Source organism: Cupressus sempervirens, chromosome 3 (assembly GCF_028749045.1).
Source record: "Cupressus sempervirens isolate cs-2001-9-10 chromosome 3, ASM2874904v1, whole genome shotgun sequence".
In the NCBI taxonomy this organism is placed as follows: Eukaryota; Viridiplantae; Streptophyta; class Pinopsida; order Cupressales; family Cupressaceae; genus Cupressus; species Cupressus sempervirens.
Genome location: NC_143120.1, coordinates 807,952,832 through 808,024,920, shown reverse-complemented (window position 1 = coordinate 808,024,920; position 72,089 = coordinate 807,952,832).

The following is a 72,089-nucleotide window of genomic DNA, read 5'->3' as shown; positions in this document are numbered from 1 at the left end:
GATAAACTATCCAAGATTGATGAGGATCTAAAGGCAAGAGCACAACAGTTGCAACTTGACCCAAGTTATAGCTCTACCCATTACAACAAGATCATATTTCTAACTAATGTGGAGGTAGAATTTCTAAGAGAAGAAGCAAGAATCTGATGTACATTGACAGAAATATAACGCATGATTCTCCCAAACATGGATGCATTACAGGAACACATTGCACATGCAAAAATACTCATCCATGAAAAAAACTTCTCAATTACAAACCACATAATAGAACTGTCAGTAGAAGTGAAAATTGTATTGCACACATGTAAGGTGTTGCAAGAGAACTAGAACAAGACAATGGTGTTAATTTTGAAGGTTTATTCAAATTTCTTGTCACATGTTGACATTACCTTATAGTGTATATATAGCATACATCTTTGGCATTAATGTCAAAAAGGGGGAGAAGATTGTAGAAAAATATTGTATAATGTATATTTTTTAAACATGAGAAGATGTACATGAAAGAATAGAAAATGTATGTGAAAAGATGTACAATAAAATGAATATTATGTATGGGGGAACATTATAATATTATTCATGTACAGATACTTTGAGGTACATCTCTTACAAAACTAATTTTGAAAAATCTCAAAAACAATATACTATAATGATTTAGAGACATAAGGTGATGGATAAAAATTATTCTTATGGATTTTGAATTTAGTTTTGACTAATAAGTTTTTTTTGTCACTAATTCCAAAGGGGGAGATTGTTGTCATTAATGTCATGTTTATTATTAGTGATATATACTTATTCAGATTGTAAGCATCTATTGAGCATATTGTACAGTTAACATTGTTAACCAAGAATTTCAACATCTCTCAAGCTCTACAATTGCTACCAAGTCCAAAAGACAATATTTAGTTTGCACCAAGAAATTATTGCTATGATAATGATCAACAATAAAAACTAAACATCTCAATGTATGTCGAGTTCTAAGTATAAACCAAGTCATGTAGTGCTTACCAAGTTCCCAATTACAATAGTGAGAGTCTAGTGTTGTTCGAGCCAATCAGTGTTGCCCAAGTGATTTAGTTTATATGTTGAGGTTCACAGTATTCACCGAGACACTAGTGTAGACTGAGTTCAAGACTACTTGGAAGTGATCAATATGAATTGAGCCTCTATGTCTACCAAGTGCATGGCAATGTCAAGCATTGACAATGGATATCGAGTATCAGAACCTCACTAAGCTAGTCTTTAGAACTTGAGTTCCTACAATATGGGTTGACTTTTTGCATCGATAGTGGATGGAAAGCATTGAAAATGGATGTCAAGTATCAAAACCTTACTGATCCAATCTTTAGAACTTGAATTCCTATAGTATGGGTCAACTTTTTATATTTTGTGTAAACTTTTATTGTGGCTAACTTTGTAATTTTTTAATTGGATTGGTATATACGTAATGTATTGTATCACATCCAAAAAAAATTAGAACAAATGAATAGAAGTGTGATAATAAGTAAAGAAGAGAAGAAAAGTAAAGTACAAGGCCACAAGCAGTGTAAGGAGTAGTAAAGATTTATTAATCACATCAAGGTGATTTTTACACTCAAAGGTATCTCATTTAGCAAACTAAGTAGTAGATCATAGATCAGCTACTATTTCATCCTAATAGGTGGATAACTCAAATCTTCTAACAAGGTAGACTTAACAGTCTTAAGTAAATCTCTTTACCAAATGCATACTTCATTGTATGTTTGTAAATCATTTAGCAAGGTGGACCTAGTAGTCCTTATTGCTTCTAATAGGGTAGTCATCATAAGTGATTATTGTAAGCCTTAACAGGCCAACTTTATACTGTAGTACTAATTCTTGTGGGTATCATCCCCACCCCATTTTTACTTTCTATTTGGAAGGTTTCTAAGTCACCAAATTGTGTGCCAAAAGTGTTATGTGTGCTTTAATATTTTTAGTTTCTCATACATGTAATTAGATCAGAATACATATTGCTAATTAAGGGTTAAATTTTATAAGTTACTAATTTACCCCTCCCCTCTTAGCAACTTAGCCTATCATAATATTTCCAAACCAACTTCCATAGATGAGGTATCATTCTTCATGACCTTGATGTTGTCTTTTATTTCCCATTAAAAAGAATTTTTTTAGTAATTTGATACTTATGATTATTGCGGAGAAATTTCCTAAAATTCATCAAACACCTACTTTCAAAAACATTTTGAATGACGAGATTTCATCTTCGGACCAAAAAATAGACATACAAAATTTCCCTTTGTCTAAAGATCTAAAATATCATGTACCATTGGATCATATACAATTATCATGCATAACTTAAGCATATAAAAATAATGTGTAAGCATGATAGCAGACCAAAAATATGTTACCTTAATAATATAACATACCACAAAAATGAGTTAGCCTAGGGGCATCATGTATTGTCCATATAAGCAGCATGGAATTGAAATTTTCTTTGTCCTATTGATTTAGAGACATCATACATAGTGACCCCATTCCATAACTTCAACAATTCATCAATAAGGGGCTCAATATACATGTTCATATCTTTAACTTAGTACTTACCTAATAATTGAATCAAGAAAAACATTACATAATTATTATGACCATTTTCATGCACTGTTTATAAATTAATTTAGATAACTATTAAATGAAAAAATACCTGGTACAATCATTAAAAACATTATGTTCTCCCTCTTTATGGACATCCAAGGAGGAATGTTATTGTTAATGACAAAAATAGGCCACACTAAGTAAACAAATCTCATATCTTCAAATGAATTGACACCATTTGTTGCCAATGAAATCTTTAGATTATGAGGTTCTTCTTTAAAGTGTACCCATGTTTTTTCTACCTTTTTAAATAAAAAACCATCCATAGGAATTCAAATAATGTCATCTTGACTTCTATTGCATGCATGGTAATCCATAAATTGTGCCAAGCTAGTGCACCTAAATAATTGTTCAAGAAGTTTAATAATAGGAATGTACCAAACAAAATTGTGAGGCACCTTTTTGGTTATTTGATCGGACTAATATCTACTACTATGACAATCAGGGCATTCGATTAAAAATTCATGTTTTTTATGATATAAAATGTGATCATTAGGACATGCATGTATTGTCTGATACTTTATTCTAATTTGATTCATAATGGTAGATAATTCTTAGTTTGAATGAGGTAGAATGTTTGATGGTCGTAACAAAAACTCACCTAAACAAAAGTTATGAATTGTTAATATAATAAAAAGTAATGGTATGCTAACATTGAAGATGACAAAAATGACATACCTTAGCATATGTGGCATTGCTACATTGGATAAACCATTCATAACTTTCAAGTTAACCAACAACACTATAGCAGAGAGAAGAGTTGTTTGGGAGCCTCACTATAGGGGCTCATGTGCCTTCTCAAGTATAGGTATATCAAGACCATCTTCATCATCATTATTAGATGTGTTAGTACCATCATCGTGAGCATCTTCATCAACACTAATACCATCTTCTTCAATTATTTTCCTCTGGTGCATTATCATCTTCTTTCATGGGAGTGTTATCCTCAGCTTGGATATCCACACCTTCATATTCCTTTAGCTGGAAATCAACATTCACCAATAAATGAAAATCATGACCCCTTTAAACATGACCCTATTTCTTACAATGACTTTAGGCTATTGTGATTAGAATTATTCAATTCTTTAAGCCCTTACACTTTTTGCAAGGACAATTACATTATCAACTTTTCTTTGAAACTGAGACCATAATCTAGAGCTTGTCTAGTTATTTTGTTCTAGGTTCATATTTCTAGGGATGGTCTTTCTTCACAAGAAAATATATCTAAAAAATTATTGGACATGTTGTACTTGATGTTTATATCTTCACATATGGTTTTGAAAAAAAAATTTGGTGCAATTAATGTGTACATCTGCAAAAATATTGGAAATATTTTACTTAATGTTTATATCTACATATATGGTTTTGAAAGAAAAATATGGTCTAATTAATGTGTATATATACAAAATATTGAACATGTTGTACTTAATGTTTATATCTACACATAAGGTTTTGAAAGAAAAAATTTGTCACCTCGGTCAAATTCAACCATATTATAATCAATAAAAAGTTGTCTTCTTATATGAAATTCTGCTATTTGTGGTTAAAGATTTATTCTTAAGGAAATTGACAAGGAAGCAAGTACTAAAGTTAAAGGAAACCAAAGATTTCATTACAAGCATCACCTCCCAAAATCCAATCACAAAAACAAAAACAAAAAATTTGTATACATGCAAGATGGAGAAGCAAAATAGTTGGACAAGTTTCCAATAACTCAAAATTGTTAAATCTTCCAAAAAAATAGAATTATTATATATTTGATGTACAAAAGCCAAAGTTAGACAGTGGTGTAGGGGCCCAAGGTCCTAAAAAAGGTGGTCAAACATAAAAATTTGGATAGATTAGGTGATTAATAATTGTCCAAATTGACACATGGCAATATGTAAATCTCAAGCATTGTAGAATGCATTTTAGACAAATTTCTTGCATGTTGTAATAGGGCCTATGGGAAAGTTGTAGGTTAGTCAAAATTGGTCAATTCTATGAGTTGACCAAAAAAATCATTTTTTTTTAAAAGAGTTTTTGCATGCTTTATCAATTTTTGGTAGGAATTTGAAGTCATTTGTTTGAAAATATTGAAAAGTTGCAAAATTTGTCAAAAAGTTATCATGCAATGTTTCTTACAAATTTGGAAGGTCAACAGTCATAATTGTGTTTTGATCGAACAAGTAGAGGTGAATATGTAAGGTTAAGAAGCTTGGCCTATAAATTTAATTTTCTTCAACCTACGAAGGTTGTTGGTAATGTGATGTACGTAGTTTGAATCGATAAAGCAATTTTTTGTGGGAAAATAAGTACAGACAACAAGTACTATATTAACAAGCAATCATACGAATGAAATTGCAAAAGAGGTTCATGATAACAATAAGATGGTGATGGGTTAATGCAAGACCTCATACAATACATAATTGGAGTCTCTCAATGTAGAGGCAATAAGTTATCCATGGACAATAAACACAATTGAAGTGCAAAAGAACAAAGTGAAAACAATAAGGCTAAAGTTGTTGAATTGGATGAAGCCATCATTTTTGGCAATTGGTATGTTGAATAGTCAAAGTATGGTATTTACTTCACCAATAAAAGATAAATCTTGTGTAAATATGAAAATTTTTGGTTCGTGTGGAGCAACTTTAAGTAGAGGTGGTCAATTTCCTCCAATCATGTTGACCCGATGAGTTTTAATTTCTTCATCAATTTTTTTGTGGAGAGTGATGATATAGCATGACCTATTCCTCAATAATTTTTGTACTTGCATCTCCAAATTTTATGTGTTGTTGATCATAGTTGATCAACTAATTATAATTTATCCTATGGCTATAACTTCCATATCCAATTTTGAATCCATCATAAAGCACATTTTCCCTAATATAGTTGTGTCATGCCCTATTTGATTTGTTAACATGGACGTAAATTGTGGGAGACATAAATTTTAGGAAAAAATAACTCATTTACTATTATTTTACTCTTTTTCATATACACATCAAATATCTACTCACTACTACATACTACCCAACCAAAAATGATATAAGGACTTGAAGACTAGTTTTCAAAGGTAAGTGAAATGGGGGGAAGTTGAATTATAGAATATCTTTCTCTATCTTGAACTTCTAAGGAATCTTAAATAAAATATTTTATTAGAACAAGGAAAAGAATCGAGAACTTGAAATACAATGACTATAGGCTAATGAAGAAGTGATCAACAAATAAGTCTAGAGTTAGTACACCCCCACGTTGTCCAACTTCTTCTAAACTTTATACATAAAATGGGAAGCCATACATGCAAGTAACAAGAACATAGATTGAATAATCATGGCACTATTTAAAATATCTATAAAAACAAAGTTAAGCATATCATTGAGGAAATTGAAATAATTATGAAGTGATCATCCCTCTTGGTAAGTTGGACAAAAGAACTAATGGTATACGACATTTTATGTAGACTATACACAAGAAAATAGAATTGTAGACTATAGTGGTTTCGAAATTATTATAAACAAGATTCATTAGGAATTTAAATAAGAAAAATAACTTATGTTTTCTTTCTTCTAATTCTTTAATGAGAATAGATTCATTAATTAAACAACACCATGAGAATCTATATCCATGACTAGCTTATATATATCCATGAAAAACTTAATTTGCATTACGTAAATCCTAAATCTAAACCATGAAAAACCTAAACTAGACACTCGTATCAAACAATGACACTCAAAAAGTGAGCCATGAGCACTCTCCAATTATTGCACAATATTATTATGTACTATAAATGTTAACTAATAATCCATTTTGTCTTGTATAGGCATAATAGAACCATGTCTCAGTTAAACTATTGCTTCTTAAATTCAATGGAAATAGGAAGAATATCTATAACATAGTTTCCCAATGCATTATACAACACCCAAACATTTCTTAATATCTCCTTGCAAACATAAGGTAACATATATTATCCATTATTCTTATAAGATGTGTCATCAAACAAATAAAGGTGTAATTTTCATAGAAAAATTTGAAAAAAAATAAAATATGATTTTCAAGTACTTCAATCTTCAACAGAGATGTTGTGGCAACACATCTATCAACTACATTTCCATCGTTGTCAACCATAAACTTAGTGAAGTTCCATTTTATGCTATCACCAAAAAATCAACCTTTGATTTATTTCAAGATCTTGTAAATAGGGGCTACATTACTACCATTGACCTCAACCTACATCATCAAAGTGCAATATAAAAACAAAAGAAAAAATGTAATAACTTTGTTTACTAGTTAAATAAAACTTGAAAAAAATCAATTATTTTACAATAAAATTGCCCCTAGAATATCTAATAAAGATATGTATTAAGAGATCAAAATATAGCTAATATGCTATCATTGCCAAAAATGGAAAACTCTGCTATAAAGTGAGTACATGCCACCTCTACAATCTCCTCATTATCACCTAGTTCCTGTCTACCAAACTGGTTGCAAGGGAAGGCTAGGATCACTTATCCTTTTTAAGATTAATTTTTTGTCATCATAATCCTTAGCAATATTGAATTTATATGAATTTCTTGAACACATCTTGATGCAGGAGCATCCAGAGGTATAAGGGCAATCCTGTGTCACCCAAAAAAAATGTACTTATACCTAGTTTCTGTTTCATGTGTTTTCATTTTTGGATACCCATTTGGGTCAAATAAAGGTTTCAGCTCTCACAGTTCCACTATCAGTGTTTTGGGTTAGAGTTTTTAATCACCTTGGGATACGTGTAAATGAAAAAAAATAGGAGTATGTAATTGAGCCATCATTTTGATGAACTAGAAGGTGTAAATTGGTCAGATGTATGTAATTTTAATTTAGAGCATTCTAGAAAAAGAATCAGGTCAGAAAGCCCCACGGTTTGAAAGTTATCGCAGTTTTTTGGTTTTTGGAGACCTCCTAAGAATGCTTCAAAGTCGGGTTAGGGGCATTAAATGACCTTGAACAGGGCTGAAAACTGGGGGACAAGCAAAGCTGGTCCATAGAGCTATAGAGCACTTTGAGAGATTTCCATAAATGTAAATGATTTGTCAATCGGAGCTATGTTTCAAAAGTTATGCCTCCCAAAAGTTTGGTTACCGTTTGTAGATTCTTCTAGTTTTGTGTCGAATTCTAACATGGCTTCTGGAGCCTTCTATTTGGTCAGTGGGTGCCTACTAGCACTTTCTAGAATGTATTCCTAATCCTTAACCCTTTGGGGTCTATTTAAGGATATTTCTAGCATTGTACAAGGCAGTTCAGAGTGGAGTTTGAGAGAAGGTACTGGGAGAAGAATTTATCTCCAAATTTATGCCATTGTAAGCCCATAGGGCATGTTTTGGAGTCTCTTTCTCTGCACTAAGTGTACTAGCATATTTTTAAAGTTAATAAAATTTTCCCTTTCCTGGTGTGTCCATTATGTGCTTGGGTTGTGTCCCCATCAAGTGGTATCAGAGCCTAGTTTTCCTGAGTGTGTAGACAGAGCACCGACTTTGAGGCACTTTGCACTAGGACTGTGTAGTTGTGGGTTTGACTTAAGAAGATGCCTCCATGAAGACAGCGTGGTGGAATGGCTAGAGCTATTAATCCTTAGGAGATTAGAGCTCTCCAAAGTCAGGTTCATGCATTGTAGGAGGAGCTCCATAGAGGAACAAATGTTGCTACAGGTGATGAAAGTGAGGACAACAATGAAGAAGAAGAAATTGGACCAGAAGAGGAATTTGAAGGGGAATTTTTGAATTAGGTAGAGGAAAGGCTTTTTAGGGCCATTACTAAGTTTGGGAAAAGACCTACAATTGATGTGGGTGTATTTTTAGGGAATTTGAAACCAGATGAGTTGATCGATTGGATCAATGAACTAGAAGAGTACTTTGAGTATGAGGATATGAGTGATCTAGATAGGGTTAATTTTGCAAAGGCCAAACTGAAAGGCCATGCCAAAATTTGGTGGCAATAGGTTCAATTGGAAAGAAATAGAAGAGGAAAGGAGAAGATCAAAAGGTGGGATCGTATGGTGGACAATTTGAAGAAGCAATTCATTCTTGTTGATTATGAGATTGATTTGTTTAAGAAGATGTATGGGTTAAAGCAAGCAGGAAAATTAGTCCAAGAATATATAGAGGAGTTTTATCGACTTCTGATTAGAGTAGGGCATGCAGAAGCAAATAAGGAAAAGGTTTCTCTTTATATCAGTGGGTTGCGACCTAACATCCAAGAGGAATTAAGTTTGCTAAGAATGACCAATGTTGAAGAGGCATACCAGTTTGCCCTATGAGTTGAAGAGAAGCTAAATAAGAGGTTTGAAGGGAGACAAAAATGGCATAGTCAAGGAGGAAGGGGTAGTGGTAGGTCATCTAGAGGCCAAAATGAAACCCAAAAGAAAAATGAAGATGTGGGTACTAGTAAGAATTAGAGGAACAAGGGTTTCAACCGCTCCCGAGATCAAGACTTTGAAAATTAGAGAGGAAGAGGTAGAGGATGTGGACAAGGAAGAGGAGGCTTCCATGGTACATATTTCCATTGCAATGAAGAAGTTCATCATGCCTTTGAATGCCCTCAATGACAAGGAAGGATAGATAGGAGAACTGAGGTTCAAGCTAGGGTTGCTCATGTGGATGAGGATGCACAATCATCACATTCAAAGGATGCAGAAAGAGGAGAGACTTTAGTAAATGAAAGAGTCCTAGTAAGTTGTGAGATTGAACTAGGACAAAGGAGGAGTTTATTCCGTACCGAGTGCAAGTGTGAAGATAAATGTTGTGATGTGATTATTGATGGTGGTAGCACTGATAAGTTGGTATCAGAGGAGATGGTCTCTAAGCTGAAGCTCAAGAGGGAGAAACACCCCCAGTCCTATCAGATTTCTTGGGCGAAGGATGATCATAAGGTCCTGGTAAGTGAACAATGTTTAGTGAAGTTCAAAATTGGGAGTTACCATGCTGAAGTTCTATGTGATGTTATTCCAATGGATATTTGCCATCTATTGTTGGGTAGACCATGGTAGTTTGATAGGCATGCAGTACATCATGGTCATGCAAACACATACTCTCCAAAATAGGATGGAGTTCATCACAAATTGAAGCCCATGAAAAGAAAAGGTGAAAAGGTATGTAGCAGTGCTAGGATTTGTCTTGTTGATGGAAGGAAGTTTTTAGATGGAATGAAACATCAGTGAATGTGTTATGCTTTGATTCCTAGGAAAGATAAAGAAGGTAGTAGTGAAATACCACTTGAAGTTTCAGATTTACTAGGTGCGTTTTGAGATATCATCTTTGATAATGTTTCAGAAGGATTGCCACCAGTAAGGAAAATTAGTCATCAGATAGATTTAATCCCAGGAGCTAGTTTACCTAACAAGGCTGCTCACAGGATGACTCCTACTAAAACTGAGGAGCTAAATAGATAGGTGCAGGAGCTATTGAGAAAGGGTTTGATTTGGGAGAGCTTGAGTCCATGTGTAGTACTTGTAGTACTGGCACCAAAGAAGGATGGATAGTGGAGGATGTGTACAGACTCTCGAGCTATAAATAGGATAACCATCAAGTATCGGTTTCCTTTGCCAAGAATGGATGATCTTATGGACTGTTTGAGTGGGTCTCAGTACTTCAAAAAGATAGACCTCAAAAGTGGCTATCATTAGATATTAATAAGAGAAGGAGATGAGTGGAAAATAGCCTTCAAGACCAAGGAGGGTCTTTATGAGTGGTTAGTCATGCCCTTTGGACTGACAAACACCCCAAGTAGCTTCATATGGCTTATGAATGAGGTACTTAAGAAGTTCTTGGGAAAATTTGTTATTGTCTATTTGGATGATATTTTAATCTTCAGCCAGACTTTGGAAGAATATTTATTGCATACTCGTAGTGTCTTTGAAAGGTTAAGGGAAGAGAAACTATTAATTAATCTGAAGAAGTGTATCTTTGCAAAAAGAGAGTTAGTCTATTTAGAGTTTGTTATATCACTTGAAGGTCTTAAAATGGATCCAAAGAAGGTAAAAGCCATCTTGGAATGGTCTATTCCAAGGTCTTCTGCTGAGTTAAGATCATTTCATGGTTTGGTTAGTTTTTAGAGGAAGTTCATTAAGAATTTTAGTGGCATATGTGCACCCCTGACTGACGCAATAAGGGGGGATAGAAAAGAGTTCAAATGGATAGCAGTAGCTACGAGAAGTTTTGAATTGCTGAAGAAGAAGGTGACAGAACAACCTATGTTGGCACTTCTGGATTTTAGAAAGGTGTTCCAAGTGGATTGTGATGTAGTGGGAATGCTATTGGAGCTGTATTAATCCTAGAAGGTAAGCCTATTGCATATTTTAGTGAAAAATTGAATGATGCAAAAAAGAAGTATTCTATTTATGATCAAGAGTTCTATGCAATAGTTCAAGCCTTAAAGAAATGAAGGCATTATTTATTGCCAAAGGAATTTGTTTTGTATACTGATCATCAAGCATTATAGTACCTAAATAGCCAAGGTAAATTTAATCAGAGGCATACGAATTGGGTAGAGTACTTGTAGAGCTATACATTTGTGTTGAAGCATAGAAGTGGAAAATATAATAGGGTTGTAGATGCACTAAGTAGGAGATATTTGTTGCTTACAGTAATGAAGGTTGAAGTAGTTGGGTTTGATGAACTCAAGAATCTATATCTTGAGGATCCTAATTTTGTTGAAGCATGGAAAGCTTGTAAAGAGCCTATTGCTGTAGATAGAACTAAGTGGTTAGACTATCTAATCCAAGATGGTATGGTATTCAAGGGCAGTCAATTGTGCATTCCAAGGAGTTTCATGATGGAAAATTTGATTAATGAGAAACACAGTGGAGGGATGGTAGGAAATTTTGGTTGAGATAAGACCATTGCCATTCTTAGAGAACATTATTTTTGGCCTCAGATTTTACAGGATGTGAAGAAGTTTGTATAGAGTTGCCAAGTTTGTCAAGTGGCCAAGGGATTTAGTCACAATACTGGACTATATCAGCCATTGCTTGTTCCATCAAATCCATGGGAGGACATAAGTATGGATTTTGTTCTTGGATTGCCAAGGACACAAAGGGGTAATGACTCAGTATTCGTGGTGGTAGATAGATTCTCCAAAATGGCACATTTTATTCCATGCCACAAAACTCATGATGCTCTCCATATTATAGACTTGATTTTTCAGAGAGGTGGTAAGACTACATGTTCTCCCAAGGAGTATAGTTTTTGACAGAGATACTAATTTTGTGAGGTATTTCTAGAGGAAATTGTGGAAGAAGTTGAGAACAAACATAAAATTTAGTTCCACACATCACCTGTAGACTGACGGCCAAACAGAAGTGGTAAACAGAAGTCTGGGCAATTTGCTAAGATGTTTAGTTGGGGATAAGCCCAAGGGTGGGATTTGATTCTACCACAGGCAGAGTTTTCTTACAATAACTCTATAAACAAGAGTACTAGTAGATCACCATTCCAAATTGTATATGGAAGTAGTTCAAGGACTGCACTAGAATTGAGGAAGATAGAGCAAGGGGAGAGCACAAGTGTTGAAGTTGAAGAACTTGCTGAACATACCAAGCATCTACATGAGGAGGTTCAAGCACACATTAGCAAGATGAATCAAGAGTATAAAGCTAGGGCTGATCAAAGGAGAGGACATAAGGAGATCCAAGTATGGGATCTAGTCATGGTACACTTACAAAAGGAAAGATTTCCAGCTCGTACTTACAACATGCTGAAAATGAAGAAATTTGGCCTTTGCAAAATTTTGAAGAAACATGACTCAAGAAATGCATATGAGGTGAAGTTGCCAGATGGTATTCATATTTATCCTATCTTCAACATTGGAGACTTGATAGAGTATCATGATGATGGTGCAGATGAGGAGCCAATGTTAGAGCCATGTCCAATTCCTGCTTCTAAGAAGGAGGAGATAGAAGACATTCTAGATCATCGTGTGGGAAACTGTACCAGAAATAGGCAATATGAAGAGTATTTGGTCAAGTGGAAAGGATGACCAATAGAGGACTCAACTTGGATATCAATAGGTGAGGTTTCCCATTTGGGATTTCCTCTACCATTCATAAAGTGACAGGGTCACTTTTCAATCTACCCTGGGTGTCTGATGCAGGAGCATCCAGAGGTATAAGGGCAATCCTATGTCACCCAAAGAAAATGTACTTAGGCTTAGTTTCTATTTCATTTTTTTTCATTTCTGGATACCCATTTGGGTCAAATAAAGGTTCCAACTTCACAGTTCCACTATCAATGTTCTAGGTTAGAGTTTTTAATCACCTTAGAATACGTGTAAATGCCAAAAAAAAAGAGGAGTATGTAATTGAGCCATCATTTTCATGAACTAGAAGGTGTAAATTGGTTGGATGAATGTAATCATAATTTAGAGCATTCTAGAAAAAGAATCAGGTCAAAAGTCCCCACAGTTTGAAAGTTATCGTAGTTTTTCAGTTTCTAGAGACATCTTAAGAATGCTTCAAATTCAGGTTAGGGGCATTAAATGACCTTAAAAAAGGCAAAAAAATGGGGGATGAGCTAAGATCTACCATAGGGCTATAGAGCACTTTGAGAGCTTTCCAGAAATGTAAACAGTTTGTCAATCGGAGCTACGGTTCAAAAGTTATGCCTCCCAAAAGTTTGGTTACCGTTTCTAGATTCTTCTAGTTTTGTGCCGACTTCTAACGTGACTTCTGGAGCCTTCTATTTGGTCAGTGGATACCTACTAGCACTTTCTAGAAGTTATTCCTAATCCTTAACCCTCCAAGGTCTATTTAAGGACATTTTTGGCATTGTAAAAAGCAGTTTAGAGTGGAGTTTGAGAGAAGGTACTGGGAGAAGAATTTATCTCCAAATTTATGCTATTGTAAGCCCATAGGGCATGTTTTGGAGTTTGTTTCTCTACACCAAGTGTACTAGCATATTTTTAAAGTTAATAAAATTTTCCCTTTCCTATTGTGTCCATTCTATGCTTGGGTTGTGTCCCTATCAAGCGGTATCAGAGCTTAATTTTCCCGAGTGTGTAGACAGAGTGTCGACTATGAGGTAGTTTGCAACAGGGCTGTGTGGTTATGGGTTTGAGTTAAAAAGATGCCTCCATGAAGAGAGCATGGTGGAAGGGCTAGAGCTATTAATCCTTAGGAGGGTAGAGCCCTCCAAAGGCAGGTTCAAGCATTGCAGGAGGAGCTTCATAGAGGAACAAATGTTGCTGCAGGCGACGAAAGTGAGGAGGACAATGAAGAAGGAAAAATTGGACCAGAAGAGGAATTTGAATGGAAACTTCAGAATTAGGTAGAGGAAAGGCTTTTTAGGGCCATTACTAAGTTTGGGAAAAGACCTACAATTGATGGGGGTGTACTTTCAAGAAATTTGGAACTAGATGAGTTGATTGATTGGATCAATGAACTAGAAGAGTACTTTGAGTATGAGGGTATGAGGGATCCAGATAGGGTTAAGTTTGCAAAGGCCAAACTGAAAGGCCATGCCAAAATCTAGTGGCAAGAGGTTCAATTGGAAAGAAACAAAAGAGGAAAGGAGAAGATCACAAGGTGGGATCGTATGGTGGACAAATTGAAGAAGCAATTCATTCATGTTGATTATGAGCTTGATTTGTTTAAGAAGATGCATGGGTTAAAGCAAGCAAAAAAATTAGTCCAAGAATATATAGAGGAATTTTATCAACTTTTGACTAGAGCAGGGCATGTAGAAGCAAATAAGGAAAATATTGCTCATTATATCAGTGGGTTGCGGCCTAGCATCCAGGAGGAATTAAGTCTAGTAAGAATGACCAGCGTTGAAGAGGCATACTAGTTTTCCCTACGAGTTGAAGAGAAGCTAAATAAGAGGTTTTAAGGGAGACAAAGAGGGCATGGTCAAGGAGGAAGGGGTAGTGGTAGGTCATCTAGAGGCCAAAATGAAACTCAAAGAAAAATGAAGATGTTGGTACTAGCAGGAACCAAAGGAATGAGGGTTTCAACTGCTCCCGATATCAAGACTTTTAAAATTAGAGAGGAAGAGGTAGAGGACATGGACAAGGAAGAGGAGGCTTTTTTGGTACCTATTTCCATTGCAATGAAGAAGGTCATTGTGCCTTTGAATGCCCTCAATGACAAGGAAGGACATATAGGAGAGTTGAGGTTAAAGCTAAGGTTACTCATGTGGATGAGGATGCACAATCATCACATTCAGAGGATGCAAAAAGAGGAGAGATTTAGTAAATGAAAGGATCCTACTAAGTGGTGAGATTGAACCAGGACAAAGGAGGAGTTTATTCCGTACTAGGTGCAAGTGTGAGGATAAATGTTGTGATGTGATCATTGATGGTGGTAGCACTGATAACTTGGTATCAGAGGACATGGTCTCTAAGCTGAAGCTCAAGAGGGAGAAAAACCCCTAGCCCTATCGGATTGCTTGGGTGACGGATGATCATAAGGTCCTGGTAAGTGAACAATGTTTAGTGAAGTTCAAAATTGGGAGTTACCATGATGAAGTTCCGTGTGATGTTATTCCAATGGATGTTTGCCATCTATTGTTGGGTAGACCATGGAAGTTTGATAGGCATGTAGTACATGATGGTCATGCAAACACATACTCTTTAACAAAGGATGGAGTTCATCACAAACTGAAGCCAATGAAAAGGGAAGGTGGAAAGGTATGTAGTAGTGCTAGGATTTGTCTTGTTGATGGAAGGAATTTTTTAGATGGAATGAAACATCAGCATATGTGTTATCCTTTGATCCCTAGGAAAGATAAAGAAGGTAGCAGTGAAATACCACTTGAAGTTTTAGATTTACTAGGTGAGTTTGGAGATATTATCTCTGGTAATATTCTAGAAGGATTGTGACCAGTAAGGAAAATCAGTCATTAGATAGATTTAATCCCACGAGCTAGTTTTCCTAACAAGGCTGCTCATAGGATGACTCCTACTGAAACTGAGAAGCTAAATAGATAGGTGCATGAGCTATTGAGAAAGGGTTTGATTCAGGAGAGCCTAAGTCCATGTGTAGTACTTGTAGAGCTAGCACCAAAGAAGGATGGAGAGTGGAGGATGTGTATAGACTCTCGAGCTATAAATAGGATACCTATCAAGTATTGATTTCCTTTGCCAAGAATGGATGATCTTATGGACTGCTTGAGTGGAGCTCAGTATTTCACAAAGATAGACCTCAAAAGTGGCTATCATCAGATATGGATATGAGAAGGAGATGAGAGGAAAATAGCCTTCAAGACCAAGGAGGGTCTTTATGAGTGGTTATTCATGCCTTTTAGATTGATGAATGCCCCAAGCACCTTCATGCAGCTTATGAATGAGGTACTTAAGAAGTTCTTGGGAAAATTTGTTATTGTCTATTTGGATGATATTTTATTCTTCAGCAAGACTTTGGAAGAACATTTATTGCATATTCCTAGTGTCCTTAAAAGGTTAAGGGAAGAGAAACTATTAATTAATCTGAAGAATTGTATCTTTGCAAAAAGGGGTTTAGCCTACTTAGGGTTTGTCATATCACTTGAAGGTCTTGAAATGGATCCAGAGAAGGTAAAAGCCATCTTGGAATGGCCTATTCCAAGGTTTGCTACTGAGGTAAGATCATTTCATGGTCTAGTAATTTTTATAGGAAGTTCATTAAGAATTTTAGATGCATATGTGCACCTCTGACTGACACAATAAGGGGGGATAGAAAAGAGTTCAAATGGACAGCAGCAGCTGTGAGAAGTTTTGAATTGGTGAAGAAGAAGGTGATAGAACAACCAATGTTGGAACTTATAGATTTTATAAAGGTGTTCCAAGTGGATTGTGATAGTAGTGGCAGTGCTATTGGAGCTGTATTAAGCCAAGAAGGTAAGCCTATTGCATATTTTAGTGAAAAATTGAATGATGCAAAAAAGAAGTATTATGTTTATGATCAAGAGTTCTATGCAATAGTTCAAGCCTTAAAGAAATGGAGGCATTATTTATTGCCAAAGGAATTTGTTTTGTATACTGATCATTAGGCATTATAGTACCTAAATAGCCAAGGTAAATTGAATTAGAGGCATACGAAGTGGGTAGAGTTCTTGCAGAGCTATACATTTGTGTTGAAGCATAGAAGTGGAAAATCTATTAGGGTTGCAGATACACTAAGTAGGAGATAGTTGTTGCTTACAGTAATGCAAGTTGAAGTAGTTGGGTTTGATGAACTCAAGAATCTATATCTTGAGGATCCTAATTTTGCTAAAGTGTGGAAAGCTTGTAAAGAGCCTATTGTTGTAGATAGAACTAAGTGGTTAGACTATCTGATTCAGGATGGTATGTTATTCAAGGGTAGTCAATTGTGCATTCCAAGGAGTTCCATGAGGGAAAATATAATTAAGGAGAAACATAGTGGAGGGATGGTAGGACATTTTGGTCAAGATAAGACCATTGCCATTCTTAGAGAACATTATTTTTGGCCTCAGATTTCATAGGATGTGAAGAAGTTTGTATAGAGTTGCTAGGTTTGTCAAGTGGCTAAGGGATTTAGTCAAAATACTGGACTATATCAGCCATTTCTTGTTCCATCAAAGCCATGGGAGGACATAAGTAGGAATTTTTTTCTTGGATAGATAATGACACAGTATTCGTGGTGCTAGATAGATTCTCCAAAATGGCACATTACATTCCATGCCACAAAACTCATGATGATGTCCATATTGTAGACTTATTTTTTAGAGAGGTGGTAAGACTACATGGTCTCCAAAGGAGTATAGTTTCTGACAGAGATAATAAATTTGTGGGGTATTTCTAGAGGATATTGTGGAAGAAGTTGAGAACAAACTTGAAATTTAGTTCCACACATCACCTGCAGACTGACGGCCACATAGAAGTGGTAAACAGAAGTCTGGGCAATTTGCTGAGATGTTTAGATGGGGATAAGCCCAAGGGGTGGGATTTGATTCTACCACAGGTAGAGTTTTCTTACAATAACTCTATAAATAGGAGTACTTGTAGATCACCATTCCAAATTGTATATGGAAGTAGTCCAAGGACTGCACCAGAATTGAGAAAGATAGAGCAAGGGGAGAGGAAAAATGTTAAAGCTTAAGAATTTTTTGAACATATCAAATGTCTACATGAGGAGGTTCAAGCACACATTAACAAGATGAATCAAGAGTATAAATGTAGGGCTGATCAAAGGAGAAGACATAAGGAGTTCCAAGTACAGGATCTAGTCATGGTACACTTATGAAATAGAAGATTTCCAGCGGGTACTTACAACATGCTGAAAATGAAGAAATTTGGCCCTTACAAAATTCTGAAGAAACATGACTCATGAAATGAATATGAGGTGGAGTTGCCAGATGGTATTCATATTTCTCCTATCTTCAACATTGGAGACTTGACAGAGTATCATGATGATGGTGCAGATGAGGAGCCGATGTTAGAGCCATGTCCAATTCTTGCTTCTAAGAAGGAGGACATAGAAGATATTCTAGATCATCATGTGGGCAAGATTTCCAAAAATAGGCAGTATGAAGAGTATCTGGTCAAGTGGAAAGGATGGCCAATAGAGGACTCAACTTGGATATCAACAGCTGAGTTTTCCCATTTGGTATTTCCTCTACCATTCATAAAGTGACACGGTCACTTTTCAATCTACCCTCGGTGTCTGATGCAAGAGCATCTAGAGGTATAAGGGCAATCCTGTGTCACCCAAAAAAATTTTTCTTAGACTTAGTTTTTGTTTCATGTGTTTTCATTTTTGGATACCCATTTGGGTCAAATAAAGGTTTCAAGTCTCACAGTTCCACTATCAGTGTTCTGGGTTAGAGTTTTTAATCACCTTGGGATATGTGTAAATGCCAAAAAAATAGGAGTATGTAATTGAGCCATCATTTTGGTTAACTAGAAGGTCTAAATTGGTTGGATTAATTTAATTGAAATTTAGAGCATTCCAGAAAAAGAATCAGGTCAAGAGGCCCCACGGTTTGAAAGTTATCATAGTTTTTTCAATTTTTGGAGATCTCCTAAGAATGCTTCAAAGTCAAGTTAGGGGCATTAAATGAACTTGAATAGGGACAAAAAATTGGGGATGATAAAAGCTCTACCATAGGGCTATAGAGTGCTTTGAGAGCTTTCCAAAAATGTAAATAGTTTTTCAATCGGAGCTATAGTTCAAAAGTTATGCCTCCCAGAAGTTCAGTTACCGTTTCTAGATTCTTCTAGTTTTGTACCGACTTCTAACACAGCTTCTAGAGCGTTCTATTTTTTCGGTGGATTCCTACTAGCACTTTCTAGAATGTATTCCTAATCCTTAACCCTCTGAGGTCTATTTAAGGATATTTCTAGCATTGTAAAAGGCAGTTCCGAGTAGAGTTTGAGAGAAGGTACTAGGAGAAGAATTTATCTCTAGATTTATGCTATTGTAAGACCATACGACATGTTTTCAATTCTATTTCTTTGTACAAAGTGTACTAGCATATTTTTAAAGTTAATAAAATTTTCCCTTTCCTATTGTGTCCATTCTGTACTTGGGTTGTGTCCCCATCACATCTCTTAGTTATACAAGAGTAAGCAGATCTTAGTGTATTTAAACTATTACATGGAGTCAAATGAAGATTAGATTGTATTTTCTTAATGTATGAGATGAGTGAGATTTATGATATTTGTGAGTTGAATGAAGAAAGAGGAATGATACTAGAGGTATTAATAAGGAAGTAGGTAGAGGAATAAGCTAAACAAAAATTGGATAGTGAAGAAGATAAAGACGTTGAGGAACCTATTAAGGTAGATGATCAAGTAGATGGTAAAGGAATGGTCATTGAGATAGACCAAATAAAAAGAGCCAAGAGGAGAAAAAATATCTAAAATAAGGAACACTAATGGTGAAGAGGTCACACAAGGAGAGTTAGAACATGATGAGTCAGTAAATTTCCTATAGCATGTAAGAAAGATGGAGCAGAGAGTCAACACTATGATTTTAAGTTTTGATGGCAGTAATAAAGGGAAAGGTCATTTGAAGATTGGATTAGTGAAAGAGGTAGAGAAGACCTCAATCTATGTGGATAATAGGGATATGGCCCTTGGAGAGGCTGAATTTATTTTTTCTATTATTGGAAAGTAATATTGGAATCAGATAGAATGCAATCAAAGGAATGAAGTTGCAGAAGTGGTTCATGATGACAAGAAGATGGTAATGGGTCAATGCAAGACCATGGACAATATAGAATTGGAGTCTCTTAATGTAGAGGTAATGGTTTATATATTTTCTAACTATACTTCTAGGCTCCCCTATGAAATAAGATTGTGAAATCTAGAACCTAGTATAGTTAGCTCATTACATTGAAGCTCCGAAAGAGGGGATCTATTCAAATTTAATCCCCAAATCACTACCTAATACCTAACCTACATAATTAAATATACGTGTAGATTACATTATGATTTACTAAAGATCCCAATGATCATATGAAGACAAGTGTTAATATAGTTATTTTCTAATGAAAAAATGAACACTAGAGAGCCAAGCCAAAAATGGGCATAAAAGCCACCCTCATTGATTTCGATCTAGAATTCAAATTGTAACCATGACACTAACAAAATTCATTTGACATAAGCACAAACTAGATCCCTATGATGAATACAATATCTCCAAAAATTAAGTGAGATCCATAAAATTTAAACATGTGAGATCACAAAAAAACCATGATTTACTATGATGTCCTTTGAAGTTACCAATTACCAAGGTAGGCACATTTAGATAAAGGCATAGCTAAAACACACAAGATTGCAAAAAAAAAATTCTTTATTGCAAGTATATTTTCCTCTGCAATATGATATTTATAATAAAAAGAGTTTCCTTATTAAGTGTTAGTTTGTTTTTGCTAATATAATGAGACATCATTACTAGAAGATACCATGGATAGTGATTAAGTATATTTGTAGTTAGTATGATAAGAGTATATTTGATTATGGATCTTAATAGCAAGTGCTAATAAAATCTTATTGAGTGTCAATATATTTTCACTAATATAATGAGATTTCATTACTAAAAGATGCCATGGATAGTGATTAAGTATATTTTTAGTTAGTAAAAAGTATATTTTCTTATGGCTCTTAATAACAAGTGCTAACAAAATCTTATTCTTGAAAAGTCATTCTATTTTTTTAAGGCATCAAAAAGGCAGAACTTGGACTCTTTCAGTATAAGACACATATTATTTTCTTATCTTCTTAAAACTATGGTTCCAATTAAAATGTTTTTTTTCCTATTTTCTCAAAGGATCTATCATATATCATTAAATATATTTTTAATCTATGCTTTGACTCATATCTTATATTCATTATCAAAATGAGAAAATAACGAGTATAGAATTGTGGATATGAACCTTGCTATTTAGTAATAATTATTTTCTCATTTTAATGATAATTCGCTGGGCATTAGTTTAAAAATATTGATTATATATATATAGTTTAATCCATAAAACTTGCATTGAAATTCCACATCTTTTCTAAAAAATTGTTTGAATAAAATTTTACTTTTTCCAATATTATGTTAGCATTTCCACCACAAACATTTCTATAATCAAAATGAAGAAAGGATTGTGCAAGAAAAGGTCATGATATTAGAAACTAATGGAAATAAAATTTGAAAATTTGAAAAATAAAAGAAAGTGAAAGAAATACCTCTACCTGCACTCTCGATGATGAATTCCAATTCTTCACTAGCTGACTTTTCCTTAATCCTCACTACAGGGTAGATAAATAAAATACTTTTACTTGTTATGTTCACAAATATTTCATTAGGCATGTGTGCAAAATAGAATGATATTAAAATTTTCTATAAATAATTTTTTTTAATGTGCTTATGAAATTGAATGATTTCAAATGAACCCACATAAATCAAAATATTTTTTCTTGTTACCTTCATAGATATTTCATTAGACATGTGTGCAAAATAGAATAGGATTAAAATTTTCTATAAATATTAATATAACTTTTATGTGCTCATGAAATTGAATGATTTCAAATGAACCCACTAAAAATCAAATGTTGTTGAATGTGAAGACTCTAAACTACATAAACCTTTTGCATGTTCCCTTTACATTCAAAGTGGGAGCTTTGAGAAGAATGAGTAGGTGTGATGATTTTTTGAAATAGTAATTTGATAAAAGGTGGAGAAATTCGAAGAAGCCTAAATTTAGTTGGATTGAAAGCCATAAAATGGTGCATGCTTTTCTTTTAGGAGATGGATCACCTCAACACCCATGGACACAAGATATCTATTGAAAGATGTAGAATTGGCTTGGGAGATGAAGGTAATTAGGTATTTCTAGATTCAATTGATAGATTGCATCTAAGTTCATCTACAATTATGTGCCAAAAGAAATTGTTCTTACAGATGTGACCAAGGTATTAGAGGTTACTAATGATGCTAAATGGATCAAACTAAAAGATAATCTTGCACTCTCATAATTACATAATTGGTGGGAAAATTAGTATTGCATATTCCTCAACATTGGGTGATTATGTTTTTGTGATGGGAAATCAATGGTCACTTCTTGAAAGAAATTTCTGTGGCATCATATGAGAGTTCTATTTCAAAATAAGCTTATATAGAGACTTGGTCAAGAAGAGGTTAATGAAGGATCTCAATTTTTGGCTTATTTTAGTATAGGTAGTATCATATAAATGACCCAAAAATTTATAGCATTTAGAAATGTATGCACCCTAAAATAGTCGCCTAGATTATGGACCCCCATTATTCAATTTATCAAATTTCCTAAATCAATGGTTTGCAATATTTTATTAAATCAATTCAAATCAATTTCTTTGATCAAATTGTAATTAAATTTTATTTTTCAATATTTCCTAAAGGTTTGATCATTTTATCCTAAGTCTTATTTAATTAAAAGACAACCTCTCTTTTAATTAAATAATTAATCCACATTTAAATAATTAAGAGAAAAACCCCTCTTTTAATTGAATTAAATATTTCCTATTTAATTAAAAGAACTTTTTCCCTTTTAATTAAATAAAATCCCCTTTGAATTAAAAGAAAATCCATCTTTTAATTAATTAAATAAAATCTTACTTGAAAAAAGTAAATAAATTAAATAAAAAATAAATAAATCTTTTTTATTTTCTCTACACTTAAACGCACATATTTCTAAGTAAGATTCCATTTAATTTCCTTGTCTCTTCTCATTACTGAAATTTTGCCTCACAAGGATCATTCTTTCTCTAGCCTTGATTAAATCTTATTTCCTCTTAATCTTAATTGTCTATTCTTCTTTATAAGGGAGATCACTCTCCTCATTTTTATGATTATGCTATTGTTATGTTGTAGGTTTGAACAATGATTTTTCAGGAGTTTAAGTATTAAAAAATTTTTGTGGAGAACTTCTATCTTCTTGTCTTCTTCTCTCATACATCCATGTCTTCCACCATCATGATCCATCCTTGCATTTTCATATTAGCTTAGATCCACATTTGTTTTCATAGGTTAATAATGCATTGTTATTTCCTTTCATAGATTAGATTTCCTTTTTTTCATTGCGTTGCATTGTCATCATTTAAGTTAGTTTACATCTTCATTTGCATTCATATTTTGATCTTTGAATCTCTGATTTTATGGTGTACTTGCATGGGCACAAACTAGGTCAAACTGAGGGCCTCCATCACAAACCCTTGCACTCCATGAATAGAGAGCTACAAGCCACCATTCAAGACTTCATTCTTGAGTAATATTGGATATAATGACTCATAGAATTGTGCTCATATTTTAGGCATACATTTTTTGGCACCCACCATGTGGTAACCCACTTTTAGTTGCTAGTTTTATATATTTTTGGAGCTAACCCCTTTATGTGAATTTGTTTGGAGAAAAAAAACATTAGATTTTAAATATTTGATCATATCTCCCAAATGGATTGGTGTTTTGGTCTGAATTTTTTTTTTTGTAGGGTGCAGACATATCAAAGAATCTTCAATGAAATTTATAGATTTTTCTAGGGCATTTTTAATTTTTAATAGTTTTTTCTTGATTTTTCATGAATTTTTTTTTAGGGTGCAAATTAGCAATTTTTTTGGAAACATCTTCATTTTTTAAAGTTCTCAGAATCCTAAAGAGGGGTTCTTTTTATTTTTATTTTAGAGATCATATTAAGGCTCAATAATTTAATTTGCAAAAACTAGTCTATTTTGACAAAATGGCTCTCTAGGGCACAAATGAAAATATCTTTCCAAAATTTTGACATTTTGTAAATCTTTCTAAATTTTGATAGCTTTCTCTTTTTAGCATTTAGGGTTTTGGGCTTGAATTCATGGAATATAGGTCCAATCTTGTTGACTGGGTTAAAAATATGATTAAATTGCACTTTATATGTACAAAGTTCAATGCATGATATGAGTTGTCATTTTTCATGAAATCAAATAGTTCAATATATTTTTATATGATTTTTCCTATTTCTTTATGATTTCATGCACTTGATTGAAGTTTGTGAAGGTAACTTGAAGGTCTAAAGAGCAAAAAATGGAAAAAATTGGAAAGCATGAAATCAAGGTGCACACATTCCAAACCTTCTCATTTGAATTATAAAAAGTGATCATTGTATTTTCTTTCATTGTATAATTAATTTTCTTTCTTTTGTCATATTGTTTGGTGTGTCTTCCTAACATTGAAAAAAGGGCTTTAAATGAATCATTCACATTTGTATTTGGCATTAAAGTAAACATCTTTTTTCTTTTAATCCCCAAGATTTTGTTACTTATGTTCTCTTCTATCATCCTTGGCAAGGAGTTTGAGGGGAAACTAAATAAGGGATCTTGAGTTTTATTTTTTTAGGAGGCCTACCTAGAGAAATGATCACTCAAGGGGATGAACTCAACTCTCATTTTCTCGCAGAGTACAAATCTTGCAACTTGAATCTAAAGACAGGTCTCTTGGAAGTAGAAATATTGTCAATCTTTGCTAATCCCCAAATAAATTTATACGTTTTGGAAGTGAAGGTGGATATTTGGTTGCAATTTCCTCGCAACTATATTCTCTTTCATTTATAGATTTGGGCCTCATGTACCTTGCATATATCAAGGAAAACCCCTAGTTGAGCTTGTGCATCCTTATAGAAACCTGAATAAGTTGTTGGTTTTTTTGATGTGGTTGAATGTTTAGAACCTTCCAAACTTTCAACAAAAGGGGATACATCCATCAAATTGAGCCAAGGATTCTTTCCTTCTATATGTTTTCAAAACCATTATAGGCTTTAAATCCTATCCTACTGAACCTCAATCAAGTCTAGTTGAATATGAGTTCTCCTGTGCCATTAAAAAAGACCTAGACTTACCTACCGAACTTCAATAAATTCTAGATGATTATGAGTTCTCCTCTACCATTAAAAATTATATAGACTTACCTCTAATTTCTCTTTTTCAAGGTCTACATCTTCTACTCCAAGACATAAATTGTCTTCATCTTATAGATCCAAAGACCTTTTGAGAGAGAAAGTGAGTAATAAATCCTTTAAGAATATGCCAATATTTCATGACGGGACTATCTTTGATTGAGATGAGAATGAAAAAAATGGTCCTAGATATACTTTTGAGAGAACTTTTACTCCTTTGGAATTTTCATATGACATTATGCTTGAGACCTTAGTTGCAAAAAAGATCATTACTTTACCATAAAAATTTTCTAAACATTATGAACGTGAGGTAAAACCTTATTGGTGGAGAGATGATCACTATTGCAGCTACCATACATGGAAAGGTCATAAAACTGAAGATTGTATTGCATTTAAATGTATATTTCCAGATCCTATTGATGGTGGAATCATTGATGTTGAAATTTGTAAAGACCTATGTAATGAAGATGCTTCTCTTAAGCAAGATCATGTTGATGAACCTATGTCTAGTGATGGTTTCCTTGATACCTCCATCTCTTATGATACTTATGCATCTCCCAAAACTTCAAATCTATCCAACATTCCCATAAAGAAAAGTTCCTAATGTTTTTCATGTAGTTCCCTATAGTTATCCTCAAGAGGTACATGTTAAAGAAACTCAAGTTAAACTACATTGGGCTGAAAACCCTTTTCATGATTCTAAGACTAAAGATCCTCAACCTTCATGTAGGCTATGTCTATTATGCCCACTTTAGCTAGTCCTCCATTACCCCTTCAATATCCTATCATGAAAACCTCATATACTCACTTCTCCTTAGAAGTGGTTCCATGTCAAGAGGACTCAGAAAAAGATAAAAGTAAAAATGTCAAGAAAGATCAAGATCAAGCACCCCTTCATCTCCTTCAAGATTTCACCCCTCCATATCCTATGTCTTATTCAACTCCTAAGTATGATGAATACACTACTTCTACTATTTCCCTTGACCTCACTAAAAATTGTGGACAAAGTTGTATGCCTATTATATCCAAAGAAACTTGTCAAGATCCAAGAATCCCTTCTTGTTCCAATTCTCCGTATTCACTTCAAAACTATGCTCAAGCTTCAAATACTCCTATCAAAGGTGTTTCTCCTATTAAAGATACTTATGATTCTATTGATGGCCTTGGTCAGATTTCTCACTCTAAAGATACTAATATCCCTATTCACTATCCCGTCGCATCTCCTAAATCAATCCTTGGTCCTTATTTGTCAAAGCTAAAGCCTTAAAACCTTCCATGCTCCTCCATATCCTAATTTCAGTCCTATCTCATGTCCTAGCTCTCCTATCATACCTTGAGATCAACAAAGATACTCATCCTTGATGAATTCTCATTCATCTATACATATGAACCAGACATATAATCATTATTCATCCACAAATCCCAAGTCTTTTGGAAGCATTTTAGATGACCAATTTAAGAAAAAACACAAGAATCCATTTAAAAATCAATATCACTATGTCCTATCTAATCAACCTATGAATAAAAAGAAAGATCAATTATTCAAGAGACCATAAAGGTCTACTACCCAAAGACCTAAATTAAACAAAATATGGGTTCCTAAATCCATCATTAAATAAATGAATTCTAAAGTATCCAAAGGCAAAGAAAATCCTAAAGCTATATGGATTCTCGAATCTCTTTTGATAGACTTGAATATTGAAAATACTTCAAAGTTGGCATTCAATATTCCAAAGGCTTCCACTCCATATTCTTCCAAAAATCTTGCTAAGAAGCTTCCAAAGACTTCCACTCCATCTCCTTCCAAAATTATCTTACTTCCTCATACATCTAAACCTCAAACTATTTCCTCCATAATTACTCTTTCATTTCGTAACCCTTCAAGTTGTGTGTCAATGTTGATCTTTCCTATTTTCTCACCTACTCTTATGATATATTTTTAAGCTTGCACTTACCTACTATCCATATTCCTTCTATCTTTCCAAAACATAAAACCTTGTCCTCCATATACATTGTGTACCATCTCCTTTCCATTAGCCTATTAGCATATTTGAGTATACTTATGTATGGTGTTGGCTTATCATGACTTATACTTCCTATGGGAGCACTATTTAAATTGAAATAACTCAATCTCTTTCTAAAAATTCAAAAAGAAAAAAATTTTTAAAAAAAAAGAAAAAAATGTACCTTGGTGAAAATATGGTAAATAGGTGCCTTGGTAGAAAAAGTAAAGATAAATAAGTTCATGCTATGGTGAAAACCACCTCTTGTGGTACCTTGGATATGTACCATGATGAAAACCTAGAAAATAGGAATCATGTATAATCATTCCCTAATCCATCTATCTCATATTTCCTCTTTGATCTTGACAATGTTGATCTATCCTAGTGTATTAGCTATCTTATTTGTCAATTTTCCTTTTATGCTTTTTCATTCACTCATAACCTACATATTTACCTTTATTCTTATTAATTTTTCCTACCACTATTCTATCCATTTGACCCCTTGGTCTTTATCACACAATGAAAAACATGGTTCTTAGGCCTCTTGACATGCCTACTTTTGTTGGACTACATGCTTTCATGCTATCTTAGTTATTAGTTTCCACTGCTTATCTCACATGCTATCTCCTTTCCTAGCTTTCTTTTCTTGTCCAACACATGCTTTATATGGTTATCTTTACCTAGCTTGGGTACTCTTGATGAGTTAGTCCTTGAAGATCACTTTCACTTGCTTCATACACTCCTTCCTTATCCATCATATCCACTAGCTTATTGCTACATCATACCTTACACCTTCCTTAAAAATGGAACAAAATGACATGATCTTGGTTGAGAGTGAGAAATCTCTGAATCATTCTAAAAATCCAAAAAAATTATATATGATGCTTAAAAAATTCCTAAAAAGAATAAAATGTCCTAAAAAATGATCATCTTAGTAATAAGAACTTTGATGTATCTCAAAAAATTATATATTCCAAAAAAAATAAAAAATCTAAGTGGTGAAAACATGGTAACGGGCACTAGATGATTTTGCACCCCTATTTCTTCATGTGTGTCCCTAACACTTGGCCTTTCTCCATCATGCCTTGTCCTTATTGCCTTGTTTTGGAATTGGTCTTTATCTGGGGGTCATAAATGTGTTCTCTTTGGTCTCTTAGCTATGTTTGTCTTTAGGACACCTAATAAATGGTGTTTTTTATCACCACCCCTACTGTATTTTTCATACAACCCCTGACATCGAGTGTTTTTCAACACTTATTAGTTTGGTCTTACCCAGTTTTGTCATGTGATCTTACCTACTTGCAAGCATTTGATCCTTATCGTTGAAACTCAGTACCAGTTAACACACTTCAATTTTAAACACAAAAACTTAATGCTTGACCTATGTCATGATCTCTTTTTTTTGTGCTAATTATTATTGATTTTCATTGAGTATCTTTTTTTGATAAGTCTTTTTGGGATGCATTGCTAGAGGACTTGGTGCATGGGGCATGTTTTTATTTGTTTTCTTCTTGTGGGTATCATCTTTAAACTCTAGAGTGTCTCTTGTTGTCCCATTGAAACACTTAGGAAATTTGAGGCATCATCCTTGCTTGTTTTTGCAAAAAAAAAAATTTACGGTCATCTTGGTATCTATGCCTTGATCTGAGAATGAATTTGCTACATTTAATTGGGTAAGCTAACATCTAAGTCATCTTGACCTTTATTGACATAGGCAAGGGATGAATAACTAAGGCCAAAGGCTCACCCAACTATCAAAACACCCTGCAAGAGTTAACATAATAGAAGAAAACACAAGGTACAACAACCAAAGGAGGAAGAAGGGTGAAATACTTTTATGGATTCATAAAAATATCTTCATAAATGCCCAACTATAAGGCCTTCTGGGTTACAAACAATTATAAATACATTCACATTCAAAGATCAAACTACAAATTTACAATTTCAGTTCTGCTCTCCATAGTTCTTCTTCCCAAAAACTTGCCTAACTCTAAGCTTAAACTCTATGTATATACTTTCCAAAATGGCTTAAAAATTATTCTAGAACTTTAAATAAGAGGAAGGCTGACCCAACAATGGTCTGGACACATCCCAAGAAAAGATCTTCACATAAATGTCACAATCAAAATAAATCCCACAAGTTGGCTCACAAAAATCATGTCCAAATGTTGACACTCGGGATACACTAGGTAACTCGGCACATGAAGAGTCACTCGACATACACTAGCTAACTTGGCACATGAAAAAATTACAATAGTAACTTGACACATGAAGGAATTGCTAGGCATATGAAGGAATTGCTATAGTAACTTGGCACATGAAGGAATTGCTAGGTGCATGAAGGAATTTCTATAGTAACTAGGCACATGAAGGAATTGCTAGGCACTAGCTTGTAGAATGAACAAAATGGTGTAGGATAACAAGAAAACCTAGGATGCTCTTACAAGAACTTTAACATTCATTTCTATCAGCAAGGAGCATCTCCTACTCAATGCATCAACAACTCTATTAATAAGTCTACTCTTATGCTTAATAACAAATGTACAACTCTACCAATAGTCAACCCACTTCATATGTCTCTAATTAAATTTATGTTGACTTCCCAAGTATTGTAAAGCTTTATGATTAGTATACAACACAAAATCCTTAGAAATCAAATAATGTCTCCACTTCTTCAATGCTTGAACAATATCATAGAACTCTTGATCATACACAAAATACTTCCTTTTAGCATCATTCAATTTTTCACTAAAGAAAGCAACAGGTTTTCCTACTTGACTTAATGTAGATCCTATTGCATTACCACTTGCATTGCATTCAACTTGAAATACTTTGTTAAAATCATGTAAAGATAATATAGGTAATTCAAAAACCTTTTATTTTGAAGTCTCAAAACTCTTACCAACTCTATGTAACCACTTGAATTCCTTTTTATCTCCCCTCATTGTCTCAGTCATAGTATTACAAACAACACTGAAATTCTTTATAAACTTTCTAAAAAAACTAGCCAAACAATGAAATGATCTTACCTCACCCACATTCTTAGGTATAGGCCATTCCAAAATTTCTTTAACCTTCTTAGGATCCATCTTTAAACCATTAGTTGAAATCACAAATCCTAAGTACACAATTTCCTCTTACATGAAAGATCACTTTTTTAGATTAACTAGCAACTTTTCCTCTTTCAATCTCTGCAATACTTGTCTAATATGTTCAAGATGTTCTTCCATAGTCTTGCTGAATATCAGAATATCATCCAAATAAAAAATCACAAACTTACCCAAAAATATTTTTAGAACTTCATTCATCAACCTCATGAAAGTACTAGGTGCATTAGTCAAACCAAAAGGCATAACCAACCTTTCATCCAAACTATCTTTCATCTTGAAAGTAGTCTTTCATTCATCACCTTTGTTGATTCTGATATGATGATAGAAACTCTTCAAATCAATCTTAGTAAAATAATTTGCTCCACTCAAACAATCCATTACGTGATCAATCCATGGCATAAGAAACCTATATTTCACTCTTATCTTGTTAATGGCTCTAGAATTAGTACACATTCTGCATTCTCCATTCTTTTTAGGTGCTAATCCAATAGGTACAAGACATGGACTCAAGATTTCTCCATCAAATCTTTCTACAATGACTCATGCACCTGTCTATTAAGTTCTTCATTTTCTGTAGGTGTCAATCTATATGGTTCTTTGTTTGAAAAACTAGCTCCACAAATCAGATCGATACAATGACTTTTACTTCTTACTGGAGGCAAACCATCAAGAATATCATCAACAATAATATCTTTATACTCATTGAACAATTTTATAATTTCTCTTGGTACTCGGCTATCACTATCTACTATCACTCGGTCATTACTAGCTTCTGCTACTCAGTCATTACTACCAATGCCCAGTCCTCTAAGAACTATGGCAAAACAAACTTGATTCTTTTTCATTTCCTTTTAAAATTGTTTCCCATTAACCATGCAATTTTTTGTAGTAGTAGAATTAACCTCATCTGGACTTTCAATTAAAGGTCCATAAGATCTACCTCTACCTTTCTAGAATCTACCACCTCTACCTCTTTGTATTTGTTTATGTTTCTTTGTCAAGATCTCCTGATCTTTCAAGGCATATTGATATGCTTCTTCTACATTTTTTGACTTCAAAAAAATTATTTCATCTTGTATTCTAGATCTCAATCCATTAATGTACATTGTAATTTTATCAACATCATCATCCACATGTCTAGATTTGATGTCCAATCTATAGAATTCCTTAGTATATTCTTTCATAGTCATGTCCTTTTGTTTCACATTTTGCATCTTTCTCAACAAGATAACTTGGTAATCAACAAGGAGAAATTTGTTCTTCACCTTGTTTGTAATCATTGGCCAAGTTTTGATCTTCTCCTTTCCTCTCCTTTGTCCATTAGTTTGGAAGTTCTCCCACCATAGTGATGCATGATCTTTCAACCTAGTGACTACAATCTTCACCATTCTACTAGCAAGAGTGTTTTCATACTCAAAGAACTTCTCCATATTAGAGATCCAATCCAACACAACATTGGTATCCAATTTTCCATCATAAGGAACAACTTCTATAGTAGGCTTTGAATTCACCCTAAACAACACTTACAACAATATTTTCTCATCTTGATCTTCTTTAGGTTTTGGATTATGGTTTGGTGCTACTGCTTCATCATCACTTAAATTATCAAGATGTGCTCCTCTCCTCTAGGCTATCTCCATAGTATCTATTCTAGCTACAATTTGTCTTAACTTATCCAATATAGAATTATCAATATTATTTCCTCTACCATGAACCATCTTTACACATCAGGTTCTTGCAAGATCATAACTCTCTACAAGTTATACGTCAAATCCACAGATTTACCACCCTACAACCAAATTTGAATTAGGGTTCTACACAGTCCAATATCCACAGGGATGAACCTCAAGCTATGATACCAACTAACACATGAAAGGGATGAATAATTAGGGCCAAAAGCTCACTCAGCTATCCAAACCACCCTACAAGAGTTAACACAATAGAAGCAAATAAAAGGGACAAAAACCAAATGAGGAAGAAGGGTGAAATAATTTTATTGATTCATCAAAACATCTTCATACATGCCTAGCTATAAGGCCTTCTAGGTTACAACCAATTACAAATACATTCACATTCAAAGATCCAACTACAAATTTTCACTTTTAGTTCTAGTCTCCAAAATTCCTCTTCCCAAAAACTTTTCTAACTCTAAGCCTAAAATCTCTATATATACTTGCCAAAATGGCTTGTAGATTATCCTAGAACATTACATAAGAGGACGGCCAACCCAAGAATAGTTTGGACACATCCCAAGAAAAGATCCTTTTTTGCAAAAAGAGGGGTAAAAATTTATTAAGACAGAAAGGAATACAACAAGGAGAGCTCAACAAGGAGCTCGATCCTGAGCAACAAGATCATCAAATTCTTGCACCATCTCAAAGGATAGTTGCCTCCTATCCCTAATACTCCAACCCGGATCATGACTAGAAGCCCATTTGGCTAAATAATCAGCAGTTCTATTCCATTCACGAGGAATATACGTGAACTTAATGAACTAAAAAGAGGAAGAGAAAAAAAGAATCTGCTTAACAATAGTGGCCAGCTGCCAACTAACATCCTCAAGCTCTTGCGAAGAAAGCATGTTCACCACCACTTGGGAATCAGACTCACAGATAATCTTACTCCATCCCCGCAAGGAACACTGTTCCATAGCATATAAAATAGCCTGAGCTTCCATGAGATTGTTAGTATAATCACCCTTATGAACTGAGAAGAAAAATTTAACATCCCCAGAACTACAATGAGCCACTCCACCAATACCAGCTAGACCAATATTCCCATGGGAAGAACCATCAGTGTTAATTTTCAGAACTCCACAGGGAGGAGGATTCCAGTGCCCATCCCGGTTAACCTGACCCTTCCTCTGATGGTGAAGCTGCCTGGACATAGAAGGAAACCTATGAGCTGCAGCCCCATCCTGCAAATGAAAATTGAGGTGACTACAGATAGCAAGATCAACCAGATCCATACCGCCATCAAGCTCACACTTCACAAGAATAGTTTCTTGAAGAGAATGTGATATTTTCCACCAAAGATGCAAAACACCAAGCTGAAGATCTTGGAATATGCGATGATTCCTCTCCAACTAGATATGCCAAAGCATGAAAGATGGTCCAATAATCCAAGCAGCATGGAGAGAAGAAGACTTGGAGGGAGTACTACCCAAGTGGGCCCAGAACTCAAGCAAAGAGGAAGCATGCTGACAAGAGCAACCCCAAGTGCTCCACCAAAGGTGCCATATCTGAGTAGAATAGGAGCAATGGAAGAAAAAATGGGAGACAGACTCCTCTCCATTACCACACAAAACACAATAAGAGGGTCCCTAAAATCCACGTTTACAAAGATTATCCTAGGTAAGACAATGGTTGTGAGCCACTAGCCACATGAAAAAATTGCACTTGGACCAAGAAACTTTATTCCAAACTTGCTTCCACCAAGGGACCTCAGCATCCCCAAATAATTGTCTAGTTATCTCCTGATACCCAGCAGAGACATGATATTTACTAGAAAAGGTACCACCCTAAGCCAAAACATCTAGACCGAGCAAAACATCCAGGAGGCCAATCAGAAGAATGCTTCCATATGTAACCAACAACAGGTCCCAATTGAGGAGTCTTATAATGAGCCACTTTATCCCATCCAGTGGCAAGAAAAGAGTCACAAAGAGGCTAAAGATGAGGGTATATGGATAAAATGGAAGGGAATCCATCCCAAGCATCAGACCAAAACAAAGCCTGAGAACCTCCTTTACATATCAAGAATAGACCCCTCTTCACCAACATCGCACCTGTCTTCAAAGTATGCCACACCATTGAGCCATGACCTTCAAGAGGAAGTGCAGAAACAGAGCAAGGATCAACACCATGAAAATATTTATGAGTGATAATATGAGCCCAAAGTTGATTTTGTCCAGCGCTCCATCGCCAATAAAGTTTAGCAGCCAAAGCTTGACTACTCAATAGAGCTGATTGAAGACAAAGACCACCCTCCTTTTTAGGCCTACAAACAGTTGCCCAATTAACCAAGCTCCATTTAGTACTATGAAAATTACCACTCCAAAGGAATTGTCAAGAAAGAGTATCAAACTCCTTGAGAAAGTAAATAGGTGCAGCATGAACCATGCTTCTATAAGTAGGAAGAGCTTGGATAACAACTTGAAGAAGAGTAACCCAAGCAGCAGTAGAAAGCCATCTGTGAGTCCAATGATTTACCTTACCCTAAAGCTTCATAATCAAATTTTTCCAGAAGAGACGTGGCTACCTGGAAACAGCAATAGGAATGCCAAGATAAGTCAAAGGAAGTGATCCTATCTGAAACCGTAGGATACCAACAATCCTGTGCTGAATAGAATTAGGAGTGTTAAAAAAGTAAATGGAAGATTTGTGCTCATTAAATTTTTGGCCTGAAGCTGCCAAATAAATGACCAAAGCATGTCGAAAGGCTTCATCTTCCTTGATCGTAGCAAGACCGACAAGAGAAGAATCATCAAAAAATTGAAGATGGGAAAGAGAAGGTAAGCCATTACCCCACTGCCAGCCTTGAATAGAATTTAGGGACACCTGATGCTTAATGAATCTTCCCAAGCCTTTATCCATGATGATGAATAGATATGGGGAGAGAGGGTCACCCTGGAAGAGGCCTCTAGAAGCACCAAATAGTTGAGAAGGTTGACCATTAATAAGAACAGAAAAAGAGGCAGAAGTAACACAACTCATAATCCAACTCACCCAGTCAGAGCTAAATCCAAAAGAAAGAAGAATACTCCTTAGGAAGCTCCATTTAACTCTATCGTAGGCCTTAGCCATATCCATCTTAACAAACATGGCTCTTTCCCTTGAAGTAGCCATAGAGTGAATAGCCTCAGTAGTAATAACCACCCCATCCAAAATTTGTCTACCAGCAACAAAACCACCTTGTTCTTTTGAGATAATAATGGGAAGCCACCTTTTCAGTCTCTCAGCAATCAACTTAGTAATAAATTTGTAAACCACATTACATAAGGCAATTGGTCTAAAAAACTCCAATTGATTAGCACCCTCTCTCTTAGGAATAAGAGTCAAGAATGTAGAGTTCAAAGCTCGAAGCATTTGCTTGCTAGCATAGGATTCTTTAACCACCTCCAAAAAATCATGATTAATGATGTCCCAAAATTCCTGAAAGAATTCAACTGGAAAGCCATCAGGACCAGGAGCCTTCCCCTTAGGCATGCCAAAGACCACCTCCTCTAGCTCTTCCAAAGAGATAGGACGCATGAGATAATCATTCATTTCCTAAGTGATAAGGGAAGGAATACAGGACAAAATAATATTTTCTTCATTATCAGTAGGAGGAGAGTCCTCAGAGAAGAGGGTAGAGAAGTACCAAATAGCCTCCTAGAACAAAGCTGGCAAGGAATTCAGTTGGATACCTTGAGAATTAACCAAAGAAGAGATAGTGCTTTGATTCCGGCGAGATTGCATTGTTTTATGGAAAAAGGCAGTGTTTCGATCACATTCCTAGAGCCAATCAACTCTAGCTTTTTGCTTCCAAAAAATTTCCTCTTGAAGTTCCCATTCTTCTAGAGCTCTAGAAGCAAGGGATTCAGCTTTGCAAGGATCCTCTGTGAAAACTCGATCTCTAATATCCCTTGTGATGACATCAAGATCTTCTTGAGCAAGCCTATTCATAAAGTGAAGGTTCCCAAAGCATTCCCTATTCCATATCTTGAGCTACCTTTTAACATATTGAAGCCTTTTAGAAAATGAGAACATTGCAGTACCATATGTAGGAGCACCATCTTTCCACCAACAAGAAACAAAATCATGAAGAGAGGAGTCACAAAGCCACATCAACTAGAACTTAAAAGGAGGATTCTTTGGAACATAAGCCCCTATAGTGGAAAATTTGATTGGCCAATGATCTGAACCCCTCCAATCAAGGATTTTTGAAGAGATAGTAAGGGTGCCACTAACCCAGAAGCAAGAAACAAGAAATCTATCCAGACGTTCTGAGATAGTAGCAACACCAGTCCTGCGATTATTCTAGGTGTAGAGACCATTAGAAGGCTTAACATCAGAGAGGTGCAAAAGAGATATGTGTTTTCAAAGAAGAGCAGACGAAGGCCCCAAACTAGCCAAACCACCATGCTTCTCCTCTAGACTTAAAACTGAATTGAAGTCCCCTGCTAACACCCAAGGATGATAAGGATGACAATTTTGAACATATTGAATATGTTCCCAAAGTTCCTCCTTTCCCACAAGATTAACAGGTGCATACACATTAGTAACCATGATTACCTCTCCTGAATCTAGAACATAAGCTACCATAGAGAGAGCTGAGCGAGAAGACATCCAACCAAGAGGAGAAATTTTTTGAGGATCCCAAAATATAGCTAAACCACTAGCACTGCTTGTTGCCCCAACACACTGGCATTGGCCACAAGACCAAATACTAGAGGCGTGTTGGACCATAGACTCCACAGAGAGTTTAGTCTCTTGGATATAAAAAACATCAGGACTATGATCAACCACCAATTTATGAATAACCTTTTGTCTAGGGATGCTATTCAACCCCCTTACATTCCATGAGAGAATAATCATCATTGGGTAGAATTGGGAAAATGAGAATCCAAAGGTTTCACTGAGCCAAACTCAATCAATATATCTCCTATGAGTTTAATCTTCTCTTGGTCTGTTTTGCACCCACTCCTTAGAGGGGGAGTAGAAGAAGCCCGCTTAAAGGGTCGAGGCAGTAACCCCAAGGGCAGAGGAGATCCCTTGCCCTTACTTGATGGTAGGACATCCTTAACCAAGTCAGCCAAAACAACATCATTATCCTCCAACACTGCAGGAGTCACCTGAGCCTCTGTCACAGGAGCTAGAGGGACCTCATAGTTCTGATCTACTACAACTTGGGATGCCCCACAAGCATCATTAGGAATAGATCTGTCATCTGGGCAAACTAGATCAGAAGAGATAGGAGGAGGAATACCCTCCTCTAGAACCATACTATCCAGCACCTCAAAGCGGTTAAAACCTGAATCAGATAATTTTTCTTTCAAAGGCCTCTTTTGACCACATTCCTTAGCTCAAGGGTGAACAGGGGTAAATCCATCCCTATCCTGCATTTGAGCCTTACCCTTACCAGTATCATCTGGCGGATTCAGCCCCTTGGTAGTATTAGCCATTTGAGATTGTCCTTTCCCTGTAGTATCTGCCAAACCACTAGCATTGCTAGCTGTAGAACCATCTACTCCTTTGAAACTCAAGTTATGGGGGCACTGATGCTGTAAATGACCATACTCATGAAAAATTCGGCAATGGAAAGGGAGGGATTCATAATCTAACTGCTGCACCCAAGAAGAATCCCCCAGAAAAGTTTCCAAAGAATCTGGTAATGGGTTATTCAAATTAATTTCAACACAAATTCTAGCATAAGAAATAACCTTTTTATCGAGGGATTGGTGTGTGATCGCAATTGGCTTCCCCAAAAAAGCAGTAATTTGTTGAAGGATGTCTTCACGCCAAAATTCCAAGGGAAGACGAGGCAAGTGAACCCAAACTGGCACTGTTGAAGGCAGATCCTTAGCAGAATTAAAACCTGAATGCCAAGGTTTAACAAATAACCCCACATGGTTGTAGAAATAAGGGCCTCCTTCAAAAACACGATCATGATCAGACATGCAAGAGAATACAACAAAAAAATAACTATTCCCTGCCAACATAATATCCATATCGCCTTCCACCTGCCATGAGCGACGGATCCATGCCTCAAGAGCAAATAGGGAAATCCAGATTCCAAGAAATTTGCATATCAAAGCATGCTTGGTCCAATAATCAATGTCCTCCATTACAGTCGTTGGAGGAATAACCAAAACAGGGCGATCATGGCTACGCGGAAAACAACCATTAACTTTTTTCAGCTTGGAGCTCTCCCCTGAATAAAATGATTCAGATCACATTGCATGCATAGTTAGAGAAGAACCATCTGTTCTCACCAACAGAGAAGAAATCCAAGGCCCTACCATGCAAACAATAAAACCCCAATCCAAAATTGACTACAGAAGATTACCAAAAACACCAATGCAAATTATGTCCAGTAGCTAGCAATCCAATCAGAACAGAAAAATAGTAAAGATCAAACACCAAGAATAGGCTAGGGGAAAAACCCTAGCCCAACCGACAGCCAATGCGTCTCCACCCAAGAAAAGATCTTAACATAAATGTCATGATGAAAATAAATCTCACAAGTTTTCTCATAGAAATCATGTCCAAATGCTGACACTTGGTATACACTAGGTAACTCGACACATGAAGAGTCACTTGACATACACTGGGTAACTCGGCACATGAACAAATTGCTATAATAATTTGACACATGAAGGAATTGTGAGGCACATGAAGGAATTTCTAGGCACATGAAGGAGTTGCTACTATAAATAGGCACATGAAGGAATTTCTAGGCACCTGAAGGAATTGTTGTGTACCAACTTGTAGAATGAACAAAAATGAGTAGGATAACAAGGAAACCCATGATGCTCTTGCATCATTTATGACTTTGATGCTTATGTTGGAATCTTTCTACATTCCAATCTGATACAAATCAAATTCATATCTTCTTAGTTGCACTTGTAACTAGTGCTCATTGTGTGATTTTTTGATGTTCATTAATAATGGCCCAATGATGAAAATAATTTCTTTAACATTCTCTAATGAATGATGAGCAAAAAATCCTATGTTAAAGTTGCTCTATTGCAAGTACACCTTTTTATTTTCATGTAGCTTGCATTATTAGATTTCATGTTAGTTTGCATTTTTAGGCTACATTATGATTTTGAGAGGGTTTTCTCTTAATCTTTCTTTTGGACTTTTAATCAACTGTGCTCATGTTTTGATCTTCATTTCCTTATCTTCTTTCATGTTCTTAATTGACATTTCTATCTTAAATAGTTGATTGATTTTGGGGCATTATATTTTCTTCTTTCTATTTCTTTCCATATCTTCCAAAATTCTATCTTCCATTTGATTTTACCCCACTTATTTTCTTCTAATTCACCTTTGGGGCATAATATTTCATGCTTGATGATCTAACCTGGTTTTGTGATTCTTATATCTTTCATCTTACATCACAAACATTATCTTTTGTTTGATTTGATCAAATTTATCAATTTGTTGTTTCTCCTCTATCTCATTTAAATTTCGATCACGAAGGGGTAGTATATATCAACTTTAGTCCTTGATTCAATTTTATCAATTTTATCCTCAATTCTTTAAGTCAAAATTTTTTTGTAATTTTTTTCTTGATGTGTTCTTGTATCAACCACACATCTGGGTTATTTTGTGATCCCAAATTGATCTCACACTTCAATTTCTTTCTTTGATTACATGTGTTCCTAAATTGATCACACATTAGTTAAAGAGAGGCAAATGTATGCACTCTAAAATGGTCATCTAGATTATGGGCCCCCATTATTAAATTTATTAAATTTTTGGAATCAATAGTTTGCAATATTTTATTAAATTAATTCAAATCAATTTCTTTGACCAAATTGTATTTAATTTAATTATTTCAGTATTTCCTAAAGGTTTGAACATTTTATCCTAAGTCTTATTTGATTAAAAGACAACCTCTCTTTTAATTAAATAATTAATCCACATTTAATTAATTAAGAGGAAAACCCTCTTTTAATTTAATTAAATATTTCCTATTTAATTAAAAGAACTTGCTCCCTTTTAATTAAATAAAACCCCCTTTGAATTAAAAGAAGATCCATATTTTACTTAAATAAATAAAATCCCACTTGAAAAAAAGGAAATAAATTAAATAGAAATTAATTTAATTTTAAAAAAAAAATTCTCTACACTTAACGCACATATTTCTATGTGGGATTCCATTTAATTTTCCTCCTCTTTTGTCATTAGTAGAATTTTGTCTCACACGAATAATTCTTTCTCCACCCTTGATTAAATCTTATTGCCTCTTAGTCGTACTAGTCTATTCTTCTTTATAAGGGAGAGCCCTCTCTTCATTTTTAACATCCACGATTATGCTATTATTATGCTACAGTTTTTGAGGAGTTTGAGCATTAAAACTTTTTGTGGAGAACTTCTATCTTCTTGTCTTCTTCTCTCATGCATCCATGGCTTTCATCATCATGATGCATTCTTTCATTTTCATATTAGCTTAGATCTATATTTGTTTTCATAGATTAATATTGCATTGTTATTTCCTTTCTTGCATTCCTTTACATTGTCATCATTTAGGTTAGTTTGCATCTTCATTTGCATTCATTTTTTGATCTTTGAATCTCTCATTTTATGGTGTACTTGCATGGGCAAAAACTAGGTCAAACTAAGGGCCTCCATCACAAACCCTTGTACTCCATGAATAGAGAGCTATGAGCCACCATTCAAGACCTCATTCTTGAGAAATCTTGGATATAAGGACTCATAGAAGTGTGCTCATATTTTAGGCATACAATACAAAGCCCAACACAGACATGTATGGCCAGTATAATGATATGTAGATTTTTATACAATGATTTAATTGGGGTAATAGGAGATTATAATTGTTAGAACAATTTGAAATCTGAGAATGATGATGCTGAAAACTAATGAAACATAGAAATATAATCGATGGACTATGATTTATTTGCGGATGGATAGAGACCACATTTAACATAGATGAAAAATATCAAATTGATAATAGTAAACACACATTTATAAGTTTAATCAATAATACCAATTCTTATAGAAGTTTTCTTCTACTAAACAAATATTTTGTTGGGAAATTAACTAGGTGCTTCTAGACTAATGATAGCATTTCCAACCATCTGTGAAAAAATGAGAAAATTTCACTCCTTTCCTTTTCATAACCATTTAGAATTTGAATTATAGTATCACACCCTATTGTGTTTGGGGTGCAACTGACTATGTTTTATGTTCACTCTATTTGATAACATCTGTGAGTAATTATAGTTTGGAAATACTCTATTATATTTGTAGATGTTAGCATTTCGTACTCAAACCTATGAAGATACTTGATCTACAAGATTGGTTCCAATAGATATAGTATTTAGATTAGAACCTTTAAGGATTAGTCTATTTTAAGTAGTTGTAAGAAAAAATTTATTCTAGATATTATCTTTAAAGATGAGTATAAGATAATTTTTGAATGAAGCTAAACTAAAAATGCACATGACTTCCATTTATAAATATATCTGAGAAAATCAACCTAATTTTAATTGATAAATAGATAATCTATCTAGAAGTCACTAATCCCACTTCAAACCATAAAAAAAAAGTTTTACTTAAATGACGAAAGAAATAAAAAAATAAATAAATGGAACCATTTATCTTTATAGATTTTTTATTAGCAATGAAATTTATATGTGGAAATAAACTTCTAACTTAGCATCTTCACTCAAACCTTAAGTTACAATTAGTCTATATGATCAATTTCCAGAGGCATAATATTTAATTCCTCATCTCTCAACATTGTATAAAGAAATTTTGAACTAGTATTTCACTCATATCTTCTATGATAGTTTTTCTATAAGATCAATTCATATAAATATAATAATCAATCCAACACCCTCAATGAAATCAAGACTTTGACATCATATCACATATAGACTTGTTTTTGTTAAACTGAAGTTATAGCTATGATAAAACTCCTACAGATAAAAGATGGTCATTGGTCACTCCGAAACAATCCAATCTTCCCATTTAAGACTAATATAACTATATGTTACATCATCAATTATGCTCAGTAAGAATCCCATCTCCAACTTCAACATCTTTCACATTCACTACCACAAATAACATTGTACCATACCTTATTAAAACTTTGTAAATACATACTCTAGATGTCACCATAGTAAATTGTACAACTAAATCCTTTATAATAAGTCTCCTAATGATTATATGTAAAATTAAGAAGAAACAAATGACCAAAATGCTTGCCTCTATCATAAGTAATGGTCCATTTCATTTCATCACATTCTATCTAGATAAAGAACAATGGCTTTATGTCCATCCTCTAAATAGGACATACAAAGAAAAAATATTTTCTATTATTGTAGGTACATATTTTGTGGAAGCATATGCACTTATGCTAACAACTACTCCTAGGAGTTTTGTTGACATGATCTATGACAATAAATTGTTTAACTAACCTATCATGAGATACTACAAGGCTCAATAATTTCAACATAATTCTGATCAAGGAAAGAATTTAAATAAAAAATGAACACTCGATACCAATACCTAAAATTTGCTTACATTTTCATGCTTAGCTCAATTTATTACTAACATCAACGTTTCTAATTTGTAGACTATAATGCTAAATTATAGGATAAAGATTGATTTTTCTCTAAAATATTTGACATACAATTGATCTTTACAACTAATCATACTATAACAAGACTCAATGGAAGTAAAAATATTAGAAAAGAGGAAGCCCTTGAATCAATGCTTCCAAATTAGTTAATGAAACAAACATACAATTGCTTCTATAATTGCCAACTAGAAGAACTCCCTATCTAGACCTATCGTTCAATAAATATCCTTTTAAAACCTCACCTCCAATAGCTCCCAAAGTGTATGATGAAATAACAAATAAACACCTTTTCGCTAGAACTTGAGTTGGGGCTTTGTGTGGGCAGCAAGAAATTAAAATCTTTACTGGATCACTCAGTCAATACTATCACTCAAGAATCTCTTTCACTCAACCAACATTTTTATGCTTGATAATTATTAAGTTCCTTAATCTTGTTCTTCAACTCCTTGAGTGACCATGCATCACTAATACTTGATCAAGCTTACCATTATGACTTGTTTCAACTCTAAGCTTTTTCCAACTATCACCTTCACTTCATGTATTGATTAAATAATAAATTATCTTATCAAGTGCCTGTAACACCCTAACCATAACCAAAAGAAAAGACATAGAAGAAATAATAATACCATACAAAGATACAAAGAGAAAACCTGTACAATTTTTTTTTTAACTGCATGTCATATAATCATTACATAATAGCTTTGACAATCTGGTACTGAAATGAACTACAACAATGTTAAATCATTACTGATCATTACATCTCAGTATATAAAATATACCATCATTTTAAATACAATCAATAATACAAAACTTTTAGGTTGATATTGATCATAATTCAATTTTTTGAGTTGTTTGTAACCATTAATCAAACTACTTTCAGCCTTCAATGATTAGGCAGAATTTCCTACTTCCAAGTCCATATACAAATCCTATATCAGACCTGATATCAAAACAAACAACACAACCAAAAGAACACAAATAGGGCTTGGTAACACTAAATAAGCTGATGAGTTCTTCAATAAACCTACATGTTAGATAATATAATAGCATTAAATACATGTATCCAAATAAAGGATTATGAAAAAGTTCTATTTTTCTTTTCACAACTAGTTTTGATAGCAAGTACATAATTTCTTACAAACATATATACAGAAATAAACTCGCACAGAATATGTCAAGGTAATGATCCAATAGTTTCATGGGTGTCAACATAAGAATCTATGTTCATCCTTTTGTAAGATTTTATATGTCAGGTGAATCCATAAAGTTCTTATCTTGTTATATGTAACCCAACCCATGAGTTTTAGATATTACCACTTGATTAAATAACTATCATAAACTTTCTCATAAGGATTAGGACTGGTGTTGGAGGGCATCCAGCAAAATAATTCTATCACCACAAGTTACTCACTTTATGACAACCACCCAATCTAAAGGATCACACTTGCATAATCTAATACACACGTAATTCTGGTTTTACAAAATAGAAGAAAACTTGAAGTTTTATTTATTAAATTTCAACTAATAAATTATTTCTATTCCTTCAATTTAACAATTGAATTAGCAAACACAAAATATCAGTTGTTGCCAAACTTCCAATTTTTCCCAAATGTAATCACTAATCAGAATACCAAACAAAACCACAATTGTAATTTTCCAAAAGCAATTCATATTTAAAAGTATCAAATAAAACTTTATTTATTTTAATTTTTCATAAGTAATCAATCCATTGATAAACACATTTACTATATTCTTAACATTTAAACTGTTTAGCAAGGCAAGAATTTTTACTAAAATCTTAATACCAGAATCAAGCAATTCCCATTTCTGGAAACAAGTAGCCACATTAACCTTAAGAATGTAAACATATATTTTAATTCTAACAATCTATTCATAAGGAAATACATACATATTGATACATATATTTTAATACATATATATACATATATATACATGATATATATATATATACATATATACATATATATATATATACATATATATATACATATATGTATATATGTATACATATATGTATATATGTATATATATATATATATATACATATATATATATACATATATGTATACATATATGTATACATATATATATATATACATATATATATATATATATATACATATATGTATACATATATGTATATATGTATGTATATATGTATATATATACATATATATATACATATATGTATACATATATGTACATATGTATATATATACATATATATATATATCTACATATATATGTATATACATATATGTATATATATGTACATATATATATATACATATATGTATATACATATATATATACATATATGTACATATGTATATATATACATATATATATATATATATATATATATATATATAACCTTATTAATCTAAAGTCAGAGTTAAAATAGATATATAAATATAAATAATCTTTTTTCACTGAATGAAACAAATAGCTTACTGATAACTAAAATTTTACTACTCTTAATAGTAACTGTTTGTCAAAAATTTGATGACAAAGAAATCTAGTGTTGTCTAATATCGTATTCAAATATCCTTATACCTAAAATGAACCACAAATCTCCTATCAAATACAATAACTGTAGCCATAAAAAATAGTTGAATCTAAAAGTTCCCAAATCTCCTACAGCCTATAAGATATTCTTGTTTGAAAACGATGTTTTAAGACTAACAGTAAGTTAACAGTTGCCATGGATCTTACTAAGTTATGGTATGAACAATCGATAACCATCATGTGCATCAATTTTGGTTTTCTAAAACTATTTAATTCCAAAACTAAACAAAATTATAACAATGAAACTTGTTTAAAGTCCATTGTTCAACTCAGCAATCATCCTCTATTGCACATGACTCTTTAAATATAATAATTGATACCATAATGAAAGTGACTATTTTGATAAACTGAATCCACATTTATGTTTTGTGAGAAACATCAAACCCTTTTCCCTTAATCTATTCAGCACAGTATTAAGTTTTTGCTATAACCCATATATATATTATAAATTTATTGCAACACAAAGAACAAGGTATATAAATTTTCACACCCGATTTTGGGTTTATACCAAGTTTGGTGATGAACACACCAAATTCGGCATACTCACAGAGTTGGGTGTTGAATTTTTCACAAAGCCATAGTGAATACGATATTCATTATTTAAAAAAATGAAACATTACAAAAAAAAAAAGGATTGAGTTAAAGAAAAGCCCCTTGCCTGTGCAAATGCAAAATGATAGTCAAGGAGAAACTACCTGGAGAACCCTCAACTACCAACTCGCATCCCAAGCCTCAAACTCTCTATGCCTTGGCACCAAAGAAACCCTCTCAACCATACAAATAGAGAAAATGCAACCACAAAAAGATAGAAGAATGAGGAATATGAATTTGTGGGGATTTATAGAGCTGGAGTGAGAATCAAAAATCATCCTCATGATCACTAGAATCCCCATAATAAGTGCAGAGAAACTCGTTCAACAGAATTTCCATGAAACCCCCACTAGAGTTCATCAATGGCAGACTGAACTCAAAAACCAACTAACTCCATGCCAAAATGACTGATTAACCATGTAATCAATGCTCATTACTACGAGAGCTTATCTCTAACAACTTATTCTCTTAGTTGTCCAGCACATGGTGAATGCAGTACCCATTTCAAAAATTGATGAAACTGCTCACCATAAATTCCCATAATATTGCCGCCATAAGCCAAGTCCATAACAAGGCTATATTTAGCAAGACTAGCGGCCATGCAAGTAAAGACTAAGCTAAGTTTTAGTTCAAATTTAGTCTTAGTCAAATGCATAAGGTTAGCATAGGTACTAACTTTAGTTTAGCATAACATTTGGTATTAATGTTAATATTGTAATGCCCCGCCAAGGGATCCAAAGAATTTCACTAAGTTTACCAAACAATTTTTTTTTTTTAAAACATGAAAGTAAAACCATTCATAATATTCACATGATAGCAGAAGCAATAGTAACATCCAACTAATAGTAAACATAACATACTTAACAGATTACATTCTTTAAAGATCTCTTAACATTGTATCACATCTAAATTAACTATTCATCTAACATCACATCCTTATGAAATAACAATGATACATCCAATGTTCATAAATTACATTTTCAATTGCTCAATCATCCACTATACATGACACATGGTTTGAAAGAATAAACATCCATGTAAATAAAGTACATCATCATCCAATATTAATCCATGATGCAATAACATAAATGAAACCATAAACAATACATGATACATCATCATCATAAAGATATAAACATCCATCATAAAAGATGACCATATATCACAAACATAAATAACTAAGTGCATGGTTCCTCCCAACCATAAATAGCATCATTAGACCATCATGGATCCTAGCCATCCCTTCGTGCGTAACATTCCAAAGCACCGAAGAGATCATTGGTATTAACATAGTAGGAATGTCACTCCTAAAACATCCTAATAACATACAAAGTAAAGCATAGGATCACATCATCTAACATAGGCAAATCATCAATATAAGAAACATACCAGTAAATATATCCATCATAAGGTATATCATCAATCATAATGATCTAAGAATAGAATGAAGATAAATACCAACCAAGAATACTCCAGCCATGGTGTCTCAGATGGATCTCAAATGATAAGAGTGAAAAATACACTACCACCCGACTGTGTGGAACCTAAGTGGTCCACTCCCACCGTGCTAAGGAGATAATCTCAAGTTCCAAACAAGATATCAATTCACAAAGCACAAATCTCTATAAGTTCAGGAATCCTAAAAGTATACTACTCAAAGGTTCCAACACACACAAAATCGACATCTAATTCCCAGAGGCACACAATGACATGTAGGAAACCTACTATGCAAGTGGGAAAGTGTCATCACATTTATCACATACAAGTTACCCTGGTAGTTAGCTAAACTCCATGGGTCCATACTGATCTCATGCGGCCACTAGTATCCTCTCATACTGACGAGGCATACTACGGAATGCACAGTCGCAACCATGCGTTCTCACTACTCCCATCCTAGCCTGTACAAGCACTCAAGGCGTGGGAAAGAACCAAAACAATTATCTTTTTAGGTTCATTTAATCCCCATTTAGTGTGTAAATGTTATCACTTATTAACCAAACTTACAATGAGTTACCCTGGCAGCCACTTAGGGCCCCGGCCCCCATTGCAAGCCACTTCCCGACACTACAAGTAGATTACCTACCCTAAGCTCATGGAATCATAAAATCTCCCCAGTCCTATATAAGCGACTGGAAAGAAAATCCAAAAGATAATCCATAAAAAAAGAATCATCAAATATCCATGATAAAAGAATCAAATATCCATAATAAGAATCATCAAATCTCCAAGATAAGAATCATCAAATCTCCATGAGCATTTGAAAAGCATCCATAGAAAATCATGACCACAACAGTTCTCTATTGGCAACTGAAGGCATCACTGATAATCATAATAATCATTGGTTCTCAATAACCAAAATATGTCTCAAATTAAATCACAATATCCATTGGTTCTCAACAAGAAACCAAGAATATCTCAAAATCATACTGATCGAAGACTCCAAAATGGTTCAATCAAAACATGTCACAACATGACATCATCAAGAAATAAATCCACATTTTAGTCCCATCATGGCAACTAGAAAATAATCCAAGGATAACTAATCGATGACTCAAAAATGATTAGCTCAAGTGTCTCATACACATACATCTCAGCTTCACACATGAAGACTGATGAACAATAACAATCAGTAAATAAATTTTTTTTATAGAGCACACAATCACATAACCATGGTTTGGCTTATAAAGATCGAGACCAAATAAGATCAACATGCCATCACAATCTCATAACCCTCGAGCCTCTGGTAACAACCTAAGACTGGTCAACACTAGTCAACCCAAAACTCAAAACAAGAATCATATAGAATACACGATGCAAACACATGTTTTGGTTTACTAAAATCATTGAGTGTAGAAGTTTCCAGTTTTTTGTTTGCAAGTATACTTCAAGTGTATAAAGTTATCATTTGACCTACAAGTCAACCCATTTATTCCCCGATAGCATTATTCTTTCCATTAAAATAATATTCTAAAAATAGCTTAAGGATAAATATTCACTAAACTGATCATCATTGACCTTTAATTAAATTGTTCTCTATATTTAACCATGATCCATATTCTAATTGATTATCTCTTCCTTAATGTTACTTCAACTTTCAACATAAATCAAGGATCGTTAACCAATTATCAATCTTCGAATAAGAAGAAGATAACTTCATTTATCTCAATCCATTAACATAGGTACACCATCCATGTCCTATTAACATCTTATTAGTTTTTGATTAGAAACTTAATTAAGTATTACTAAAGTTTGAGTCTTTTAATTTAATCGTTATCATCATTGACAATCATACAATATCTAAAGTCATAATTCAAGTCATAAGACTTATCAACTTCGATATAGATAATCTACAATCTCGTTAAAAGAATTATATTAATTAAATCTCTATTACATAACCTTATTATTAATTAAATCTAATTAACTCTCATTAATTGATTTAATTAATAATTGCATAACCATAGCAACGTTCCAATTAATATCAGTTGACTAATAACTAACTATAATTTGAATGTTAAAAGTCAACTATAACTCAAATCTCTAATATTCATATTAATAGTTCAATAATAAGAACTTGTTAATGTTTAATAACAAGACGTAATAAATCCCCAATACCAAATATTATCATTTCAAATAAATTTCTCCCATGGTACGCTAATTATAATTTAATTAACTATTTAAGCCATTAATACCATTATTTATTAATAGTTTGTTAGACCTAACAAACATTAATAAATAATAAACTCATCTATAGATAATCGATCTAGAGAATCCTTCTGTAAACTTCATTGGTTAATAGTTTGCTAATCTCCAAACACCATTAAGGTTTATCTATTAATAATACATCATAGCAAGGTTATTAAATATTATAACAATGACTACGACCCTTTAATCCAATACTATCTAAGTCTTCTTAATAATCATCATTAAACATTTTTATATATTTCCATCTCTTAACTAATTAATATACTTTAAATAATTAATATTAAAAGTTCACTACATAAACTATATTAATATCTTTTCTCTATTAATAATAATTGACAAATTATTATTAATCATTTATCATTCTCAAATTGGTCGATTGAGAACCCCAACATAGCAAATCACTTAAATATTAAGGTTCATTCTAACTATATCACTAATACTCATACAGATAGTCCAATGACAATTTACATTATCTAACACCTACTTAAATCTTACGTCTCACATCTCCTGAGATTAAACCAATTATTAATTAACCATAGTTTCCATAACCTAAATTAAAAACTCAATTAACACTTGAATTAAAGTTAAATGATAACTTGCTAATTACAAGTTATATAAAAATAGATTCTTTATCATTTTATTGAATATCTCTATTCAATTATTATTTAACAAATGCATATTCAACATTGTTAATAACTATTAACAATTTATATATCAAATAACAAATAGATTAACAATTATTAATATCAACTAATATTTTAAATAATATTTAATAATATAAATATATTACTAAAAATGACATTTAATAAAATTTTAAACTAAAATAAAATATTAGCGATTTTAAATCGCTACCACTGGCTCACGTGACCTGCGAATCGCAGGTACCCTGCAATATGTAGAGTTGTACCGCCACCAGAGTTAATGAGGATGGGGGTGTGGTCAGGGTAAAGTTCGTCCACCCCAATATATATATATATATATATTTTTTTAAAACGGTTTCAAACTATGTTTTCATTAAACGTTTTGCCATATGCGAATTCGGATTTGCAATAAAGTTTCTCATTTCAATTTACAATATGTACATATATATGTATATGTATATATATATATATATATATATATATATATATATATATATATATATATGTATATATATATACATATATATATCTACACACACACACACACACACATATATATATATATATATAAATATATATATACATGTATATATATATGTTTATATATACATCTATATATATGTATATATATATGTATATATATACATCTATATATACATATATATATATATGTATATATATACATATATATATACATATATATAAATGTATATATATACATATACATAAATTTATATATATATATACATATATATATACATATATATATGTATATATATATGTATATATATACATATATATATATATATACATATATATATGTATATATATGTATATATATATGTATATATATACATATATATATATATATACATGTATATATATATGTATATATATACATATATATATACATATATATATGTATATATATATATGTATATACATATATATACATGTATATATATATGTATATACATATATATACATGTATATATATATGTATATATATACATATATATATACATGTATGTTTATATATACATATATATATACATGTATATATATATATACATGTATATATATATGTATATATATACATATATATATACATATATGTATATATATACATATATATATACATGTATATATATACATATATATATATATATATATATATATATATATATATATATATATATATATATATATATGCAGATTTACAAAAGAGAACATATACTTAGGTTTAAAGGGCTTTTCTAAACAAGAATTTTTTCATTAAAATAATTGTTTTCTAAACATATCCATTAATCCATCCAATAGGTTTATCTTTAAATTTGGAATCATCATTCTCAATTTGATTCTAATTCGGACCCAAACCCATTTAGATCTAATTTCTTCCTTAATTGGATCTAGGGTTCTCTAATATTTTCTTCTTAACCAAATAGCATATCTAGATTCCTATTTCAATTATAGATTTAATCACAGAGAGTATTCAGACACATATACCAAACACGATGAAGACAGGAAGAAAAATAGTTCAAAGAGAATATGCGAATATCACGAGTGCGCCTGGACACCGATGCTAATTCACCTTTCCTTAGAAGTCCATAGAAAATTCCTTCCTTCTCCATCATTCGCAATTCCTCCAACAATCCAAGCCAACTGAAAACCTCCAAGTGACTAGAAGTGCTAGAAGAAGCATATAAGCAAGTAGAAACATATGAGCATATGAGCTTCTCCAATGCATGTAAGCTTTGAAGCTTCCATTCAGCTTGTCCAAACACACTAGGAGAGCCTATATTTAAAGTCCTCTAAGATGCATCTAGAGTGTCTCTAGAAACAACTAGAAGATAAGCATGACAACCAAGCATGAGTCTTCTCCAACCTTCTAGATGAGTCTTAAGGTTGTAGACACCATGTGCTCAAATAAAATGCTAACTTCTAAGTGTAGACAACTAGTGCATACTTAGAATGCAAACTCTAGTGTTGTCTACATGACAACTCTCGAGAATTTGCCAACTCCTATGTGAGCACATGTTAAAATAATGCACATTAATTAATTTAATATTTACTCTACTCTTTCCAATTTAATTTATTTATTTATTAAGTCTCATGTACTAACTTTAATATCTCCACTTTTCAATCTTAATATATTTATATTTTAAGCACATGAAATCTAAAATCTTTTAATAATTTAAAATATATTTTTCACTTTTAAATTTCATTTTCCAAAACTTAATTGTTGAAATATTTATTAGCTTTAATAATAATATTATTTAGTCATTTATTTAAAAATGAACTCCAAATATATTATTATTAAAATAAATATTGTCACATTCCAACTTTTAAAGTTTAATTATTTTAGTTTCAAATTTAATTATTTTATTTAATTAATTTTCCAATTAATTTAATAAAATAAATATTAAAATACCATATTAAGTTTCCATTTAATTAAAACATTAATTAAATCTTTTAGTTAGGCTTAATTAATAGAAAATACATCAATGACTCATAAGGTAAAATATGAAAATCCATCATAGCCAAAATACATACAAAATCAAACTAAGGGTTTAAATCACGCATTATGTCATCTGACATATTCGAAGGGTACTCAACTCAGATACTTGTCCTAATTTTTCAATTAGAACAAATGGCTTAAAGGGTTGGGATTTGGACTTGAGAATTTATCTCCCCTCTCTTATCATTGAGATAATATGATAGGGTACACTCATCCTGGCAAATTCAGAGAAGTCGATACCCGGTACTTGCAACCTGCATAAAAATTATGTATGTACAAACACAATATATTAAACTAAACAGGCAATGGCAGGAAGTGGTGCATCATGTAGATCCCGACTAGCAGATGACTACGACTCCCTTCCTTAACCACATCAGACATGCCATACAAATAAACACGCAAAGCAAACACACACACCATACACATGCAAGTATGGGGTAAGTATCCATAAGAAAACACATATGATAATAAATCATCTTACTAATCATCATTAATAACTGAAAGCAATGAAATAATCATCATCAATAATTGTGAACACTAAAAATAATCATCATACATACATGAAATGTAGAGTCTAAGTAATCTCATCACATAATAAACTAAATCTATAGCACAATATTTGATAATCTCATAACAATGCTGCTAACCAACAACATAAAACTAGCTCTAAAAGAGTTCAACAATGATAACAAAATGCGAACCAGGGGAAAGCACTACAAATATTAATATTAATATTAATCCTAGTTGATATTTAAGATTACAGCTATACAATATATATATATATATATATATATATATATATATATATATATATATATATATATATATATATAGACATACAATTTAAAACTTGTATAAATATAAACACAAGCACACAAATATACCAACAATTACATATATATATATATATATAAAATTATTTAATACTTATGTACTTATATTTATATTTATAAATACATTTATACAAAGTTATTATATATATATATATATATATATATATATATATATATATATATATATACTTATACTAAAAGAAAACTGGAAAATATAAGATTCTTGGTACTGATAAAATTTAATGCCACATAATCATAAGTCTAAAAAAAAACAAAAGTAATGAAACTGAAATCAATCCAAATGAAATTTTAAAACAAAACTAAATTGCCTTATCTGAAAACCATTCGTATACTATAGAATTTTTGAATCTAAACTGTCACATTTATTCTGAGAATTAGATCTTAGAAACATCTGACTTCTCATAGTGCATAAATAAAATAACATAATGATGCCAGAAATGAAATAGTTTCTACAAAAACAATGTTTCAAAACAAGTACCAAACCATCCAACAAATTAAACTAATCTCAGAGTTCAAGGTAATAGATGCAAAACTGTCAGGGTCATGACACCCTTTCCCACCAGCTTAGGCTTACTCCTGGAATCCTGAAAACAAATGAGGATGAGAAGCTTTCATTGTCCCTACATCTTCCCAAGTTGCAGAGGTATCATCATTATGATCTCATAATACCTTTAACTGCTCCACCTTGTGACCTCTAAGATTTAGCTATCTTTGTTGGATGATCTGCACTGGTTCCATCATCAATTGGCCACCCTCTACCTATAACATTCCAATTAAGAATATGAGTAATATCAGGTATGTATTTCCTTAATACAGACACATGAAAAACATCATGGATTCAAGATAGATTTGGAGGCAAAGCAAGTCTGTAGGCAACTGGACCAACTCATTCCAAGATTTCAAATGGTCCCACAAAATGTGGAGACAATTTGAAACCTTTACCATATCTAAGAGGACTTTTTCGGGGTCTAACCCTCAGAAATACTTTGTGCCCAACCACAAATTGATGCTCAATCCTATGCAAATCTGCATACTTTTTCTGTCTATCCTGTGTTGTAGTAAGATGTTCCCTAATTCATCTCACTTGTTGTTCTAGATCTTGGAGCATGTTAGGCCCTAGGAGAATTTTGTCTTCTAGATTATCCCAACTCAAAGGTGTTCTATAAGGCCTTCCATATAAAGCTTGAAAAGGAGACATACCTATAGAGCTATGATAATCGTTATTATAAGGAAACTCAACTAAGTATAAGAATTCTTCCCATTTGTTCTATCTATCCATGATGTACATCCTGAGCATGTCTTCAAGAATCTGATTCACACGCTTAGTTTGTCCATCAGTCTCAGGATGATAAGTAGAACTAAAATTTAGTTGAGTACCAAGTTCATGTTGGATAGACCTCCAAAGTGAAGAGGTGAAAATTGGGTCCCTATCAGATATGATCTTTTTCAGAATCCCATGCAGTCTTACAACTTGTTCCATAAAGATTCATGCTACAGAAGCAACATTATAAGAAGATCTTACAGGTATAAAATGTGCAACTTTGGTTAAGCTGTCAACAAAAACCATGATTGAATCATGTCATCTAGCTGATAATTGTAATCCCACTATGAAATCAATGGAGATGGTATCCCATTTCCATTTAGGTACATTGTGCGACGGAAGTAAACCAACAGGATGCTGATGTTCAACTTTCACCCTTTGACATTCTAGACATCTAGCCACAAAATCTACAATATCTCTCTTCACACCTGGCCAATAATAATGCTGTTTAAGATCAACATTCATTTTCTTAACACCAGGATGTGCCAAATAGGGCGCTTTATGAGCTTCAAACAAAACCAAATTTTGTAACTCTCCAACTACAGGAATGTAGATTCTATCTCTGAAGATTAATAATCCATTAGAGTTGATAGAGTATCCTTCAAACCTACCTTCCAAAGTGCTACCACTATCTACTATAGGTTTGACATCTTAAAACCAAGGATCAACAATCAAATTTTGTAAAATTCTCTCCATCAAATCAACTATGAAAGTTAAAGAAGAGAGTTCATGATGTCATCTGCTAAGTGCATTAGCCACCTTATTCTCTTTACCTTGCACATATTTTACTTCAAAATTATATTCACACAAAAATTCCATCCATCTACATTGTCATGCATTCAGAGTGGGTTGTGTAAATATATATTGAAGACTTCTATGATCGGTATGTAAATCAAAATGTTGTCCAAGGAGAAAATGTCACCATTTAGTCAATGCATGCATTACTGCTGTTAGTTCTAAATCGTGAGTAGTATAATTAATCTCATGATCCTTGAGTTTCCTAGACTCATAAGCAATAACCCTACCTTCCTGCATTAAAGCTGCTCCCAGCCCATCTAAAGAAGCATCCGTGCAAACCACAAATTCTTTACCAGAATTAGGCACAACTAACACAGGTGCACTAGTCAAACATTCTTTAAGATGTTGAAAAGCTTCTTCACATTTATCTAACCAAATAAACCTCTTACCTTTTTTCTAAAGAGAGGTAATAGGATGAGCTATTTTTGAGAAATTAGCTACAAATCTTCAATAATAACTAGCTAAACCCATAAAACTTCTTACTTCAGACACACTTCTAGGTGCAGGCCACTCTACAATTGCTCTAATTTTTGCTGGATCAACAACTATACCATCACCTATTATAATGTCTCCAAGATAACTTATATTTGTTTGCTCCATTATCATCAATGCATCTAATAACCTTTTTATAACAATCAATAACAGCCTGATGCTGATCCAACCAATCCATTCCTAAAACAATGTCGTAGGTTCCTAAAGGAATACCTCTGAGGTTAACTATAGTGGTAAAAGCCTTAAGTTGCAATTCACAACCTACAACAAACAATCCAGCTTCTACCTTAGACCCAGAAGCCAACTCAACTTGCCATACCAACTCAGTCTTTCTCACAGGAATATCACAACAAATAACCAAATTGGCAAAAATGAAAGAATTAGTGGCACGTGAGTCAAATAAAATGGAAATTTTCTTACCTTGAAAATTACCTTTAGTCTCAATCACCATGTTCTGATGTTTTTCTTGATTATGGTAAACAGTAGCAAATATACAATGGTTCCTTCCTAAATCACCAATAGTAGCTTCAAAAACTGACGCTTTAGACCTACCCTGATTATTGCCTCAAAGAAGAAAATTCCATTGTAAATGACCCAATTGCCCACAATGCCAACATTCTGCTCCTCTTTTGGTGCTCTTATCCTATGAGGAAGTTGCTTGTGGCAGTGCAAAACTCTGCTTCACAATTTCAGCAGGCTTAAAAGATTTAGGTAAATCAGGGACCTTAAAACTCTTGTTTGATTTGGCAAATTTAGAAAACTTTCTCTTCTAAGATTTTCTAGCAAAGCTACTAGGTGCTCCCTTAGAATCATCCTTGAAAGGTTTTTGACTCTCATTGCTGCTAGGAAATGGTGGTTTAGCAGTTCTTTTGATAGAATAACCAGATTTCATTTCAGTAAGTTTAGCCTGATCAGCAGCTTCTTCAAAAGTTTTTGGTTTGAAAGTTCTCAGTTCCTCACCAATCCTAGGATTTAATCCTCTAATAAAATGTTGCACCAAAGGTTTATCACGTTCATTCCAACCAGAATACTTCTTTAACTGAAAGAAATATCTTTCATACATTTCCATTGAAGAATTACCTTGTGCAATGTTAAAGAATTCCTCAAACCTAGATTGCTGCCAATCCTCAAACATGAACCTTTCCCGAAATCTCTCTAAGAACAATTCCCACGTGACTTGAGAAATATGAATTCCAAGGTGTTCTAATTCCATTTTCCACCATATAGATGCAAAAGACCTTAACTACATTGTAGTCTAGCAAACTTTCACATTAGAATTATAATCATGCAGAATAAAACATCTTTCAATGTTTATAAGCCAAGCTTCTGCTTTATTACCAGCTTCTGTTCCATTAAAATATGGACCTTTAAGCTTAGATAGGTCTTTCAGTTGAGTCCTGATAATAAGATTTTCTACTATAGCCTGATTGGCATTGGGAATCTGCAAATTTTGAGCATTTGCTCCCCCACCAAGAATATTATTCCTAGCTTCAATCTCATCCAATCGTTCAAGAATTTGCTGAAGAATTAAAGCTTGAAATCCCCCTTGCTCTTCAACATGAAGAATTTCATCATCAAGCATCTCTTGATGAGCCTAACCTCTACCTCGGCAATGATTGCAGCCTCTACGTCCTCCTCTCCCTCTGCCTACATCACCTTCAACATTAGGGATACCTCATCCCCATGTTCCTTGTGTAATAGGAGGCATACTATAATTCCTATAATAAAAGAAATAATTAAAATCTTCCTAGGAAGCATAATGAAACCCTATTCAAAACATTGAGTCCTGAGTGTTTAAACTGGGCTCTTATACCAAATGTAACACCCTAACCATAACCGAAAGAAAAGACACAAAAGAAATAATAATACCATACAAAGATACAAAGATAAAACCTGCACAATTTTTTTTTAAACTTCATGTCATATAACCATTACATAATAGGTTTCACAATCTGGTACTGAAATGAACTACAACAACATTAAATCATTACTAATCATTACATCTGCGTATATAAAATATACCCTCATTTTAAATACAATCAATAATAAAAAACTTTTAGGTTGATACTAATCATAATTCAATTTTTTGAGTTGTTTGTAACCATTAATCAAACTACTATCAACCTTCAATGATTAGGCAGAATTTCCTACTTCCAAGTCCATATACAAATCCTATATCGAACTCGATATCAAAACAAACAACGCAACCAAAAAAACACAAACAGGGCTTAGTAACACTAAATAAGAAAAATAATTCTATCACCACAAGTTACTTGCTGTATGACAGCCACCCAATCTAAACGATCACACTTGCATAATCTAATATACACACGTAATTCTAGTTTTACAAAATAGAAGAAAACTTGAAGTTTTATTTATTCAATTTCAACTAATAAATTATTTCTATTGCTTCAATTTAACAATTGAATTAGCAACAAGAAAATATTAGTTTTCGCCAAACTTCCAATTTTTTCGAAATGTAATCACTAATCAGAATACCAAACAAAACCATAATTGTAATTTTCCAAAAGCAATCCATATTTAAAAGTATCAAATACAGCTTTGTTTATTTTAATTTTTCATAAGTAATTAATCTATTAATAAACACATTTACTATATTCTTAACATTTAAACTATTTAGCAAGGCAAGAATTTTTACTAAAATCTGAATACCAATATCAAGCAATTCCCATTTCTAGAAACAAGTAGCCACGTTAACCTTATGAATGTAAACATATATTTTAATTCTAACAATCTATTCATAAGGAAATACATCCATATTAATACATATATTTTAATATATATATATATACATGATATATATATATATATACATACGTACTCATATATACCAATATATATAAAAGCTTATTAATCTAAAGTCAGAGTTAAAATAGATATATAAATATAAATAATCTTTTTTCACTGAATGAAACAAATTGCTTACTAATAACTAAAATTTTACTAATCTTAATAGTAATTGTTTGTCAAGAAGTCGATGACAAAGAAATCTAGTGTTGTCTAATATCATATTCAAATATCCTTGTACCTAAAATGAACCACAGATCTCCCATCGAATACAATAACTGTAGCCATAAAAAATAGTTTAATCTAAAAGTTCCCAAATCTCCTACAACCTACAAGATATTCTTGTTTGAAAATGATGCTTTAAGACTAACAGTAAGTTAACAGCTACCATTGATCTTACTAAGTTATGGCATGAACAATCGATAACCATCATGCACATCAATTTTGGTTTTCTAAAACTATTTAATTCCAAAACTAAACAAAATTATAACAATTAAACTTGTTTAAAGTCCACTATTCAACTCAGTGATCATCTTCTATTTTACATGAATCGTTAAATAAAATAACCGATACCATAATGAAAGCGACTGTTTTGATAAACCGAATCCACATTTATGTTTTGTGAGAAACATCAAACCCTTTTCCCTTAATCTATTCAGCATATTATTAAGTTTTTGGTATAACCCATATATATATATATTATAAATTCATTGCAACACAAAGAATAGGGTATATAAATTTTCACACCCGATTCTGGGTTTATACTGAGTTTGGTGATGAACACACCAAATTCGACATACTTATAGAGTTGGGTGTCAAATTTTCCACAAAGCCACAGTGAATGTGATATTCATTATTTAAAAAAATGAAACATTACAAAAGAAAAAGGATTGAGTTAAAGAAAAGCCCCCTGCTTGTGCAAATGCATAATGATAATCAAGGAGAAACTGCTTGGAGAACCCTCAACTACCAACTTGCATCCCAAGCCTCAAACTCTCTATGCCTTGGCACCAATGAAACCCTCTCAACCAGAGAAATAGAGAAAATGCAACCACAAAAGGACAGAAGAATGAGGAATATGAATTTGTGAGGATTTATAGAGCTGGAGTGAGAATTGAAAATCATCCCAATGGTCACCAGAATCCCCATAATAAGTGCAAAGAAACTCTTTCAACAAAGTTTCCATGAAACCCCCACTGGAGTTCATCAATGGTGGATTGAACTCAAAAACCAACTAACTCCAAGCCAAAACAATCGATTAACCATGTAATCAATGCTCATTACTATGAGCTTATCTCTAACAAGTTATTCTCTCAGTTTTCCAAGACATGGCGAATACAGTACCCATTTCAAAAATCGATGAAACTGCCCACCATAAATTCCAATAATATTGCCGCCATAAACCAAGTCCATAACAAGGCTATATTTAGTAAGACTAGCAACCATGCAATTAAAAACTTAGGTAAGTTTTAGTTCAAATTTAGTCTTAGTCGAATGCATAAGGTTAACATAGGTACTTACTTTAGTTTAGCATAACATTTGGTATTAATGTTCATATTAATATTTATATTAATGTTAATATTAATATTAATCCTAGTTGATATTTAAGATTACAGCAATACAATATATATATACATACAATTTATAACTTGTATAAATATAAACACAAGCACACAAATATACCAACAATTACATATACATATATATAAATATATACTAATACATATATATATATATATATATATATATATATATATCTTTATTTAATACTTATGCATTTATATTTATATTTATAAATACATTTATACAACGTTATAAATATATATATACTAAAAGAAAACTAGCAAATATAAGATTCTTGGTACTGATAAAATTTAATGCCACATAATCATAGGTCTGGAAAAGACCAAAAGTAATGAAATTGAAACCAATCCAAATGAAATTTTAAAACAAAATTGAATTGCCTTATCTGAAAACCATTCTTATACTATAGGATTTCTAAATCTGAAATGTCACATTTATTCTGAGAATCAAATCTTATAAACATCTGACTTCTCATAGTGCATAAATAAAATAACATAATGATGTCGGAAGTGAAATAGTTTCTACAAAAATAATGTTTCAAAACAAGTACCAAACCATCCAATAAATTAAACTAATCTTAGAGTTCGAGGTAGCAAATGCAGAACTATTAGGGGCATGACAGTGCCCATTATAATTCCATCCCACTTACACATCTCAACTCAACCTTTCACTAGGTCATCTCATGATCTTATCCTTTCAAATCTTCATCAATCAATAGATATCACACTCTACACTATTAGTGAATGTCTCTCCAATAGGTTTTATGCCTATCTTACCAATAGGGTTGACATCAATGACAATACAACTATTGTTCCAATTAAGCTCTCTATAATTATAACTCCAACAATATCCCTCTTTGGAATTGATGGAAACACTCTTCTAGTGGCAAAACCTTTCCAAATTCCACAAGATATGCAATATCTTCAAGTTAAGTTACCATGCAATCCAAGAATGTAATGCAACACCTTAAGTATTCAAGAATATTTCTTTGTACCCTCTTAGATCTTTAGTAATATCCTTAGTTTCATTCTAATTCTTATATAGTCAACTTCAACAAACATCATCCTTCAATTGTCTCCATGTATCTTTATGTCTTCGTTGACATCTCATTCATTTGCCTCTTTCTCTTTCTATCATACTATCTTCCATCTTCATCACCTTCTATGGTAACTATGTACAGTCTTCAATATCATCTCTCCCTCTTTGAAAAAATGCCAAAGTCATTTTAGTCACCATAACAACATCACATGCAGCTTCCTGCATCTTTTTTCATGTAGATATCACTAGTCTTTCTTGTATATTTTCTCCCTCTATCATCAAGTACCTCATCAAAATCATCTCTTTACATCATTTCACACCTTAAGGAAGATATGAAAATGTGATCTTATACATTAATGTGTATGATATTTTGATAATAACATTTGATGCAAAGCCACATTTCCTCCTTGGTAAAGATGTTAGCTATATGTTCCTTATTTTTAAAATATTTAGGCTTCACTTCTTTGTCTTGAACCAATTCTCTCAAGTAATGATACTTGATCTCAGTATGTTTTTTCTTACTATGCATCACATGAATCTTCCAAATATTTATAGCACTTGTATCGTCACAATAGATCACTATAGGATCAATAACATTTTCCTTCATACCTTTTAACGATTTCTTGATCCAAACAACATTTAAATAATTCATTGCTGCAACAACATATTTAACTTCTATTGTGGATTGAGAAATGCAATTCTACTTCTGCCTTGTCCAAGAAATCAATCTCTCTCCAAGAAAGAAAGCACCTCGACTAGTGTTTTTTTTTTTCATCAACATTTCAAGCCATAATCATATGTTCCTTTCAGATATTGCAGTATCCTTTTCATAGCCATCATGTGATTCTCTTTAGGACTAGTATAAAATACTGCAACTATTCCAACTTCTAATACACTGTCAAGTCTTATATGACCTACATAATATAGTTTTCCAATCATTAACCTATATAATCTTTGATTTACCTCTTTATAATCATCATTCTTTGAAAGTTTATGTCTAGTAGCTCTAGGGGTTTTAATTAGTCTTGAGTCTTTCATGCCAAAAGCATTTTAGTATCTCCTTAATATATTTTTATTATTTAATATAGATACCTTTCTTTATCTGATATACTTGTAGGCCAACAAAGAATTTGATCTCTCCAAACATAGAAATTTCAAACTCTTTCGTCATTTCATCAACAAATAATTTGCAAAATTCTTTTTTTCCTCTAAATATGATATCAATTACAAATAAGTCAGCTAACAATATCTTTCCCTTTGATTAATTAAGATATTTTCATCCTTGGCATGTTGACATTCCTCCTTGGATTTCCACCTTGTCAATTATTTTTCCACTCCATTTATGATTTTCTTCTCATAAACTTTACCCATATGCTTTTCTATGGTGGAAATTTTTAGCTGCAATATCTTTCCCTTTTTATTTTTCCTTGTGCATATCATACATCTTCATTCTATTAGAAATTCACCTTCTTTTGGATTGCAACAAGGTTTAATGAATTTATACTTTGAGGTTCATTCTATTCAAAAATTATTGATTGATAGATCCCAATTCCAATATATTTTGGATTTCACATCAGTTTTTGCATTGTGTTTCCTTTCTCCTTTCCTAATCATGCAACATCACCATCTTTCAAATTCTCATCCAAGTTGATTATATTATTCTAGCCACTCTAAGTATTGCCCTGAAGATCTTGAATACTCTAGGTATTTACCTTAATATCTTCTCCAAGTTCATCATGATCAAAGATAATAGGTTCACCAACTTCTTCAATATATGCTAATGGCATTAGTATTGGCATTGATTGAGAATCTTGTAAATGTACTTGTGATGTTGTAGCTTCCTAATTTTGGCCATTAAAGTATGATGACAAGGTTTTGTGAGTGTATTTGGCTAGTATTTCTTGGTTAACACCACATATAGAAGTCCTACCCTTGTTCATGTTTGACATCTCCCAAGAAATATAGGCTACGAAAAAAAATCAAGTTGTTCACTAAATGACAATTAACTCTAGTCTATTACATATATTTATCTAAATAGTATTTAGTGTTTGTACAACATACACTATAAAATATAGATGTCCTAGGTCTCCATGGTTACTGCAAGACTCAATGGTACTAGTCATTGGCCCTCGGTGTCAACTGACCACTAACAAACTAACTTATATCTAAGAATGAACTAAAATTATAGAGAGCAGACAGACAGGGGTCAAAATTGCTCACCTTTTCCTAAATTGTAATCATCACACTCATGTCTCACTTGACAATGATCTCGACAGTTTGAGAAATTGAGACTTCACTGTTTATTAGAATTGAGACAACCTACTAATTTATGAATGTATTTATATCATTTCTTTCTAGAGAATTTTGTGAGAATATTATAATGCATACAAAATATTTGGCAAAGTTCACATAATAAAAACATGTCCTATGGATTTCCAAGGCGATTATGGTTTGTCCATTATATGGTCGTGCATAATATAGTTGTCAAAATTGAACTATTGTGTGACATGCATCCACATTTATGGGGAAAATTTTGTCCCCATCCTATTTTTTTTTTTGAAATCTTGGGAAAATTGAGGCCATCAAGAAAGTTCTTCTTCAAAAATAATAGCCAAATGTGTTTTTAATTTTCCATGGGCAAAAAATATTTTTCATTAGCTATTTCCGATTGAAAGGAGATATAAGGACATAAATCTTGTGGCAATGGGCCTAGGGATCTGATTTTTGATAAACTTGAGGGGATGCACCATACTAGATGTGTGGAAACAACTCACCAAACCAACATTGGTCTATAAATGAAATTTACAATTGGTGAATATTCACCTCTAAAGTTAGCCTTGATATCATATAATTGTATTTTTGGTAAACCACGAGTAAACCTAATGGACAACACATGAAAAATATGTAGATTCTCCATAATTTTTTTGCAAAAGAGCTTGGTACCTACTTGATTCTCTAAGCCTTTCCATTGGATCTCTGAAAAAATCCAAACCTTAGGCTTGGTGGATTCTATTGCATTTAAAAGCACATATGCACTTTTAAATTTAAATATTTCTCCAAGGTCACATTCAATGGAATATCAATATATAATGGCTTACATAACACATAAGCACTATAGTGCATATTCCCTATTTTGAAATAAAGAAAAATTAAAATATCCTTATGTTACAAATAGATAATTGAATCAGTATTTTCAATCATTTTGCCAACACCTAGATATTATTAATTACTTTTCCACATACATAAGAAAATAAACCAATATTGTTCAATAGTATAAAAAACCATACATAAAGAGAGCTCATAACATCATATTTTGTTAACTAGGGAAACCCTGGCCAAGGGAAAACCTAGTGGGGATGAAAATCACAAGATGATTTACCATATAAAGAATCTATCCAAGTATATTGACCTTGTTAGGAGACTAGGCCTTGTTAGAAGCCTCAATACTATTAGGAGTTTCTTCAACCCTATTAGGAGTTGGTAGATCATATACAAATGTGTTCAAAAAGAGCCCACTTCCCTAACATGCAATGATATAATTAACTTCTTCAAAAGATAGATATACATACAATAGTGGATCATTTGTTGTACTTTACAATTCTTTGACTAATTCTCAAATATTCATACAAGCATTTAGCTGACTATCATTCAATATCATAAATAAGGAGTAACTTCAGATTTATCAACTTGCATCATATCTTGCATTATCATATCATATCACATCATATCTATCTTTGCAAATGAAGTTGTTTACTTATATCAATCATATTAATAAATCCTTCCTTAGTTGGCTCTCATATCATCCTTGGATTTGGCTCATCAAGACTTAATAATCAAAATAATTCTTTAAGTTGTACAACTCAATTTGTTGGCTTTCTCTATTCTGTACTATGAAGTATCTACATTGATATTTCCTTCATAACTTGAACTTGGTTGTATGTACATACATGCACACTGCTATACATCATTAGGATGACATCATGCATTTGTAGTCAACTGCACAAGAGAATATTCTTAAGGAATATTCCACTATATATATAACTCATCATGTTGTTGTATCATTGTCTAATACTATATCTCATCTTGTTTGACTGATTGGTCATATTGTCGACAATCGCCCCCTTTGGCATTGATAGAAACATTTTGGAAAAATTGGCTAAGTTCCTAGAAAAAATGTCATCATACCAATTAAAATAAATAAACATACTCAACATAGTATGTCTTGGAAAGATTATGTCAAAAATATTACATCCCTTATAACTTTGATTACAAAGCTTGCTTGAAGCAAAGCTTACTCCTATACTTCAAAATACAACTATACAACTGTACAATTTACAATTACAATTTTTCTTATTTCTCCCCCTTTAACATTAATGACAAAGGTGTCTACAAAAGGAAACATTCTGTCAAAATCTAAAAGTTGCATTAAAATTTAGAAAAATAATCACTGAAGTTAGTTTTCAACTGTGCAATGTATTTCCTCCAACTATCTTTCAGTGCATCTAACACACTTATTAGCACACATAGGACATATGTGGCTAACTCTACTACATTCAATTCTATAACCACAAACTTATCATATGAAGTTTTAGCTGCCAAATATTTCTCCAACTACTTCTTTAACAATGTAACCTGTGGGGATAAATGGTCTCTCAAAAGTGAGAATCTTTTTAGGGCTTTCTCTTTTTCTTCTTGTATATCCTAGATGGTACCATGAATTCCTTCCACTATATGCTCAAAGTTATCTAACTTCTAATCTTGTTTCAAAAAGTTACCAATAAGTGTTTGTAGCTTAGTTAGCTTTCCTTTGATATGTTCATCAAAACTATGAAGGTGAAGGTATGCCAAGTTGTACTTAGTGTAAATCTGCTTCCCTTCTTCCATACTCTACCTCAATACCTTAACACATACATTTAATGTTTCTATATCATTCCTTTTATTTTTACACATAGTATTAAGAAGACTAACATGATGTTTAGTCTCTACTTGCACTATAGCAACATTAGTAAGCATTGTAGCCTCATTGTGAAAAGTTTTACACAAAATTGCTACTCTTTGTTGAATGCCTATAGATGTATCCATAGAACTTACTATTTTATTTAATCTATCCAAAAATAATGTTAAAGTCTTCTCAATTGACTTAACTAATTTATTCTTTTCAAAGAATTTACTTAAATAAGAAATAAGGTTTTGTGGTTCAGTTTCATCATCTAATTCCACTACTATGGTGACCACTGCTACTTGTGTAGGTGGTGTGGAGGGTTTTACCAGCTACTATGGCTATGGGTGCACTTGTATTAGCTACCTCAGTGCTAGCTATCACAACTTCAAATTTCTTTTCATATGATACATCTTCTTTCTTTTGCTCCTTCTCTTCCTCTTCATCACTAGAGCTATTGTAGTCAAAGTATTTCTAACAATGTCAGAGCCAAAATCTTTAATTGGATCTTTCATTCTATCCACTATTACATTACTATTATCTACTTGAATGGATTCAATGTCAAGGGTAATGTGTTGTGAATCACTTGGAATTGAAGCTTCAGCTACTTGCTCAAAACTATGAGAAGGACTGATTACTGCCACAATAGGGCTTGTCTCCCTTGATCGTGCACTCTTCTCAGCCTCCTTACAAAATGTAGACATGTATGCGACCATTGCCTTTTTAGTTTCTATATTTAATTATTCATAATTTCCTCCCCTAAGAAGAATGTGTCTCTTTTTATTCCTTTACAAGGGTGCTATACCTTTCAAAATTTCCTTTAACTCTTCTTCCTTATTTACTATACATATCTTTTTCACCATATTTATCATTATTTTTTTGTCTTCCTCAATTACTCACCTCTTTCTATTTCTTAGTCCATTCTACAAATCTTTAGGGATTTGACCTTTTATGCTATTAAATCTTTTATCTTTTAGAATCTTATTTCTAACTACAACATAACATAACATCGAATATGATTACCCAAAAACCCTCCAAATGAGAAAGCAAAATTGGGGTTTGAAGGATTTTAGAGCATCCACTTGGAATGTTACCTTGATAAAGGATTTGGCTCAGCCTATTAGGACTACTCTAATTAGGAGATTTAACTGAAATCACCTGTTAGAATGTCTCATCATAGATCTTATGAATGACACTAGATTATCTGGTTATTGATCAAATCTACAAATTATCCTTCTTGATCCTTTATGATGAGATGTATCAATGTTTTGTCCTTCTCTATCCTTTGTTCTCCTCTAACTGATTTTGGAATTCACTCTGTCTACTAAGTCACCTTGAATGCTTTGCAAACTCTCTTGTTTGCTTCTCTATTATTCACCTCTTGATTAGTTCTCAATTCCTTGATTCATTACTTCATTATAAACTCTATAGCTTTTTATTCATTACAAAGAATTTGGTGCCTTAGGGTTAGGTATGAATCTATGATTGAGATTCATCCATTTTTTCACATAAACCTTCCCATCTTTTCATTAGCTACATATAATTGCATTGGGATTTGACATATAGATTCATCCTATCTCCAAAAGATCATAATCTATCCTTAAGTTAGTTTGAAAATAGTTTACATAGTTGTTTGTAAAATCACAAACAAATATGTCCATTATGTATTACTCAACACTTGAAGTTACTAATTCTTAGCACTCACTATAATTATGTTTCTAGCTTGGCACTTGAACTGCTTGACATCTATTGTCTATTCAGCACTTGAATCACTCAGCATGGTCTATCTGCTCGACATTTGAGTGACTTGGCACATGAGTGGCTTAACACTCATTGTGACTCAACATGGTCTAACATTCTTATGTTTTACTCAACATGTATTACTACTTCGGCATGAACTAAGTAAATAGATTAAGTGTGTTGACACTCCATTGTCAAAACCAATTCCAAGATCAACAATCTCCCCCTTTGACATGAGTGTCAAAAATAGTTAAATATACATAATCAATCTAATCTTTTTGAGTATAATATATCCATGACTCAGCTTATATACAAAACTTCAAAATTTTGAAAATTTTGTAATAGCATATATACCTCAAAATTTATAACTCCCCCTAAGTTAATGTGCCTGATTTGTATCTAAAAATCTGTTCTTCATTCTAAGTAGATTTGTCTCTACTGATACTTTTTAACTGCACTTATACTCTTTCATTTGTTATGCTCTATTTTTCTCCTATTTTCTCTTCATCTTCATCTTTTTGCTGACTTCCCTTTTCTTTTTGCATATTGCATCTCCCTCTTTTCCTTGTGCCTTTATCTCCCATATTCTTTATTCATCACTTCCCTTTTCTTTATTCTTCCCCTTGCTTATTTAACTTCCCATTTTTGACACTTATGTTGAAGGGTTTATACACTTATGGTGTATTTGTTTAAAAATTTTATATGGAATACCATTATTATTTTTAGAGTAGCATCCTAGTTGTCACATGCAACATCAAATGATTTGATTTGGATTGCTAGCTCTGCTACAAGGTGAACTAGGTCATCTAGAATAGAAAGATTAGGATCTTTCTTTAACAAAGGTTTTTAATATCCTAGCTCTTTATGGAGTATTATCATATGTGGGGTAAGAGATGCTTTGATATTTGTCAATTTCACTCTTATATTATCCTTTTCTACTTTTAACACAACTAGTTGACTTTGTGACTAAATCAATGCATGAAAATACTTTTCATTTTGAGCTAGGTTCTATGGTAGTTGCATACCTAATACATTCAAGTTCCTCTCTAGACTCAAAATTCTCTATCATGTGTCTTGAGTGAAGAGTGTGGGGTTACATAGTTTAGTGTACAATGAGAAAATATTCTCAAGTTTCTTCTTCACTTTCTCAATCTTTGTTGATAGTTCGACTAGTGTAACCGCTATCTCACTAGATATCTTCTCATTGACTTTTCCTTGAAACTTTCTTTTAGACCATTCCCAAATTTTGGCATTTGTGTCTAAGTCTTCATTGTTCACCTATTCCAAAATTTTTGACAATTTTTCCAATAGTGGCTTTGTCTCTTTAGGTCTTGACAAGCAGAAAGAATCTAAGAAGATGTATTTAATTTCTTGTGATGCTTGTCTTTGTCTATACTCTTTCCTGAGTATTTCTTGTTGCTTCTTCTTCTCTAAGGCTTGTTGCAACATGTTTATTTTTTCTACTATCATTTTTGCATAATCATACTTAGGTGTCACTGTCTCTTCATCTAGAGTTACATCTCCATAGTGAATTACCTTAGCAACCTTAGAAGAACTTGAGCCTGCTATTGAGATCTGCAAGGGGTACAACTTTTGTACTCATCTTTTAAAGGATCTTTGTAGGAGTACATAATGTTGGTAATGTTACCAATTCTTGAATGACCTCTTCCTAATTCTCCTTTGGTTTGTCCTTATTCTCTTTAGATTTTCTCTTATCAATCACAATGTTTTTTGTGGCACCTTGCTCTTGTTCTTTAGGTATAGATGCACTTATCTGTCCTATTTGTTCTTTTGTTTTATTTTCTTCTTCTGCTTGCTTCTGTTCAACTATGTCAACTCTAACAGTTGTATCAACGTTAGTAGATTAATCTACTTCTATTTGGATTGGAGTTTGTACTTGAGTAGCTATAGGGATAGAGGTTGGTTCTTGTGTTTTCACTTTGTCCCTTGTTATTTTAGCTACTACCTTCTGAAGTTCATCAACACTGACCAATACTAGATTTTCACATAATCTTTCTTGAAGTGTAGATTGGTCAAAATTATATTTTAGATCTTCTCTAGTTAAAGGATCGATGTTCTAAGTAGAGAAATCAAAGACATCTTTAACAATTATAGTTTTGGTTGGTATACTTGTGGCATTTGTGTGTCTTGCACACTCTATTCTTCCTGTTGCTCTTCAGTTTTAGCCACATCTTCATCTTTCTTCTGTATTTTATCCTCATCAATATTTTCTTTCACTTTTTTATCCTCCTTATTACCATCTTCATCATCATTATTTATTCCCTCAAAGGGATCTTCTTTTCCTTGTTTGACAATCGTTAACCCATAAATCAATTTCCACATTAAGGTTGATTTCTTAACAACATCTTCAATGTTGTTCTGAAGAATATTGAAGGCTCTATATTTACGTGCAAATCTTCCACCATATTTCTTGTTTGCCTTAGAAATCTAGCCTTTGGTCAATTCTATCATTACTTGGGCCAATGTAGACTCTCTAATTTTTTTCTGCAGGTTTAAAAAATAATGCCGCTTTTGTTCAACAATTTTATCTAAACCTTTTGGTAGAGTATTGTCAAATTCAAGTGGGTTTTTCTTGAATTTGGACATCATTGCATATATTGACTCTTCAACTAAATTATTTTCTTCTATATTAAGTTTATCAAAATAAATATTTTTTAGACTAGAAAAATCTATATTATTTCTAACATTTTCATAGGTATTCTCAACATTATTTTGTGGTGTATGACTTACCACTCGAAATTGACTTGTATCCTCAGATTCTATCTTCTCATCATTAGTATTTGGTTGTGAAATCTATTTTCTTCTTTGTTTCTTATGAACTAGGCCTTTTTTGTTTTGTAGTCTCATTTTTTTCTTTAGCTTTCTCCTTGGCCTTTTGTGTGGTGGCTCTTGTGCTTGCCCTGGTAGTTGGTGTTGTAGGCTTGGCTAGGCTTGGCTTAGAAATCTTCTTTGCCTTTTGTCTTTTCCAAAGGCTTTTCCTTAGCCTTATTTTTATTTTTTGGACTTGTGTTGGTGCTTCCTTGGCTTCTTCTTCCTCAACACCTTCTATCTCTTCTTCATCCTTATCTTCTCCCAATCCTTGGATTGATGTAAGAGGTTCTTTGGCTTGATCTTGCTCTTCCTCTTCATCCTCTTCATCTTCTTCCTCTTCTTCTTCTCCAATGCCACCTCCAAATTTGGCCTTTAATTTCCTCACCAATTTGTCTTTCTTCTTCAATGTGGAGGTTGTTTTCAATTCCATTTCTACTTTGGAATTTATTACATCATGATTTCCAAATATTTTGGTTGTTTTATCAACTTATTTGGCAAGAAGTGTAGTGATGGCCACTAAGGCTTCATCTAAATTGATCTCATATCCTAAGGGTTTCAACCATCCTACCCTAGGTATAGCAACATGTATATATGTGTAATCAATATCTATAAGAAAACATATATCATTGTAGTGTTTTTCAAGCAATGAAATTGGTATCGTCATCCTCTGTTTCATAGACTTCTTAAAGTCTTCAAAGTAACTAGTCATGATAGTCTCAAAATTTTCTCCCATCTACTCAATATATTCATTGATTTAGACTGCAACTAGTCTATTTATTTTCAAAGAATTAAAACGTGTAATTTGACTTAACCATCTATGTAGTTACCATTAAAGTGAGTATTGATGTAGTTCTCAGGGATATGTCCATATTCTTGAAAATAATGATAGTTGTGTCTTGTGTTGTAATCCTAGTTGTTTAGAGTGTCCATGACTTTTTACCTTTGCTGACCTATCTGATAACCACATAGGCTTGGATCTAAACTCAAAAGATCTATGTCCATACTTCTTACAATTGTAGTAGTAACCTTCAAATCTTGGTGCATGCATGATTCTTGTTCTACATTCATATGCTTGGTGACCTTATTTTTTGCACTTATGATAATGATTCATATTCTTAGGCTTAGCATTCTAATTTGTATTCTTGCTTCTACACACATTAGTAGTACGTCCTTTCTTACCACAAAAGTGACAAATGGGTTCGAAGTTCTTACCTTTGTTCTTCTTTTCTTCAAAAGCTTTGGATGA